The 72,089-nt window shown below is 34.4% G+C and overlaps 2 protein-coding genes and 1 long non-coding RNA gene across 10 annotated transcripts; 2 read left to right on the forward strand and 1 right to left on the reverse strand.

Moving 5' to 3' along the window:
- Window positions 1-26,859: 26,859 nt before the first annotated feature.
- LOC107958797 (probable auxin efflux carrier component 1c) lies at window positions 26,860-29,004 on the reverse strand. 2 transcript variants are annotated; one of them, XM_016894681.2, is made up of 6 exons: window positions 28,398-29,004; window positions 27,825-27,999; window positions 27,645-27,730; window positions 27,400-27,557; window positions 27,240-27,316; window positions 26,860-27,151 (listed from the first exon to the last, which is right to left on the reverse strand). In XM_016894681.2, exons 1-6 carry the CDS (start codon window positions 28,909-28,911, stop codon window positions 27,085-27,087), a joined length of 1,077 nt encoding a protein of 358 aa, XP_016750170.2. In that variant the 5' UTR covers window positions 28,912-29,004; the 3' UTR covers window positions 26,860-27,084.
- An 18,736-nt stretch (window positions 29,005-47,740) lies between these two features.
- Window positions 47,741-50,064, forward strand: LOC107961352 (AP2-like ethylene-responsive transcription factor At1g79700). The gene is made up of 8 exons (XM_016897505.2): window positions 47,741-48,005; window positions 48,081-48,163; window positions 48,414-48,422; window positions 48,500-48,588; window positions 48,798-48,871; window positions 49,041-49,091; window positions 49,187-49,263; window positions 49,342-50,064. Exons 1-8 carry the CDS (start codon window positions 47,770-47,772, stop codon window positions 49,881-49,883), a joined length of 1,161 nt encoding a protein of 386 aa, XP_016752994.1. The 5' UTR covers window positions 47,741-47,769; the 3' UTR covers window positions 49,884-50,064.
- An 18,254-nt stretch (window positions 50,065-68,318) lies between these two features.
- Window positions 68,319-71,564, forward strand: LOC107958795 (uncharacterized). 7 transcript variants are annotated; one of them, XR_001700731.2, is made up of 5 exons: window positions 68,348-69,120; window positions 69,725-69,820; window positions 70,009-70,099; window positions 70,998-71,141; window positions 71,229-71,564. It is a non-coding gene; the product is annotated as an uncharacterized lncRNA (long non-coding RNA). The 7 variants fall into 7 exon arrangements; XR_005912419.1 differs by having other exon boundaries at window positions 68,319-69,820; XR_005912421.1 differs by having other exon boundaries at window positions 68,333-69,921; window positions 70,974-71,141.
- The last annotated feature ends 525 nt before the right edge of the window (window positions 71,565-72,089 follow it).

Consider the following 72,089-nt stretch of genomic DNA (forward strand, 5'->3'; position numbering starts at 1 on the left):
AATTTTGAGATTAGCCAAGTCGTATGATAGAGTAAGTATTGCCTCAACCTCTTGGTCGTCCAAATTAGGGCGTAACACAATTTTTCCATAGGCGAATATCTTATCTCAGAATCAGTGAATTTTTTGCTGAGATAGTAAATCGCCTTTTCCTTCTTTCCAGTCGCATCATGTTGACCCAGTACGCATCCCATAGAGTTGTCGAACACCGTTAAATACAAAATCAAGGGTCTGTCTGGGCTAGGTGGTGACAACACTGGAGTGTTAGATAAGTATTGCTTTATCTTCTCAAAGGCTTTCTAGCATTCTTCATTCCAGACATCGGGATTATGTTTCTTCAATAAGTGAAATATAGGATCACATTTCTCAGTCAACTGTGAAATGAACCGAGCAATGTAATTCAATCTTCCTAAGAAGCCTCAAACTTCTTTCTGGGTACGTGGTGGTGATAAATCTCGTATTGCCTTGACTTTTTCTGGATCAATCTTGATTCCTTCTTCACTGACTACAAAGCCTAACAACTTTCTTGACCTGGCTCCAAAAGTGCATTTTGTCGGATTAAGCTTGAGTTGGAACTTCCTTAATCTTAAGAACAATTTTCTCAGGACCTGCACATGTTTCTCATCTGTTCTGGATTTGGCAATCATATCATCAACATAAACCTCAATCTCTTTATGCATCATGTCGTGGAACAAGGATACCATGGCTCTCTGATATGTTGCTCTTGCATTCTTTAATCCGAATGGCATCACCTTATAGCAAAATATTCCCCACAAAGTAATGAACGTAGTCTTTCCCATATCTTCCGGATGCATCTTTATCTGATTATATCCTGAGAACCCATTCATAAAAGAAAACAACGAAAATCCCACCGTATTATCCACCAACGTATCAATATGTGGCAATGGGAAATTGCCCTTTGGACTCGCCTTGTTCAAATCCCTGTAATCCACGCACATTCGTACTTTTCCATCTTTTTTAGGGACTGGAATGATCTTGGCTACCCATTCAGAATATTTGAGCACAATATCCGGCCTCATCCTTCTGAACTTCTATTGAACTGGTTTGCAATCCTCTTTTATGGGTAGGCGATGCACTACAATGTCAGCACTCAATCCGGGCATATCCTGGTATGACCATACGAAGACATCTTTGAATTCTTGGAGTAATTCAATGAGGTCTCGTCTTGTCTTCTCAGAAATCTCAGTTCCAATTTTCACCTCTTTTCCTTCTCCCAAGCTCACGATTTCTACTGATTCTTTGTGAGGTGGGATTTGTTTTTCCTCTTGTTCTACCATCCTCAACAAGTCCAAAGATAAACCACCCTCTTCATCACCTTCAAAGTCGCGCGATCCCTCTAAACACACGTTTTGTTCAAAATGGCACTCTGAGCTCGTAGAAGTGTCATTCACGTCATTGATACACAGAGACCTATTATGGTCACAAAAGAATGTATGAATTTATGTACAATTATTTATGTAATGAAAGAATATATTTAGGCGTATAGGAAGAATGAAAGAATATTTACTCGAAACAATTACAAAGATGTATTTTATTAAAATAATGATTTTTAAACATAAGCCTATTTCACAAAAGAATTCTTGTTATTTCTAGGCTAAAACAACAAGTTTGTTCTGAATATTACACTGAGACAGTTCTAAAGACTTTAGGTATTTCTTCCACAGTCTAATTGTCTAGAACACTCCTAGGCTCATAAGGATGAATGTCTAGCCAACTTCTCTCTTCATTCCCAAGCTCATGAATGACATTAATGTACATATTTCCCAACGTATCTTTGATGCTTTCCTCAACCGATTTCTTTCTCTCCTGATGAATAATTCCTCTAGATACGAAAGTTTTGGATATGTGGGGAATTATCATTGGCTCCCACTTAGCTTCCTCCCCATTTAAACGCGCCATTCTTCTTTTCTACCTTTTTTCTATCTCTTTCCTTCTCTGTCCTCTATCTGGCTTGTATCCTAAGCCAAAATTATCTTGCTCTTCTTTCAGCATTGGAACCTCAGTTCTCCCTTGAAGATATCTCCCTAGCCCTCTTCTGGGTAAGGCTCATTTTCCCACCAACAACTGTAAACCCATCTCTGTAGTTTTGGATAATTTTGGCACCAAAATTTTACTCCATTCAGGAACAAATGCCGCATTTACAAACTCCAAAGATCGAAATGAGCACTCTATTGACTCGTCATTGGTTTCTATGTATGGCGTCTCATTAGATACAGCCGCTATTATATCCTCTTCGGCTTTTATTGTCACTAGCCGACCATCTGACACTAACTTCAACATTTGATGCAATGATGACAGCACTGCCCCTACCGAATGTATCCATGGCCTTCCTAATAAACAATTATAGGAAGGTTTAATGTCCATCACAATAAAATCTACCTCATAGACTGTTGGGCCAATCAGTAGGGGTATCTCAATTCTCTCCATGACCTTCCTTTTTGTACCGTCAAACGCCCTCACTACATTTTGACACGTTTTTATGTGCGAACTGTCTATGGGTAGCCTGTTAAGTGTGAATAATAGTAGTACGTTCAAAGCTGATCCATTGTCAATCAATACTCCTGGCAAAATATGCCCCTTGCATCGTGCAGTAATATGCAAAGCTTTGGTAGATCCCATGCCCCAGGAGGTATTTCATCATCGTTGAAAAATATGAAATTATCAGCACTAATAATATTGACCAACCGATCTAGCTTACTGATAGAAATATCATTGGACACATAGGTCTCATTTAGCATCTTTATCAACGCATTTCGATGTACTTCTGAATTCAAGAGTAAGGACAGTACAAATATGCGGGCTGGTTGTTGATGCAACTGCTCGACGACATTATACTCACTATGCTTTAAAAATTTAAAAAATTCCACAGCTTCTTCCTCCTTTACTAGCTCAACTATTTTCCCTTTTTGCTCCCCTATTATAGCCTCTTTCATAGACTCTGGATTGGCACTCACACACTGGCTCTTTGCAGTCTCTTTTCCTAGGACAGTCGTATTGCACTCGTAGTTCCATGGGACCTTCTTACTGTCTTGGTAAGGAAAGGTTACAGGTTTCTTTATTATAATCCTTGGCATTGCTGGTGTTCTCACCTCATCCTTCTTGGGTCGCGAGATAACGACCATAGGTTGTACTACTCTTGGAACCTTCGAAGACTTTGATGTGCAAATGCTCCCCTCCTCCTTAATTTCTTCATAAAATTCCATCTCCTTATTATCCATCAAGTCTTGAACCAAGGCTCTGAATTCTACGTATTCCTGGATTTCATGTCCCTTATCGTGATGGAACTCACAGTAATTTTTCACCCTTTCGAAGCTTATCTCTGAGTTTGGGACGATCAATCCCCTTTTTACCATATTTCTCCAGACCCACCTCAAAGGAATTTTCACCTCTGATATGTCTTCCTTGATCTTTCTACCTATACTCCCACCTATCATGTTTACTCCGTTATGATCAGGTAACGAATTTTCTGTATTGGGTGAATCATCTAATTTAACCACGCCCAAGCTTATAAGTCTTTCCACCAACTTTTTAAATACCGTACAATGTTCTATAGAATGCCCCTCAATTCTCGTGTGATAGTCACACCGTGCATTTGCATCGTACCACTTGGGGTATGGAGGCTACAGAGGTTTCAAGTGGAAAGGGCCAACCACGTGCATTGAATAGATTCTGATATAGCTCCCTATACGTCATTAGAATTGGTGTAAATTGAATTTTCTCTGTATTTTGTCTTGTATCAGATCTCTGCTTTGATGATCCTTGCTGGTTAACAGCCACTTTTCCCGGCTGATTCACCGTAACTGTCTTCGAATATGAACTTGTGTTGTTGACCTCATTCTCTTTCTTCTTCGAGGTCGCCCTTCTGCTACTTTCTCCAGCATCTATTTTCCCAATTCTGATAGCCTTTTCTATCATCTCGCCATTCATAACTATGTCGGAAAAACTTTTAGTAGCGCTTCCTAACATATGTGTAATAAATGGTGCCTTCAATATGTTGACGAAAAGCATCGTCGTCTCTCTTTCTAGAAGAGATGGCTGAACTTGGATAGCAACCTCCCTCAATCTCTATGCGTACTGCCTGAAACTTTCACCAGGCTTCTTCTCTATATTCTGCAGAGTAATTCTATCAGGTACCATGTCAGTCACATGATTGTACTGTTTTAAGAATGCCTGTGCTAGATCTTTCCATGAATTAATCTGGGTACGGCTCAGTTGATTGTACCATTTGGATGCAGCCCCTGTGAGGCTATCTTGGGAGCAATGTATTAGCAACTGGTCATTATTAACATATCCAGTCATCCTCCTGCAGAACATAGTAATATGGGCTTCGGGGCTACTAGTCCCGTTGTACTTCTCGAACTCTGGCATTTTGAACTTGTGAGGAAGTACTAAACCTGGAACCAAGCTCAATTCTCTAGCATCAATTCCATGGTAGCTCTCAGTACCTTCCATCGCTCTAAGTTTTTCCTCCAGCCATTTATACTTTTCCTCGAACTGTTTCGGCAATTCACCATTCATTTTCTCGATTGTTTAGTCGAAGTCAGGGATAACAGGATTAACAAGATTGTCTCCAAGGTTGGAGCCTAATCTAGCTTGAAAGTTTATTAGTGTTTCAGTACCGTCTTGAGGCTTGATAGTGACGAATGATTTGCGCGGATATATCCCCACTTGTTGAGAAGTAAGTCCTAAGGAATAAACATGTCCCTCGTTGTCTCATTCTTCAATGTTGAGCACCGAGCCCTTCCATTTGTCAACTGCTCCAGTCAATAACTGAGTCAACTTAGCCATCATACTCCCTTGAGATTCCATTATTTTATCCATCATCTTTTGTTGAATCTTCTCAAGTTGCTCATTCATTTGCTATTGCATTTCCTTCTGGAACTGTTCTAGCCTTTGGTCCATGTCTCTAGTTTTCGATCGAGTACCGTAGTGGTGCTGGGTAGGTTGGTTGGTTTCCAGATTAACTGAGGAATGATGTAAATTAATTAGAATCTTTTAATGTTTTTTAAATGCATATGAAGTGATGCAATGCATGAATGCAAAAAAAAAAGTCAATTTTGATTCAATTCCATATAAGAAAACCTTACTAGAAAGCAAATTTCTTTACATAAAGCGAATTACAAATAAAACTTTGCCCTAGTACCCAGAACTCTAATCTTCCTAAGTAACAAAGCTAATTCCTGCCCCCGATCTGATTCTAATTCATACTTCACACTCAGCGTGTCAGCCTGTACTGCTAAAGTCTGTATATGATCAGCTACTTCTCGAATCTAGACTACAGCTTCCTCGATAAGATGATCTCTGCTTTTAACTTGACTCCGAAAGTGGTGAAGCTGTTCATTATTACGACTTTCATTTGCTTTCAAGTGCTTGATCTGAATCTCACAATTTTGCAGCACCGTTTCTAACTCTTGGATTCTTTTCTTCATTTTGTCAATCTTGCTCAAGCTTGCTTTCAACTCTATCGTAGAGTTCCGGCTTCGATACTGACGAAGAGATCTTTCCAACACAATCACCCTGTCCTTTAACTCGCCCTTTTCCTTCTGGCTTTTTGGCAAACTCTTTTCTAAAGCCTCATTTCGCCTTTGAATCTCTTGAAATCTCTGTTTCCATTTGTTGGCCTCGTCCTTTTCTTCTTGGATTTCTGCTCGCCACTGTTCTGACATCTTTCCCAGCCCAGCAGTTCTTATTAACAAACGTAACTTTTTATAATCCGTCTTTAGACTGCCCAGTTCCTCATCAGCCTTGTTTTTCTCTTTCTTCAACCTCTCATTATCAAGCTTCTGAACGTCTATGTCCAATCTCAAGTTCGTCTTTTCCGTCTCTATTTGCTCTATCCTTTTTTCCAAATCCACGTTCTTCCTCTCAAAATCTTGTCTTACCATTTCCAATTCCGAAGGGATGACTCGCAAAGGCTCTTCTATTGACTGGCCGTCTCCGTGATTTATCTTGGGTGTGTATCATTAATCCTCCTAGCCCACCATCCATAATACTCAGGAGTTGTCATTGCCCCCACAGCTAACCTCTTCATTCGGCGAGTCTGTTTCCACTCATTGGACATTTCTTGAATCTTCTTTCTATAACCATCATCTTTGTATGAAAATTCACAATCAGCTATCCCTTGAGTCGCAGGTATAAACTGCCTTGACCTATATTGCCTTAGCACCAATAATGGGGCATATCCGACAGCGCCCCAAATACCCAATAAAGGTACCCAATCGAAATTTCCACACCTATATAGGATTTCATCTGGTAGTAACCAAGGAGCTCTCTACTCAACATCTTCCTCTTGAAGATTTTGAAGAATAGCCATCCATTTTTCCTCTGAAATGTCATCTCTCCTCGGCGTAGCGACTATCTCCTTTAGTTGTGAATAATTTTCAGAGAAAACCTGATACGAAACTTTATCCACCTTTCAAAAGTGACTGTGAAACCATGTGAGTAGAAGCTGCGCACATCCGATAAATCTACCCTCAACTGTCTTTCGGCATGCACTCAATGACTTGAAGGTTTCCGCCAAAATTGCCAGAATCGGTGTAACCCTCTTATCAAGCCGATCAAATAAATCGGTGACTACTTTGTCCACATGCCCCAAGGCTTTAGGGAAGACAACTAAGCCGTGTATACTTAAAGCGAAGATATTTAACCTCTTTCTTATGTCTGGGTGGGTGAGGATTGCATCCTTCAAGCTCTTCCAAGTTGCTTAACTCGTGCAGCGACCCACTGCTCGCTCATCCCTGTTATTCCTATCAGCTTCTTTGAAAAGGTTGGCACATTCACCGCTCTCGAGTAGACCCTATCCACTTGAAACTTTGAACATCAGAGTAAAGCCACATACTCCTCTATTGTAGGTACCAAATCGATATTCCCAAACATGAAGCAACTATAAGCAGGATTCCAAAACTGGGCGAGGGCTCGAAACAAATGTTTTTCTATCTCCACATCAAGCAAATAAGGCAAGTCCCCATAATTGTCGTAAAATGACTGCCTAACTTCATTATTCCACTGTTCCCAAATTTTTTTCAACTCCTGTAAATTGTTTTGAGCCACACTGATGCGAGTAAAATCCCATAATTCTGATATATACCCGGCCAGGCTATCACCCTTTTCTTGCTGCGTTGTTTCAGACTTTATCAAGAAACCCTTTTTTCATGTTAAGCTTTCTATCTAGCAACCAAATCTGAACTGACGCCTTTTATGATGAAATGAAATGCCATGTCATGCAAACAAAATAAAACACAAGAGTCAGTATCCAATACAAGCATATAATCAAGGAAGAGTAAAACGTCTATTAGGACATCTACTAAGGTTTAGTGTAGTTCTACCTAAGGCAAGCTTCTAAGGCTCATTATATGCGGTTTGGCTCTAAAGTAAAGGTACCCGAACCAGCAGATTCCTTGATCCTTACCCATTATAGGCTCACATAGATCAAGTTCGGTTCAGGGGGACACATTTTCCCTATGACTATACGGAGATGAAAATCTCACGAAGGCATAGGTACCGATGTATCCCGAAAGTGATCCACTATCCTATACGGAGGTGAAAACCTCACGAAGGCATAGCTTCTCACTCCCACTTAAAAGGGTAAAATTGTTCAACTCATGAAATGTAAAATGCAAACAATATTTAAACACGAGGATAATGAATGCAAAAGGATGTCATGAGTTTTTTTTTTAAAATATTTTCTCGACCATAAGATAAAAATTAATCAACTTTGTGGCTCGACTCTCTTATTTTAAAAAAAAATTCTCCAGCGGAGTCGCCAAGCTGTCGAAACCATTTTTTTGAAAAACAAAAAATTTTAAATTTTAGGTTGTCAACTTAAAAAATGAAAATTGGGAGTCGCCACCAATATTTTATTAAGGTGTGATTGGGTCACCTAAAAACGACTTTGGTCTACGAATTTTAGAAAATCGGGTCCGTGAGTCAGTTACGTATGAGAAAGGATTAGCTCCCTCATTACGCCCAAAAAATTGGTACCTAGTTAATTAATTAGTGTCTTAAGGTCGAGAATTTGGAAAAACGTAATCCTTAGAAAAACTTAAAAGGCTACGTATTAAGACCCGTATTATTTCAAAGAAAGAAGATACCACACCCAATGCGTTAGGGCACAGCATTCTAATTTTCCCCCAAAAATGAATTGGGCCAAAATCTAGTGCAATAAAACTTTAAAAGAACATCCACTTATCCAAGTTTTAAGAAATCACACCCAATACGTTAGGGCACGATTCCTCTAAAATCCCAAACTCGGAATATTTCCTTTACTTTAAAAGAACATCCACTTATCCAAGATTTAAGAAATCACACCCAATACGTTAGGGCACAATGCCTCCAAAATCCCAAACTCGGAATATTTCCTTTATTATTTTTTGAAAAAATCTTCATTTCGAGAAATCAATACGTCACATCCAATACGTTAGGACACAACGTGTTGAATTCCCAATAATGAGTTCTTATTTTTTTAGTTGGTTTAAAGAGCAATCCTCGATTGTTAGATTTTCAAAAAATCGGAACCCAATACGTTAGGGCTCAATTTCCTTGAGAAATCCTAAATACAAGTATTATCTCTATTTTGAAAATTTTGATTTTAAAAATTGAGTAAAAAAATGTAATGTTATGCCACCTTAAATATATAATGCAATAATAAATATTACGATAGCATAGAAATAATACAAATATATAAACAAATAAATAGAATAATGGCATGCAAAATATCAAATAAATGGGTAAGATAATAAAAATATGTAAACCTAAATCAATAGACAAATGATTGAAAGAAAAAAAATACATATACACATAGAAATATATAGGCTTAAAATAATTAAATAATATCTACATTGTCGAAGTTAATTAATGAAATAAATATGTATACACATGAGAAAAATAGTAGTTGCAAAAAAAAAAGAAAAGAAATAAGTATATACATAAAAAATATACATATATATAGGCTTTTCTTTAAAAAAAGCAATATAAGGAAAAAATATTATTAATTGATAAATAAAAAAATAATGATAAAAGAAAACTAAATTGAATTGCAGTTTAAAAAATGGGTAAAATCTGCAAATAGTAAAAATCAAAGGACTAAATTGAACGCGCGAATTACATAGAGGGGCTGGAAGGGAAATTTTCCCTTCTCCTCTAAAACAGCGCCGTTCTAGTAGGATTAAATTGAAATGGAAAATAAATTAAAGAACAAATTTAAAAAACACAAAAAAAACCTAATTGAAAATTCATTAAAAGGCGGAGGGGTCAAAAATTTAATTTGCCCCTCCGTATGAAAACATGCGGATCCCTGGATACAGGTCGGGTCGACGCGCGGATCCTCCCTTCAAAACGGTACCGTTTTCAATCGGCTATTTAAGCTAAAATTATAAGAATAATTTCATTTTCAATCCTTCAAAGAAAAAAATGAAAATCCTTCAAAGAAAAGCTCTCAACCCCACGGGCACCGTCCTCCTGTCCGGTCACCGGCCGGTCACTGGCCACCGTGCCGGCCGCCGATATCCGGCACTGGCAATGCCGTCTACGGTGGCCGAAAATATGAAAACTTCATTTTCGGCCCTTTTAACCTTTCCAAACGCAAATCGGGGCTCAAAATTTCCAAAATCCAACGGAATATGTGGGGAAATCTCGAAAACCTTTTGGTTTCCAGCCACCGATCCTTGGCATGGCTCCCTCAACGCTTCGGCCTTGTCTCAGAACTCAGACGATTATTTTTTCCCTTTTTACCCTTCTTTATCCTATTTATTTATGTATAGAAAAATAATAGGAATGAAAAATGTAAATAACCACCTTTAATCGATTTTTGCTCTTGGTATTGCTATTTTTGATTGCGGAATATGGCTCTTTATTGATTGTGAATTCGGGATCCTTTTTACAATGTATTCAATGGCTTTTTATAGCCATATAAAATAAATCTAAAAAGAGAAATAAATCTGTTCTTGATTTGATTTACAAATATTTTGATTCACTTTCCATTTTCATTTTTTCTTGATACGCAGGTGAAGATCGATGACGCTCATGGCTGCGGCGCAAAGGCTTCCTCAGAAACCCTAGGGTTTCTGTAAATGATTTGGGCCACTGAATTAGGGCCACTGTTTTAAATTGGTTTTGGGCTTTGTGGCCCGTTTGTAATTTTGTTGTAATTGGACTGGTATTTATTTGGGGCCCTTTTATTATTTGTACCCGGGCAAAATCTGTTATTACAACGTATAAGACCATGTCTGGGACATTGGCATCATTATATGATTTCGTATAAGACCCTGTCTGGGATATGGCATTGTACGAGCTATTATGATTTCTGGGTATCCTTAACGATTTCTAATGGTTCAACGGGCAAGGTCAAGACGAGGATGAAAGTACAATCGAATTAAGTGATATAGATACGTACAGAACCTAAATGAAAATTAAATGAAGGTAATTTGATATATGATGAATATTGAATTAAATAAAGTATATATATAATTTCTTATGCATATGAAAATGTTAAGTATGACTCCTATTTTCAGTCAAATTTAAGAAATAATCTTTTAGTTAAACTCTGTTTATTTGTTTCAGTCAAACACTGATTAGTTTAAATTATTTTATTATTATTTGACATATGAATTTAGCCTATAAATAGGCTCTTTTACAACCTTAGTAAAAACACCCATTAAATTAGAACTCATAACTGTAACAGCCCGATTTTGACTCTAATTGGACATAGTGGTTTCGGGACCACAAATCCGAGTCTGAAAAATATTTTAATATTATTTTGTGTGTTTATGATGTGTGAATTTAAATGTGTGAAAGTTTCGTGAATTAATTTTGTTGTTTATGTGTTTAATTGACAAAAGTATCAAATTGCATAAAATGTGAAGTTTGATTATTAAGGTGTAAAGTGCTTATTTGATGGTGGCTTTTAAATATGAGGTTCTTAAAGGGCAATTAGCCCATTTTAAAAGATAGTGGACGGCAATGATAGTTAATATATACTTTTTATATATTAAATATAAAAGTTATAATAGTAATAGTATAATATTATATTATTATATCATTAAAACATAAAAGAAATAAGTTTTTTTCTTTCTTCATTGTTTGTATCACCGAAACAAAAAGAAAGAAACTTTGTTCTTCAAGCTTTAGCATTCGGCCATCTTAGGGATTTCAATTCAAGGTTAGTTTGATTTTAGTTTTTGATAATTTTTACGTTTTTGAGATCGTTGCTTTGAATACTTCAAACCCATGTCTTAATTTTGTGAATTGATGAATATTTTGAATTATGCCATTGATGAATATTTGTGTTTTGGGATGTTTGATGATGAATAATGGAAGATATGTCTTAGATTAACATGTTTTGTCTTGGGATTTTTGATGAATTTGAGTATTTAGGGCTAAATTGTGAAAATAAATTTTTGAGGGACTAAAATGTGAAATAAATGCAATGTGTGGACTTGTATGAGAACCATGAATATTCGGCCCTTGTGTGTTATGGGCAAATTTTGTGTATTTGGTGTTTTGTGCAAAAAGGACTAAATTGCAAAAAGTGCAAAATGTTAGGGGCAAAATGGTAATTTTCCCATTTATGTATTGTTGGACTCAAATGAATGTTTTGATGAATAAAAAGGTTAAATTTGACTATGTTTAGATCAAGGAACGAAGAAAACGAATTTGGATCGGGGGAAGTCGAAGGTAATCGAATAGTCGATCGTGTTTGCTGATATCCGAGGTAAGTCTATTAGCAACTAAAAGTTATTAAGTTAATATTTATACATGCATACTAATTTTATCTTATGATTGAGCTATAATTTAAAGTATAATAGTTGAATAAACTTTGGACTATAGATATTGTATATAACATGTTCGAATATACAAGTATGATCTTGTATAAATTATTGGATTAAACAAAGGTATGTATAAGATATAGGTATATATATATATATGGTTTGAATGATTATATAAGTATGTATATATATATATAAAGTCGAATAAGCATGCAAATATACATGTATGCGTTGTGTATTGAATTTAGTTATGTCATTATATAAGTATGCGAGGATTGATTGTGCATTTATATATGTACAAGTTTTTGTTTTGAAATTGAGTATGAAATTATACATTCATATGGTAGATTCGAATATGTATAAATGCACATGTATAAATTCTTGAATCGAAATTTGGTATGGAATTATATATGTATGTGAAAGTTTCGATTTTGTATGTATATTCACGTAAAAGTTTTTGAATGGTAGTGAAGATATGAAATTGTTAGTTTGAATTATTATAAAGTGATTGAATATAATACAGACGTTACGTCTAGCAGGCTTAATGCCGGTGAAGTAATTCAGACTTTAAGTCTAGCAGGCTAAATGCCGGTGATACATTTCAGACTATATGTCTAGCAGGCTTAATGCCGGTGATACATTTCAGACTATATGTCTAGCAGGCTAAGTGCCGGTGTACTGAATCAGGCTTTAAGCCTAGCAGGCAAAATGCCGGTGAATCTGTTTAAATTGTGTTAGAATATGCAATGGATATATCTATGATTTGTGATTATATGAAATCGATGAATACATATGTACATTAGATATATGTGATTGCTGAATCTATAAATGCATATGGTGATATGTGGTAGTTAAACATATATATATTGAGCCTATGTGTTTGATAATTAATCATGTATGCATTTGAGATATATATATGTGTGTGTATTTCGAATGTATGTGTTACCTAGGTATTCAGGTATAAATTCATAGTGGGTATATTTATATATAAACAAATATAAGATGTGATTGATGTATATATATTTGTGTTAGATTTGAATTGATTTAGAACATACCATGAGTGTACATATACAATCGGTTTGATATGTATATAATATGTATATATATGCTCGGTGGTATACATTCAATTGTAATGTTGTTTTGTATAATATATATATTAAACTGAATTCATCCGACAGGTATACATATCTGACTATAAATGAAATGGTCTGAGTAGAATAATGTATGAATGTTAGTTGGTTGTGTTAGTTGAAATTTCAGTAGAATAGATTAAAAAGGTTATAATAATTATGTGTTTATAATTATACATTTAGTTATGCTGGAGACTTACTAAGCTATAAAAGCTTACTTCGTTTGCTTTCGTTCATTCGTTTTTATAGATTTGGAGACGCGTTACGAGCTCGGGGATCATCAGCACAGTCCATCACACTATCGACTTCTTTTGGTATTTTGTTAAATATTTGAACTCGATCTTATGGCATGTATAGGCTTGATAATGTTTTGGTTAGTTTTGAATCCTATATTGTAAATAGCAATGGGAAAAGAGTTTAGTTTCCATGCTGGAATTTGATTATATATGTTCATGAATTGGACTTGCATTTGGAATTAGATATTAAAGTTATGTTTATGTGAGCTTGGTTTCGTAATGCCTCGTAACCCTGATTAGGCGACGGAGACGGGTTAGGGGTGTTACATTTTATTGGTATCAGAGCTACGGTTTAGTCGATTCTCGGAACTAGCGTAGCGTGTATGAGTCTAGCTATACATGCCATATTTTTATATCGAGATAGTGTGATGACTGCTGACGTCTAAAAATGTGTTTTCGTATAGTAATGGATCCCGAACGAGCCGTAGCTGATGATGTTGAGAGTATAGCGCCTGCTCCCGCGCAAGGGACAGAGCCAGTAGATTCTCGACCAATCTCGAGTAACCAGGAGGGAGAGGCTAAACAAGCCTTCTACCAAATAATGAATGACTGGTTTACTCATTATGTCCGAACTAATCCGGTTACACAACAACCTCCACCCCCGACTAATCCATCTTCGATTCCTGTTATACCCCAAGTAAGTGATCCGATGAGATTACTTAAGCCTCCGGTTGACAAAATTCGAAAACACGGGGCCGAAGAGTTCAGAGCTACTGATGATGATGATGCTGAGCGAGCTGAATTCTGGCTTGATAATACTATTCGAGTGTTTGATGAGTTGTCTTGCACCCCTGATGAGTGCTTGAAATGTGCCATATCCTTGCTACGGGACACTGCATATCACTGGTGGAATACACTAGTATCGGTGGTTCCGAAAGAGCGAGTGACCTGGGAATTCTTTCAGACTGAGTTTCGTAAGAAATACATCAGCCAGAGATTTATTGATCAGAAACGTAAGGAATTTCTTGAACTGAAACAGGGTCGTATGACAGTGACAGAATATGAACGGAAATTTGTGAGACTTAGTAGATATGCTCGAGAGTGTGTTTCAACTGAAGCTATCATGTGTAGAAGATTTGAAGATGGGCTGAATGAAGATATTAAACTGTTAGTTGGTATACTTGAGATAAAAGAGTTCGTAGTACTTGTTGAACGAGCTTGTAAAGCTGAGGAGCTCGGGAAAGAGAAGAGGAAAGCTGACTATGAAGCTCGAGATTCTCGTAAAAGATCATTCAGTAAATCATTTCAGTCGACCTCAAGGAAATTCAGAGCGGATCATAGCCAATCTAAAGCTACTGCAGGGTTTCCTAAGTATGATCGAGATCGACCCCCTGTGAGTTCACGAGCTACTTCAGTTGCTAGCGTTGGTAGTGTTCGACAAAATAGATCAGAGTGCAAGCATTGTGGGAAATGGCATCCTGGGGATTGCAGATTCCATGATCGGTCTTGCTTCAAGTGTGGTTCAAAAGATCATTTCATTCGAGAGTGTCCGATGGTAGCTGAGCAAAACACTGTGCAGGATACCAGACCGAGTAATGTGCCAGTCCGAGGTAGACCGCCGAGACAATCGAGTAATGTAAGTGGTAGTCAGAGAGGAACCAGGGACACAGCAATTCGATCTGAGGCCCGTGCACCTGCCAGAGCTTATGCCATCCGTGCTCGAGAGGAGGCTTCTTCTCCAGATGTTATTACTGGTACTTTCACTCTTTATGATACTAATGTTATTGCATTGATTGATCCTGGTTCGACTCATTCTTATGTGTGTGAGACTTTAGTATTCAGTAAGACTTTGCCTGTTGAGTCTACTGAGTTTGTAATTAAAGTATCGAACCCTCTGGGCCGGTGTGTTTTGGTTGACAAAGTGTGCAAGAATTGTCCGTTGATGATTCGAGATTTATGTTTTCCAGCTGATTTGATGTTGTTACCATTCGACGAGTTCGATATAATTCTGGGTATGGATTGGTTAACTCTGCATGATGCTATTGTAAACTGCAAACGGAAAACTATTGATCTACGGTGTCAGAATGATGAGATTATTCGGATCGAATCTAATGATCTGAATGGTTTATCAACAATAATATCCTCGATGTCGGCTCAGAAGTATGTGAGAAGGGGTTGTGAAGCTTACCTTGCATTTGTTCTTGATAGTAAAGTGACCGAAAAGAAGATTGAATCTGTACCAGTAGTGTGTGAGTATTCAGACGTGTTTCCCGAAGAATTACCGGGTTTGCCACCTATTCGAGAGGTAGAGTTTGGTATTGAGTTAGTACCAGGGACGACTCCCATATCGATAGCTCCGTACCGTATGGCACCGACCGAATTAAAAGAATTGAAAGTACAGTTGCAAGAGCTGACTGATAAAGGTTTTGCACGACCGAGTTTCTCTCCTTGGGGTGCACCAGTTCTATTTGTGAGAAAGAAAGACGGAACGATGAGAATGTGCATTGATTACCGGCAACTCAATAAAGTGACTATAAAGAATAAGTATCCGTTACCACGGATTGATGATTTGTTCGATCAGTTGAAAGGGGCTACTGTGTTTTCAAAGATAGATCTGAGATCAGGCTACTATCAGTTGCGAGTTAAAGACTCTGATGTGCCAAAGACTGCTTTCCGAACGAGGTACGGACATTATGAGTTTCTTGTTATGCCTTTCGGACTTACTAATGCACCTGCTATTTTCATGGATTTGATGAATCGGATCTTTAGGAAGTATCTGGATCGGTTTGTGGTAGTATTTATTGATGACATTTTGATCTACTCTCGAGACGAAAATGAGCATGCTGAACATCTGAGACTTGTGTTACAAACTTTGCGAGATAAGCAGTTGTATGCAAAGTTTAGTAAATGTGAGTTCTGGTTACGTGAAGTCAGTTTTCTGGGCCATGTTGTATCAGCATCGGGTATTTGGGTTGATCCGAGTAAAATTTCAGCTATACTTGATTGGAAACCTCCGAGGAATGTTTCGGAAGTTCGAAGCTTTCTGGGGCTCGCTGGCTATTATAGACGTTTTGTGAAAGGGTTCTCTATGATTGCGACCCCGATGACAAGGCTACTACAAAAAGACGTTAAGTTTGAGTGGTCAGAAAAGTGCCAGAAAAGTTTCGATCAGTTGAAAGCTCTTTTAACCAAAGCTCTAGTCCTAGTTCAACCCGAATCGGGTAAAGAGTTTGTTATCTATAGTGATGCATCTTTAAATGGTTTGGGCTGTGTATTGATGCAGGAAGGCAAAGTTGTAGCCTATGCCTCGAGACAGTTAAAGCCACATGAAAAGAACTATCCGACGCATAATCTGGAATTGGCCGCTATTGTATTTGCGTTAAAAATATGGCGTCATTATCTGTTTGGCGAAAGATGTCATGTTTATTCCGATCATAAAAGCTTGAAATATTTGATGACTCAGAAAGATCTGAATTTGAGACAGCGTCGATGGTTAGAATTGTTGAAAGATTACGAGCTCGTGATTGACTATCATCCGGGAAAGGCTAATGTTGTTGCTGATGCCCTAAGTCGAAAATCACTGTTTGCTTTGCGTGCAATGAATGCACATATGGTTATGTCTGATGATGGTGCGATAGTAGCTGAGTTGAAAGCAAAACCGTTATTTGTTCAACAGATTTGTGAAGCTCAAAAAGCCGATGATGATTTAATTGCAAAACGAACTCAGTGTGACTTAAATGTTGATTCAGAGTTTCTAGTTGATACTGAGGATTGTTTGAGATTCAGAAACCGATTATGTGTTCCGAAAAATCCAGAGTTAATTCAGATGATTTTGAATGAAGCCCATAATAGTCGATTTTCTGTTCATCCAGGTAGCACGAAAATGTATAATGATCTGAAACAACACTATTGGTGGCATGGAATGAAACGAGACATTTCTGACTTTGTTTCGAAATGTTTAATATGTCAGCAAGTAAAAGCCGAGCATCAGGTACCTTCTGGATTGCTGCAACCGATTATGATACCTGAATGGAAATGGGACAGAGTTACGATGGATTTTGTATCCGGTTTACCGTTAACACCCAGCAAGAAAGATGCAATTTGGGTTGTTGTTGATAGATTGACAAAATCGGCTCACTTTATTCCGGTTCGTATTGATTATTCGCTTGATAAACTTGCTGAATTGTACATTTCTCATATTGTAAAATTGCACGGAGTGCCTATTTCTATTATTTCGGACAGAGACCCGAGATTTACATCGCGGTTTTGGAAGAAATTACAAGATGCTTTAGGTATGAAACTACATTTTAGCACAGCTTTCCATCCGCAAACAGATGGTCAATCGGAGCGAATTATACAGATACTTGAGGACATGTTGAGATGTTGCATTCTCGAGTTTGAAGGTACGTGGGAACGATATTTACCTTTGATTGAATTTGCTTATAATAACAGCTTTCAATCTAGTATTAAAATGGCACCTTATGAGGCTTTGTACGGTCGTAAATGTCGTACACCACTGTATTGGATCGAGCTCAGTGAAAATAGGATACACGGGGTTGATTTGATTAAAGAGACCGAACAAAAAGTGAAAGTGATTCGGGACAGCCTGAAATCAGCATCAGATCGTCAGAAATCTTATGCGGATTTGAGAAGAAAAGATATAGAATTTCAGATCGGCGATAAAGTGTTTTTGAAAGTCTCACCGTGGAAGAAAGTACTCAGATTCAGTCGTAAAGGCAAATTGAGTCCAAGATTCATTGGACCGTATGAGATTATAGAACGTGTCGGACCGGTTGCTTATAGATTGATGTTACCACCTGAGTTAGAAAAGATTCACAATGTATTTCATGTTTCGATGCTCCGTAGATACCGATCTGATCCTTCACATGTGATTTGTCCGACGGAGATTGAAATTAACCCTGATATGTCATATGAAGAAGAACCGATTAGCATTCTGGCTCGTGAGATCAAGGAATTACGAAATAAGAAAATTCCGTTAGTTAAAGTATTGTGGCATAAACACGGAGTTGAAGAAGCAACTTGGGAGTCAGAGGATACAATGAAGGAGCGTTATCCAAACCTATTCACCGGTAAGATTTTCGGGGACGAAAATCCCTAAAGGGGGGAGAGTTGTAACAGCCCGATTTTGACTCTAATTGGACATAGTGGTTTCGGGACCACAAATCCGAGTCTGAAAAATATTTTAATATTATTTTGTGTGTTTATGATGTGTGAATTTAAATGTGTGAAAGTTTCGTGAATTAATTTTGTTGTTTATGTGTTTAATTGACAAAAGTATCAAATTGCATAAAATGTGAAGTTTGATTATTAAGGTGTAAAGTGCTTATTTGATGGTGGCTTTTAAATATGAGGTTCTTAAAGGGCAATTAGCCCATTTTAAAAGATAGTGGACGGCAATGATAGTTAATATATACTTTTTATATATTAAATATAAAAGTTATAATAGTAATAGTATAATATTATATTATTATATCATTAAAACATAAAAGAAATAAGTTTTTTTTCTTTCTTCATTGTTTGTATCACCGAAACAAAAAGAAAGAAACTTTGTTCTTCAAGCTTTAGCATTCGGCCATCTTAGGGATTTCAATTCAAGGTTAGTTTGATTTTAGTTTTTGATAATTTTTACGTTTTTGAGATCGTTGCTTTGAATACTTCAAAACCCATGTCTTAATTTTGTGAATTGATGAATATTTTGAATTATGCCATTGATGAATATTTGTGTTTTGGGATGTTTGATGATGAATAATGGAAGATATGTCTTAGATTAACATGTTTTGTCTTGGGATTTTTGATGAATTTGAGTATTTAGGGCTAAATTGTGAAAATAAATTTTTGAGGGACTAAAATGTGAAATAAATGCAATGTGTGGACTTGTATGAGAACCATGAATATTCGGCCCTTGTGTGTTATGGGCAAATTTTGTGTATTTGGTGTTTTGTGCAAAAAGGACTAAATTGCAAAAAGTGCAAAATGTTAGGGGCAAAATGGTAATTTTCCCATTTATGTATTGTTGGACTCAAATGAATGTTTTGATGAATAAAAAGGTTAAATTTGACTATGTTTAGATCAAGGAACGAAGAAAACGAATTTGGATCGGGGGAAGTCGAAGGTAATCGAATAGTCGATCGTGTTTGCTGATATCCGAGGTAAGTCTATTAGCAACTAAAAGTTATTAAGTTAATATTTATACATGCATACTAATTTTATCTTATGATTGAGCTATAATTTAAAGTATAATAGTTGAATAAACTTTGGACTATAGATATTGTATATAACATGTTCGAATATACAAGTATGATCTTGTATAAATTATTGGATTAAACAAAGGTATGTATAAGATATAGGTATATATATATATATGGTTTGAATGATTATATAAGTATGTATATATATATATATATAAAGTCGAATAAGCATGCAAATATACATGTATGCGTTGTGTATTGAATTTAGTTATGTCATTATATAAGTATGCGAGGATTGATTGTGCATTTATATATGTACAAGTTTTTGTTTTGAAATTGAGTATGAAATTATACATTCATATGGTAGATTCGAATATGTATAAATGCACATGTATAAATTCTTGAATCGAAATTTGGTATGGAATTATATATGTATGTGAAAGTTTCGATTTTGTATGTATATTCACGTAAAAGTTTTTGAATGGTAGTGAAGATATGAAATTGTTAGTTTGAATTATTATAAAGTGATTGAATATAATACAGACGTTACGTCTAGCAGGCTTAATGCCGGTGAAGTAATTCAGACTTTAAGTCTAGCAGGCTAAATGCCGGTGATACATTTCAGACTATATGTCTAGCAGGCTTAATGCCGGTGATACATTTCAGACTATATGTCTAGCAGGCTAAGTGCCGGTGTACTGAATCAGGCTTTAAGCCTAGCAGGCAAAATGCCGGTGAATCTGTTTAAATTGTGTTAGAATATGCAATGGATATATCTATGATTTGTGATTATATGAAATCGATGAATACATATGTACATTAGATATATGTGATTGCTGAATCTATAAATGCATATGGTGATATGTGGTAGTTAAACATATATATATTGAGCCTATGTGTTTGATAATTAATCATGTATGCATTTGAGATATATATATATGTGTGTATTTCGAATGTATGTGTTACCTAGGTATTCAGGTATAAATTCATAGTGGGTATATTTATATATAAACAAATATAAGATGTGATTGATGTATATATATTTGTGTTAGATTTGAATTGATTTAGAACATACCATGAGTGTACATATACAATCGGTTTGATATGTATATAATATGTATATATATGCTCGGTGGTATACATTCAATTGTAATGTTGTTTTGTATAATATATATATTAAACTGAATTCATCCGACAGGTATACATATCTGACTATAAATGAAATGGTCTGAGTAGAATAATGTATGAATGTTAGTTGGTTGTGTTAGTTGAAATTTCAGTAGAATAGATTAAAAAGGTTATAATAATTATGTGTTTATAATTATACATTTAGTTATGCTGGAGACTTACTAAGCTATAAAAGCTTACTTCGTTTGCTTTCGTTCATTCGTTTTTATAGATTTGGAGACGCGTTACGAGCTCGAGGATCATCAGCACAGTCCATCACACTATCGACTTCTTTTGGTATTTTGTTAAATATTTGAACTCGATCTTATGGCATGTATAGGCTTGATAATGTTTTGGTTAGTTTTGAATCCTATATTGTAAATAGCAATGGGAAAAGAGTTTAGTTTCCATGCTGGAATTTGATTATATATGTTCATGAATTGGACTTGCATTTGGAATTAGATATTAAAGTTATGTTTATGTGAGCTTGGTTTCGTAATGCCTCGTAACCCTGATTAGGCGACGGAGACGGGTTAGGGGTGTTACAATAACACATTCAAAGAATTTTGTGTTTACGTTTTGAGGGTTCTTTGTTTTTCGAGTTTTCGGGGTTTAGTTTTATCTCCATCTTTTGTACTCTTCATTCTTTTGCCATTATAGTAAAATTATCTTTGCCCGTGGTTTTTTATCCTCTTTGGAGGGGTTTTTCCACGTTAAATTTGTGTGTTCATCTTCTCAATTTCTTCTACTATTTTTACTTGTTTGTTGCTTAATCGGAACGATTCCTAACAAGTGGTATCAGAGCTAGTTCAATTTTCATAGATCAGCCCATTCCGATATGGCAACAACAAGATTTGAAATTGAGAAGTTCGATGGTGAGACAAATTTCAATCTGTCGCAAGTTCGGATGATGGCAATTCTAGTTCAATCCGATTTGAAAAAGGTTGTTACCGGGAAAAAGCCTGAGAATCTAAATAAAACAGAATGGGAAGAGCTTGATGAAAAAGTCTCGTCTATAATCCAGTTGTGCCTTGCGAATATGGTATTGCAGGAGGTATTGATAGAGAAGACCTCATCCGCCTTGTGGAAAAGGTTAGAAACTCTTTATGCAACTAAGTCTTTGGCTAACCGTTTAATGTTGAAACAACGTCTATTTACGTTTCGCATGAACGAATGTGAGCTTCTTAAAGATCACATCAGTCAATTCATTACTCTTTTAAATGATTTAAAGAACGTTGAGGTTCATATTGATGATGAAGATCAAGCTATGCTATTATTGTGCTCTTTACCCCCTTCATACAAGTTTTTCAGGGAGACCCTGATTTATGGCAGAGACAGAATCTCGTTTGAAGATGTGAAGGGTCATTTGTTGAGTAGAGACAAACTCGACAATGAGCTTCATTTGGATAGCCAGGTAGATAGGCAAGCTTCCGTTTTGGTAGAATTAAAGAAACGAGAAAAAATGTGTCGCTATTGTAAAAAGTTAGGTCACGTCAAAGAAGATTGTTATAAACTGCGAAATAAAAGACCTGCTGAGAGTAACGAGGAAGATGTAGCTGATGCTAATTTGGCCGATGAAAGCGGTGATGATTTCTTGTTAGTGTCAACGAGTGATAACTCCAAGCTCACGTCCAAGTGGATCCTAGATTCGGGATGTTCTTTCCACATGTGTCCCAATAGAGAACGGTTCTCTACATACAGTTCGGTTGAAGGTAGAGTTGTGCACATAGAAAACGATTCATCTAGTAAGGTAATTGGTATTGGTACTGTTAAAATTAGGATACACGATGGGACGATTAGAACACTCTCAGATGTTAGGTATGTACCTGATTTACGAAAGAATCTCATCTCCTTGAGTATTTTAGACTTGAAAAGATGCAGAATCAACATCAAGTCAAGCGGTATTAAAGTATCTCGTGGAACTCTCGTTTTGTTAAAAGGTAAAAGAACTGGCAGTCTTTATATTCTGGAAGGTTCTACAGTGACCAGTGAAATCGGACGTCCCTCGTCCATTACAGAGTCGAAGTCAACTTGTTTGGAGCGGAGGCAACTTGGTCATAGAAAGGAAAAATGTATGACCGTTTCGTTAAAGAAAGGTTCTCTTTTGGATGTAGGTTTTGAAAAGTTAGGGCACTGTGTTCGTGAAAATTAGACCCGGGTTAGTTTTGATTTGGCAGTGTACAAGTCGAAGGCTAGACGTCTTCCGGTTTCTAAGCACAGATTCGACTCAGTTAATTCCCTGCATAGTTCAAGATAGGCTCGTGGCGGGCTTTTGCAAAGATGGCGTTGTGGAAATATGAGTCAAGGTGGAGATTTGTTAAGTATGATTCCTATTTTCAGTCAAATTTGAGAAATAATCTTTTAGTTAAACTCTGTTTATTTGTTTCAGTCAAACACTGATTAGTTTAAATTATTTTATTATTATTTGACATATGAATTTAGCCTATAAATAGGCTCTTTTACAACCTTAGTAAAAACACCCATTAGATTAGAACTCATAACACATTCAGAGAATTTTGTATTTACGTTTTGAGGGTTTTTTGTTTTTCGGGTTTTCGAGGTTTAGTTTTATCTCCATCTTTTGTACTCTTCATTCTTTTGCCATTGTAGTAAAATTATCTTTGCCCGTGGTTTTTATCCTCTTTGGAGGGGTTTTTCCACGTTAAATTTGTGTGTTCATCTTTTCAGTTTCTTCTGCTATTTTTACTTGTTTGTTGCTTAATCGGGACGATTCCTAATAGAAAATGTGAATGAAATGATAAGAAGTATTCAAACCATACATGTTTTGAATGAATAAACTCATGAAAATATGGATTAACTATGTGCATGAATTTGAAATAGAATAATGTAAAAAAATATGAATTATATCATATTGTGAATAATTGTTTTAAATGCGGTTAGTTAATAACATGAGTTTATTTCCATACGAGCTTACTAAGCTTTATAGCTTACTTTGTTTTCTTTCCTATGTTTATAGAGTTTTGGAGGCTTGCTCGGGTTGGAAGTCGTCAGAGATCTCATCACACTATCCAGCTATGGTTTGGTATTTATAAGCTTTGTGATATTGGTTATATGGCATGTATAGGTTTGAGTCTTTTTGATAAAGGTTTTGGTGATGATTCAAGATGACCATTTGGTCATTTGGTATATGATGAGTATTTACTTATAAAAGGCATGTTTTAAATAGGTTTGAATGTGTAAATGTGTTGGTTTTCATATTGATTGTAAATTGTCCGATAGGTCCGGTAATGCTTCATAACCTTGTTTTACTGATGGATACAGGTTAGGGGTGTTACGTACAGGTCTTATATGGTGTGTTTGGTTGGATGAGCTTAAACAACTCTTTTGGGGTGTGATCGGGGGACGGAGAGGTGTTTTGGCTGGATGAGTGAGTTTTTATTATCTGACTGCATTCATACGTATTTGTTTGAGTGTTCTAAGTGTAAGATTATCTGACTGTTTTCTGTATGACTGAATTACACTTGTGACTGGTGTCTGTGTGTGACTTGGTGTGCTAGAGTTGTTTCGTTCTGTTGGGACATTGGTTCCAAGGTTACTTTCTGGCTCTGTGTATATAACTAAGTCTGTTTCGTTATTGAACTGAGTTCTGTAATTCTGTTATTAGTCTCGTGTCGAACTCACATTGAGCTCGTGTAGCTCACCCTCTTTAATGTTCCCCTTTTAGGTACATTTTTGTGTTCTGAAGCTGGACTTGGTATGCGGAGGTTTCGACAACCATGTTTTGGAATCGACTTTTAAAGTATTTTCATAAATTTTACTTTTATAAATAAACGGTTTGAATTGTAAGTTGTATTTTGAATATTGTGGTACGAAATGTTGGGTTATACGCACGTAAGCGTCTTTTGGACTAAAATTTTCTATAATATTGAGATTTTACAACTGAGAATTTTATGTAACTTAAACGCCGTTTGTTTTCTAGCTAGTTAAACTAAAAATTTTTTTTCTTACGATCACTTTGGTGATCAATGTAACATCTGAGATTCGGTCTAAACTTCTAGGCCGGGTTTTGGGTGTTACAAAAGACATTTCATGCATCAGTGCTTATATCTTAGATCTAAACTTCTTGAGGAAGAAATTTAAAAACTGTGTATTCTTACATATTTAGAGGTAGGGGAACCGAATGGCTCATCTTTTGGCCACTGAAGGATATTTAAGGGGAGAAAGGAACACTTATCTTTTTGATGGGATGCCGAATTTTGCAGAGGAGGGGTGGAGAAAGAACGGTTTAGGGGAGTAGCTTTAGACTGTGAAATGAGAATTGGGTTTAGGATATTGTTGGGTTGGACACCGATCGTGGAAAATAGTAGTGAAGGTCGGCAAGAGTAAGGAGGAAAAAATAGGAAATGATGATATTCAGGCCACCATAGAACACTTCCAATTCCAAGAGTCTGATTTTGGGGGAAAGGAAATATTTGAGAATGTACTGTTGATTGTGTTATGTCATTTCAAATGACAGAGTAAAGAAAAGTTGCTACTTTTAGGAAATGAGTTTTGAATGTTTAGGAGGTTCTTTAAGTTCCATTTATTACGTTGTTGGATTGCTTTTTTAATAATTAATATACTCCGGCTATTTACTTAAAAAAATTATATTTTAAAATTATTTAAATATTTTTTTTAAAATTTTCATTATTTTAAAATATATTTAATGATTTTTTCTTGGTCAACGTAGGTCAATATCAATCAACTTGGTCAACGTGTCATGTTATTGGCCAACTTGCCACATTACTAGTCAACAAGCCATGTTAGCAGTCAACATGCCATGTCATCAATGGTGTAACGCATTCTATTGGCTAGTTTTTTTTTTAACGTTGTTAGTTGTTAGATAACAAAATGTGTAACAGTGCAAGGTTTAAGTATTAGAATGGAACAAAGAAAATTTAAATACCAAAACGAGAAAACGAGTATAGTTTAATGACTAAACTGTGAATAAAGTCATTTTTAAGCAGCATTTGCCACGAATTTTGCCCTAGTTAGTATTTTAACAAGCATGCATACACAAATGCCCAATGGCTGTTTAAAATTAGCTACTATTATATCATATCATATCCCAGATGTGACATCACAAATACGTGCATGACATGTGTTGCCCACAACTGCCTATTGGCTTATAGTTCTGTTGCTGTTTGGTTGCGGCTGTTCGTTGCTCGTTCCTATGCTATGAATTTAGTTTTGTTTTTTGAGTATTGATTTTTATTTTCTGCATTATGTTTGACTGAGATGATGTTGGTTGTTTTGATTTGGTAGTTGGTTGATTGATTTGCTATTTTGATACTTTTTCCTCTAGGGATTATATTTTTTTGTGTTGTGTTATTTTGTTATTTATTGTTTGATTTTAGAGGAAATTGTCGCATTTGTTCTATAGGTTTTATCAAAATGTCAAGGGTAGTTTAATTTCCTAATCGACTAAACTTGCTCAAGTATTTGTTACCAACTTTTTTTTATTTCTTTGTGTTGAGATTATCATATTCTTATCTAAGTGTTGAAGAACTCTCGTGTGGTGTTGAGAGTAATCTTGAGTGTATGTCAGATCTATTGGGGCCGTATAAACTTTACTTGTAGAGGAGTTTTTGGGCTTCAGCCAATAGATACATATTATTGAGTTGGTTGATTTGATTGATTGAATAATATTATATCCTGAACGAGGTTTCGTTAACGTAGGACCATTGTGTTTAAATAGTATTAATAAAGTTTGATTTATGTTTATTCTCCGTTTTGCTTTTTATTTTTATGAGCTTATAGTTTTCCTTTTAATATCATGTTGCAAGAAACTATGAATAAAGTTTTCTGTACTAATAATTATCAAACATTCCCTTTATGTTTTTTAGTTGGCCTGTTTATATTAAAGATGCAGCTTTTCTTTTTGAGTTATGCTTATTTCACTTGGGAAAAGTTGTAATTTCCAATCTCCCTTTTCACAAATTGGAATTTGGATAATGAGAAACCGTGGGAAAGAGCAAAAATGGTAAGACGGGGCCAATTATTGATGCTCTAAAAATTCATCATCAGTGGAGTGGACATAGCATTCCATGTATTCCAATCATGTTTAAGGCACTAGGATCAACCCCAACCCAAACCCAGATGGTGAGACATGAATGATAGTTGTTTGATGAATATATTCCGAAACCCAAAAAGAAGACATAAATGTCTGATGCTTTTAGCATTCACATGCTTGGAGATGAGTAGGCCACATGATTTTATGCACAACTTGTGGGCATATTTAAGAATTTTCTTTAGAGATTGGATTATAATTTCTGGGAATAAGAGTAATCTATTCAAAACCTTGAAAAAAAAATTAAAGAATAAATACGAGAATATATTTCACAAAATCAACAGTTTAGTTCTCTGTTCTATTAAATGTAATAACTTGTATAAATATAGTTTCTTTTTTCCCGGGAAACAATCAATAATGTCAAAGAATTTTCCAGAAAACTGAATTGGACATCTATAAATATATGATGTCCATCTATGAAGTTTCCCAGAAATTGATGTCAGGTTACTGCTTCTGGAAAGAAAATTTGCAGTATTTTCCAGGAAAACATTTTCACAATGCTAAAAGAAGATAGTAGACCAATGCTACAGGTAAGGCAATAAGCATACCGAAGATTACCCTGAAACAAACACCAAATCAAACCTCATTACTCAATGGATTCAAATTAGAAAAGAAAAAAACTTTTAAGAACAGTTAATGATGATTACCCTGTGCTTAATATATCAGGATGAACATTGTACTCTTTGGCGAAAACAAATGGAACGATTCCTTGAGGGAGAGCAGCCTGTAAATATTGTAGATTGTTTCAGGATTTAATTTACGGTCACGGATAAATCTATAGTGATTGAAGACATTACGAATACTAACCTGTACAATTGCCACTCTCAATAATTTGCCTTTAAGTCCGAGAGTGGTGGAGGCGGCCGCCATTAGAGCTGGACCAGCAATGAATTTCATGATCATGGCTACTGTCGCCATTCGTATACCACAAGCTATTATGCTTGGCCGTGATGCCATGAATAGACCTATTAAGAAAAATAAATTACGCTCTGTATGGTGTTTATAGCAATTGCGGATGATATTGTAGAGAGTGGAAACTGAATGATTCATACCTAAGCTGAACATTGCCATTCCAAGTCCTCCACTGGATAATATTGCTATTGATTTTTCAACAATGGCGGGGAATTTAATGTTCCACCTTCAAAAGATTTCAGCCCCATTACAGAAAATTGAACAAAGATTTATGCACAAGATGAAAATAATCATATATATATAGGCTTTTGAAAGCTAACCTGAATTGAATGCTTGCCCAAATAAGACCAAGTAAGGTAGCATGGGTATTGGGATTCGCCATTAGCTTCTTCCCCACTGTCAAGAAAATCAGCATTGTCTTGGATTTCCTTGCTCTCGTTTGTGTCTCTTCTCCTCCCTCTTTCCCTTGTGCTTCTTCGGGGGCCTCTTCGCCCCCTTTTTATTTTCAGAAATAATTGAGAAATCAACCTCTAAATCATGATTTGAATGCATTATTCTATGCTACAAATATTATATTTCTAGTTGGCTATACTAGCCCGATAGGAAGATCTTACTTGCTACACGTGCAAGAGGAATGATGAAATTGAACAGAAAAAAGAATTATGTATAGAAAAGAAGAAAGAAAAAGAGAGAGAGTACAGAAACTTGATTATAAAACAGAGATCATAGAGAGGAAACCCCATAAGAAATTTGGACCCACCTGATTTATCTTTTACTACTAAAGTTGACTGAAAGTAACTTGAAATTCAATCAACCATTGATTTTATATTGTAAACAAAATAAAAAATGGATGTTTATGAAATTAATCAAAACATTGAATTGAAAGAAAGTACCTGAGGCTTGTGAAACTGCAACAGTGGTCTCAGAGGCAGCTTTGGTAGCGTTTAGCTCAAACAAAAACAAGAGTAAATTATACCAAATTAAGCTTTGTAGAACGACAATCTGAGCCAAAAGAGTGGCTGATTTATCTCCATACATAGCCCTCAACAGTGGGATTCCGAGGATTAAAGTGTTAGGCATGGTGGATAAAGAGAGACCGGTTATGATGGACGATAAACCACCCCGGGAACTGAGCTTAGTGAGGGCAAACAAGACAAGGAAAGCCAATAGTTTTTGCAAGAAATCGGCAAGTATGAGTTTGAGGTTCATCTTGTAAGGGTTGTTTTCGGAGATGACTTGGAAAGACAAGAGTGGGATTGAGAATTTAGCCACGAACTTGTTGATGCCTGCGCATTGTTCCGGTGTGAACAGCTTCCACCATTTCACCGATACGTAGGCTAAAATCATGGCAAAGTATAAAGGCACGGTGGCTGCTATAACATGATAACCATCTGCCAGGGAAATCATGGTTAAAACCAGTGATAAACAAGAATGTATTGCTTTTGGTTTCTTGTTTTTCCCCCTTTTTTTTTTATGACAACCTTGGAATTCAACCTCTTTATATATGCTCCCTTGGTTTGCTTTGTCAGATTTATAATAAAGAGAGGAAACATCATCTGTTCTTCAAGCAGAAGCTTGACCAAAAAGTTTCCTTTAACCTATTCCCCAAAATGGCCTTAAGGTTTAATTAAAATGTCTCCAAGTTGCTAATTTTGATTATTTAAAACCTCAAATTCAGCTTATTTAATTCATATAATCAAATCTTTTCTTAACTCTCTTATATCAAACTCGAAATTGATATCAATATGTTAAAATTTAATCAAAACTTGTCCTGCTATAAATCATGATTCATTTAAACCCGAAACTTAATTTAATACCACAATTTTATATATATATACAAAAGGAATCCATGTTAATTTCTTTTTACATGAATTACTGGTATGATTTTAGAACATATTCATCTACTTTATTATTTTTTCTTTACATGAATTTATTTCTTTCCTCTTGTAATGTTTAAAGTATAAGATAGTGGTAGGCATGGTGATTATACAAGTATAAAGAGCTTTATTATGAATAGAAAGTCAGGGTATTTTTGTCATAATTGATTCAAAAGGTAGATTCTATAGTTATCTTGTGGTTGTTTTACTGGTTCATCACTTCATGATGGAAAGGAGGGAGGGCTGAGGTGTATAGTCTAAAACCCTAAAAAACAAAAACATAGCAATAGGCTTTTGATTTTCATGAATTCAACCTCAAAGAGCAAAGGAAGATTCATGTCTTATTTTCCTGTTATTAAAGGTAAAAAAAGAAAAAGAAAAAGAAAAGGAAAATGACACAGTTCATTACATTTTAATTTTCATTTGGCAAAATGAACCAAACTTTGTGGCAATACAAATGAAAATGTCAGAAACACCCTTGAGGGATTTGTATTCTTAGCTTATGATTTGGATTGCTTCATGCAATTTTATTGGTACTTAAGGTGAGGTAGAAGGAATAAAGGAGTGAATTGCGAGGGAAGTAATTGGAAGTACAAATGACAGTGGCAGAGGGGGAGGGGGGGGGGGAAGCATTTTTTCTATTTGTAGTTAAAAGTGTGGGAATAAGTGTGATGGTGATTTCACTTTTTAAAATGTGAATTTTTGCCATAAAAGCTCTTCTTGTCTCTTCCTTCATGGTGTTATTAATCACAATGGGAAAAAAACAAATATGCCATGAATGAATTAAATGCCATGAACCGTTTTGTTAATATCTTTGTCCCAAGGCTTTTCCATTTATATCTAATCCCTTTTTTCTTTCTAAATAGAATTTAAAATTTAGTATGAAAATGAAATTGAGGATGATGATAAATGTCCGATAAAATATAGTTAACTTTGTCATGTATCACGTGTATAGTGATAAATTTCTAATTTACAGAGTAGAAACCCGAATCATGTAATGGCCCCATGAATCTTTTGATGGTCAAATCCAGTACGTGGAGAAAGGAATGCCAAGGAATGGAAGGATTAATATAAATATGGCAAAGCCATTAAAAGGGGTTTTAAGTGCCACAGAGTTAAGAATAAAATTCCAGTCTAACAAAAAGGTCCCAAACTTCAAATTTAATGGGCATCTTTGTCTGATTGTTGTCTGCAATGTATGTATATATAGAATATATATATAAACTTATAAAGTATGGCTTTAAATTAAATATACTGAAAGTATTTAAGGAATAAATGTGTCATTTTGTAGGGAAAAAGATCTTGACTCTTGGTTGCATTACTATTCTCTTCATATTGAAGAAAAGAATGTTTTTATATTTATTTTTTTCAATTAATTATTTTATTTTTGAATTTTCAATTAAATAAATTTAAAAGCAAGTTAAAAAGTCTGTATTATCTAAACTCTTGGTTTATGTAGATTAAGAGTATATTTCTGCAGAAAAATTGATCAGAATACTTGTGTAAGATAGCAATGCCCAAGCCCTGCTTTACTCACCCAAAACTAAAACAAGGTAATTAGTAATTACTATTTAATAATAAAACAATAGTTACTTAAATTTAATTATAAATTATATAAAAAAATTAAATTTTGTTATTTTTTATTAGTGAAAGGGTTTTTGAGCTAGGAGACTTGGGTATGAGATTTCCAAAATTTCGAATAGCAATCCAACTAGTTGGATGAGTTTGGATGGACGGTGCGGTGTCTTAAACTCATTTTCTTATTTCACGCTACAATATTTAATCTCACCGCTATCACTGTTTTTACATACTCACATATGAAACATATATATTTTTAATGTTGAAGTCAAATCTGATATCGATTATATGATCATACTCTTGCTTCATGGCTGACAAGTTGTTTTCCTCCACCAAACAACATTAATATTTGATTCCCACGAGATGTTGCAAATTGCTGATTGAATTGGGTAGGTTGAATGCCGAAAGCCCCAGAGATCCTCCACTTTTCCTGGGGAGTTGTATTTGGTTTCGTTTTTGTATTAACAGAACTCTGTTGGAAGCTTTTGATGTAACCATTCATCAAAGTGTCCCTCGTCAAAAATATTATACAAGATTTTTTGATGAAGAAATGACTGATCAGTAGAATTGTTGAACATAAATAGAGATGTTGATAAGAACTGTAATAAAAATGAAATAAAATAAAATCATAGCTCTCATTGTCAGATTCGGAAAGTTTGTCCCATTCTTTTTTGAAAATAAAATCTGCAGTCTTTCCCTATTTTAAAAGAGAAAAATATAGCCAATGATAATTGTTTGATGAGAGATTAATACACCTCATGAAGTGTATGGAAAACGATAGGAACAGAAAAGCTAAGAAAAGAATAGCTACTGATCAGTGCTTAGGGGTTCCAATAAGAGAAAGAAAAAGACGAGAGTTCCGTAAAATTGAAGGAAATATAGGTAAAGCTAGAATACTTACTTCAGAAATATTAAGACGAGGTCGGTTATTTTAGGAGAAGTCTTTGAAATATTATTCACCGAGCAGCTGGCTAAGCCTTCCATTGATGTTAATATAGGTGAAGCTAGAAATGAATAATATTTTTTTAGGGGAGGCAAAGTATAATTTTACCATTATAATAATTTATGATTTTATAAAATTTAAAGGACCTCCATAGCAATTTTACCTTTTTTTGGGGGGTGGGGGAGGAGGGACCCTTGTCTTCGCCCCTAGATGTTAAAGTATTGTCTGGGGTTTTGTCTTCCATCTTCGTCGAGAGCCATGTACGATTCATGATGGGGAACGTCTTGGTTGGTGGAGATATGACCTACAAGACTCAAGGAAGAGGTGTTAATATAGTGCGTGATATAATTATTGAAGTCACCCACGTACGAGGGAACTCGAACCACCAATCTAAGGCATATAGGCAACATAATTGCAAGTATGGTACCACTTCATTAATTGCAGGTAGGAGGTTAATATGCTTTAGGTTGGTGGTTCGAGTCTCCTCGCGAGTAGGTCAAGTTAGTTACATAATTGCTATTACACACTATGCATATACCTCTTATAACGACCCGATTTTAGCCAGTGTTGGAAAATGAGGTTTCAGAATCAAATTTCGCAAAACAATTAAATGAAAACTATGAATAGAAGAACTTTCGTACTCAATTGGAAAATATATTAATGGACAATCAACTAATTGAATTGAGAAAACGATTAATTATAGTGCAGATTAAATTGTAAAAGTGCAATTGTTATTGAATTTTAATTTAAAAAATGCACTGTATTTATCCATTATTAAATTATGTTAGTAGGATAGTATGAGTATATACATCCCTTATCACTAATTTATCGAGAAATTATTATATGAAGCATGGTCCTGTCCAAAGCGAGTTCAACCATTTTTTCCACGTTAGCTGAGGTACGCCCACAACCCACCATCTTTCCTAGTTGCCATACTCCCTCAATCTCGAGAAACAAATCTTCATTTTTTCTCCACAGCACCATCAAGATTCCAAATTCGCCATTTTAATATGATTAAAAAACTCAACAAATCTTTAAATTTCTTCCAAATCACTTATTTCAAACAAAATCTTCTTTTTTTATTGTAAGCCTCCACAATATATATATATATATGATTGAAATTCATTTATGAAGAACTGGGATATTGCATACAATACGATGAAGTATAAAACTACATTCACTTCCCTAAAAATCTTAACTTTTTATACAGTTGAAGAGAAGTTCATCTAATTAAATGGCTTCAGAAACCATTTTCAAAACTGAAACCTAGATTTTTGAATTAGACCTTGAATGGATGATTCTATAACTTGAGTTATTTTAAAGAAAAGTACATGATGATAAATCTCGGTTTCCTGTAATCTGGGGAACAATTAATAAATCATGCCCTCACTCATGCTCCTTGATTCTTCTAAAACAAAGCCAAGGCATTACTATATATGATTATATGGCCACCATATTTGAAAACACAAGGACAATCATGACAGTAGCTAAGATCTCGTCCTTCTTTGTCGATATAATATGGCGATCCCTAAGCAAATGTAAGATCAATCCAAAAGGAAACCGGTAAGTTAGAGAATGAGGAAGGTATGTTTCAAATTTATTGGATGGTGGGATGTTGATTCCTTTGACATTTGTTTCATGGCAGATACAAAGATGTTGAGTATTATTATTATTATTTTTTGGTATCTAAAACAAGTTCAGTACATAAAAGAAAAGCAAAAGAAAATAAAAGGTTAGGGAAGTTGTTAACTGCACTGCTCAATTCCAGTCTCCAGATTGAGTTGGTTAAGAGATTTGATTCTCTTGATGACAAAATTCTTGCTTTTTGGTTAATTAAGGGATTTTTTGAAAGACAGGTTAATTCTTGTGCACCGACACGTGATGCAATCAGCGCGGTGTGCACGTCCTTCATTGGTGCTCCACATTTTCTTTGTTTTTGCTCGCTCGTTTCACCTCTGTTTGCGTTTGATCCCGTGTTTCAAGCTTGAATTTGTTGGTACAAATCTCCGGTGAATAAAATTTTGAACACACGAATAGAACTCGAATAGAAAAAGAAAAAATAGGACAAGGCTCCAAGGTGTGTATCAAGTCATTATCTTTAAGGTTATATTCGCCCCCACCTATTTTCGGTGTGTAAATGAGTTCCAAGCAAATAAATTAACCTCGAGGATACAATGAAGCCAATGACTGTTTGCGTTTTGCACTGACGAGAATAGCCCACTACACACTGAGCAATGTATGACAAGAAACTCAATTTCTATAAAGGATTTCTGCAGTAATACTTTATAAAATAATATAATAATTTTAGAAAATGAAGGAAGGAAAGAAAGAATATTAAAATTTGCACGTGTGATTTCCAAATAAAATCTCATTCCTATTTATAGGAATTTTTATGTCTCTTCATAGAGACATCTTCAATAGATATCTTTCTGAATAATTATGTCTTTAAAATAAACACATAATTATTCATTTAATATTATAACTATTCAATTAATATTATTAAATAGTTATAATTCTTTTTCAAAAAATCAAATAATATAACTTTTGATTAATTACACCCATTCATTTATAGTTATTGGAACACTATAAATATTTGAAAATGTTCCAACAATCTCCCCCATTTTCAAAATATTTTGGATTTCGATATTTTTGAAAATCAATTTGCATAAATGAAGGTATCTTATGATTGAACCTTCACTTAGTTAAAACTTGTTAAAGTTAATCGAAATTGCATGGTAGACTAAGCTTTGAACCAACTATTCCATTTGATTAACTGAACACATCTCACACAATGATTTCAACATCGGTCAATGCATAGTATCTAGGGACACTATTTTGGCCATGTGTCTATGTCCTCTTTTCATGAGTGCTGTCAGAGCCAAGGCCTTGAGCTCCTAGAAGCAGCCACACTTCCACTCACATAGGTAGATCCCATCAAGAGTGTTCTCGTAATTATAACACTCTAACATATTTATGTTATGGGTCCATTAAGAGTACATTACTCATCATTCTCTTATCATTACGGGTACCTAGCACTTTAATCTTAGGATGAATTTATTTATAGTGCTAACAGTCACATACTAATGATGTACTTTGTATCATTGAACTCAAGACTTGACGTTATACCAATTGTTAAGTCGAGTTTCCATTATGGGTGACTCTAATTAATGGGCTTGAGTCCCATCCCTTTTGAGGTCTTTTTTATTGCATCTCTAGCAAGACTTTTTGTCAAAGGATCCGCCAAATTTTCACTTGACCTCACATAATTAATAGTGATCACTCTATTAGAGATTAATTATCGGACATAACTATGTCTTAATCCAATGTGTCTAGACTTTCCATTATATACTTGGCTATATGCCTTTGCTAGAGTGGCATCACTATCACAACGGATAGAAATAGGTGAAATTGGCTTAGGCCATAAAGGTACATCATAAAGCAAATTTCTTAACTATTCTGCTTCTTTAGATGCAGCGACTATGCAATAAATTCTGCTACCATGGTGGAATCAGTAATACATGTTTGTTTCTTGGAACCCCAAGAAATGACTCCTCCACTAAGAATGAAGATTCATCCACTAGTAGATGCATGATCTTCCAAACTTGTAATCCAAATAGCATCCGAATACCCTTCTAAAACTAGAGGATATCCATTATAACATAATCCATAGTTAATAGTTTTCTTTAAGTACTTAAGTACTCTATTCAAAGCTTGTCAATACAAACTACTTGGATTACTTGTGCACCTACTCAATTTTCCAATAACATATGCATTATCTGGTCTTGTACAAGTCATTTTGTACATAAGACAACCAAATAGACTTGCATATTTCAATTGATCAATTTTCCTACCAGCATTAGATACTAATTTTATTTGAGGATCCATGGGTGTAAATGCCGATATACAGTTGAAAAGATCAAACTTTTTAAGCACATTTTCAATGTAATGTGATTGTAATAAAGCTATAGTGCTTTCAGCTCGGGTTATTTTAATCTCAAGAATAACATCTGCTCCACCCATATACTTCATAACAAAGTTGTTTGACAATAATTTCTTTGTGTTTTTTATTTGCTCCAAATCCGTGCCAAAAATGAGCATGTCATCTACATATAAGCAAATTATGACACCTTTTCTATTTTCAAATTTGCTATATATGCACTTATCGAATTTATTTATTTTATAGCCATTAGCTAAAAAAAACCTTGTCAAACTTTTGGTGCCATTGTTTTGGTGCTTGTTTAAGTCCATATAAAGATTTAACAAGCTTACATACCTTATGCTCTTGTCCTAGAACAACAAATCCTTCTGGGTGTTCCATATACACTTCCTCTTCCAATTCACCATTTAAAAATGCAGTTTTAACATCCATTTGGTGAACAACCAAATTATATATAGAGGTAAGTGATATTAAGTGTCTAATTATAGCAATTCTTGCTACTAGAGCATAGGTATCAAAGTAATCAATACCTTGTTTTTGTGTAAAACCTTTGGCTACCAACCTTGCTTTAAATTAATCAATGTTTCCATCGACCTTCATTTTCTTTTTGAAGATCCATTTACAACCTATTGGTTTGGAACCTGGTGGAAGATCAACTAAGATCCAAGTTTGATTTCCTATTATTGAATCCATCTCATCTTTTATTGCTTATTTCCAAAAACCAGAGTCTTGAGATTTCATTGCCTCTTCAAATGTAATAGGATCAGATTCCGTATTATAACAATAATGTATCTTATTGCATATACTTTTACCTTTTCCTTCTACAAGAAACATAATGAAATCTGGTTCGAAATCTTTAACCTTTTTAATCCTCTTACTTTTTCTTAATTCTTGACAAGATTCATCATTATTATCAATTTGTTCCAATAGAATCTCATTCTCATTTGAAGAATGAATCAATTGTTGTGGCTGTAATTGTCTTGATATAGAATTAAATCTATTTTCATCAAAAATAGCATTTCTTGATTCAATAATAGTATTAATTGAAATTGAATCATTTGGTTCAATTACCATGAACCTATATGCCTTGCTATTATGTGCATAACCTATAAATATGTATTTAATTACTCTTTCACCTAACTTTTTACGTTTAGGTGTTGGAACTTTGACAATAGCTCTACAACCCCAAACCTTTAAATAATTAAGGTTTGGTTTCCTTTTCTTCCATTGTTCATAGGGGGTTATTTTAGTTTCTTTGTTAGAAACTCTATTCAATATATGACAAGTTGTTAGAACAGCTTCTCCTCAAAAACCTTGTCCAAGACCTGAATATGATAACATTGAATTTACCATTTCAGTCAAGACTCTATTTTTCCTTTCAGCTACACCATTTTGTTGTGGTGTGTAAGGGGCTGAAACTTGATGGACAATTCCAGTGGATTCAAAATAACTTGGATTATAGTATTCTCCACCTCTATCCGATCTTAAGCACTTGATAAATGATTCACACTGAAGTTCAACTTCAGATTTATAAACTTTAAATTTATCAAGCACTGTATCTTTTGAATGTAATAAATATACATAACAATATCTAGAACAATTATCAATAAAAGTAACAAAATATTTCTTTCCATCTAATGTAGGAGTATTATGCATGTCATATAAATCACTATGTATCAAATTAAGCGATTTTGTTTTCCTTTTAACCTTAGGGAAAGGGTTTCTTGTAATTTTAGTCAACATACATGTATTGCATTTTTCAATATTATTATTAAAAACATGAATTAAATCTAACTTATACATGTCATTCAATTTTATATAATTCAAATGACCTAAGCTATAATGTCACAAACAAAAAGATTCAACCATATACGAAGAAATAGTATTTTTATTCTTATTAATAATATTGAGTTTGAACATACTCTCATACATATACCCTTTCCCCACAAAAATTCCTCCCTTAGACAAAATAAACTTATCTGCCTTAAAAACAAGTTTGAAACCAAACTTATTCAACAGACTTCCAGACACTAAATTCTTCCTAACATCTGGTACACAATATACGTCATTTAAGGTTAAAACCTTTCTAGAAGTGAATTCTAGTTCAACAGACCTTTTGCTTTTGATTGCTACAGTGGAAGAATTTTCCATGTACAAGACATTGTCATTTTCACATTGTGTGAACTTTGTGAACATGCTTTTGTCTTTACACACATGTTTGGTTGCTCCGGTATCAATCCACTATGTATTATCATCTTATGCCATGTTAATTTTAGATATCATTGCAATGAAATTTTCGTTATTATCAGCCTTAGAAGATGATTTCTTCTTTAAAAATTGACATTCATTCTTGAAATGTCCCAGCTTTCCACAATGATAGCATGAGCCCTTTTATTTCTTTTTGAACTTAGGTGTTCTATCAGTCTGTTTGAACTTTCTCTTGAATGGTTTAGTAGTCTGTACTTCCTCCATAACATGCACTTTGACATTTTTAGAATTTAAGTTTTGATCTTGTTTTCGATATTCTTCTTCAATACGAAGATGATTTGCCAAAGCCTCAAGAGATATTTCCTCTTTCTTATGTTTTAAACTTCTTTTAAAGTCTTTCCAAGATGGAGGAAGTTTGTCTATTATGGAGGATACAACAATCATTTCACCTATTTTCATATCATATTGCTTGAATTGATTCAACATTCTTTCAATATCACGAAATTGTTCCATAACAGAACGACCATCAACCATTTCATAATTATTGAAACGACTAACAAGAAATTTCTTACTTGTAACATCTTCGGTCATGTATCTTGTCTCTAATTTGTCCCATAATTCCTTAGCGGTGACCTTGTTTTGGTAGGTGTCGAATAAACCATAAGATAAACCATTCAATATGTGGCCCATGCACATGTAATCAGCATTGTCCCATTTTTGTTTTTCTCAGGTTGCAGCAACAGATTCGTTATCATTATCTTCAGGTCTTGGAGTATCCAAAACATAAACAATATTCAAATTTGATAGTAAGAAGTGCATCTTTTTCTACCATCGTCGAAAATTACCACTATCAAACTGATCAAGTTTGACAAAGTTGGAAGTCACTCCCTTAGTGTTCCACTTTCATGTGTTGTTGTAGTTATCATGAAATATAACTTTAAAATTGTTAGTACAAATCTCCAGTGAAAAAAATCTTGAACACACGAACGGAACTCGAACAGAAAAAGAAGAAATAGGATAAGGCTCCAAGGTGTGTATCAAGTCACTATGTTTAAGGTTATATTTGACCCCACCTATTTTCGGTGTGCAAATAAGTTCCAAGCAAATTAACCTCGAGGATACAATAAAGCCAATGACTATTTGCGTTTTGCACTGACGAGAATAGCCCACTACACACTGAGTAATGTATGACAAGAAACTCAATTTTTATAAAGGATTTCTACAGTAATACTTTATAAAATAATCTAAAAATATTAGAAAATGAAGGAAGGAAAGAAAAAATATTAGAATTTGTTGGTGTGATTTCCAAATGAAATCTCATTCCTATTTATAGGAATTTTCATGTCTCTTCATAGAGACATCTTTCAATAGGTGTCTTTCTGAATAATTATGTCTTTAAAATAAACACATAATTATTCATTTAATATTATAACTATTCAATTAATATTATTAAATAGTTATAATTCTTTTTCAAAAAATCAAATAATATAACTTTTGATTAATTACACTCATTCATTTATAGTTATTGGAACACTATAAATATTTGAAAATGTTCCAACAAAATGAACATAAATATAAGTCATAAACACTTATTAAAATTACTTAATATTAAAAAAATAAAATATAAGTAAAACCTAGTAAAAATGCATAAAAAAGTAAATATGATGAAAATTATGAAAACTACCTCAATTAAGTCTAAATACATGACATTTTACTTAGAAACTTACTAATATATAAGTGAAAAGGGCCTTTTCTCTCTCTCTCTCTCTCTCTATATATATATATATATGATGATGATGATGATGATGATGATCACTAATCAATCATCCATAGAAATATGAGTGTTTTCCTAATCCAACTCCCACAGCTTCATTGAAGTCTTAGGATCTAATTCAACCACTTCATATGATTCTTCTTACATTTGTGCCCAATTTGTATTTCTTATCTTGTCAGCAAATTGAACCTCTAATGGTTACTCATAGGCTACCCATGTCACCACATCATTACCTCCCTAGTGTTTAATTCAATTTTGGTGCCATTGGAGGGCCTTCCTTTCAAAGTTAACAACACCAACTTAACCTTAGCTTTCTTAGGGGTATGATCTATTTCAAAAAACTATTAGCACTTGTACAACTACCTTTTCAAGTAGTCCTCATTAAAGTGAGGGAAATCTACCTTAATCTATCAAGTGGAAAAATATTGACTTTTGTTACTTTGATGAGGATGATCATCTTGTAACTAAGTTATGACCATATTTTGCTAAATATTGAAGGAAGCAATATCATTTGTGGTCATTGTTATAACCCTTTCTTGTCGCGTTTTTGGACATTGGATTTTGTCCATGAGCTATTTGAAAAGAATCTTTGATCATCTTCTTTTATCAATGAACATCATGGGAGCGAGTTCTATCAATCATGACCAAGAATCTTGACTCTGATACCAAGATGACACATGTAAATTGATGTAGAGTGTAGAAAACAATAAGAACAAATAAAATCTGAAAACAATAGCTCTGAAATGCTTACCTATGAGGTTCCCGTAATTGGAAGAAAGAGTAAATGAAAGATAGAAGAAGGGAAGAGTCTAAGATTTTATAATATGGATTTGGGTTTAAAAAATATTGTAAATTGAGTAGTAAACTATTTTGAAAGGTGACATTCATGAGAATTTCTCAAATCCATGGATTTTTTAGATGCATTAATTTGAAATTTTCAAAACATTTTTGGATTTGACAAATCCATATTTTTATACTTTTTGAAAATAATATTATATTGAATCTCTACTACTTTATTTTATAATATATGCATTTCATTCTTACCATTTATATAATAAATAAAATTTAAATCCATATTCTCAAATCCACGTTCCGAAACATAACATTAGAGCACTTACAAGAATTTTTATTTGTTTGTTAACTAATTATCAGTTGCCTCAACAATAAATGATAAAATTCTTGCTAAACTTGCCAACTCTTGCAACATATACTTTATCGAGAATTCAAATATTAAATATGTTAGGATATTATTATTAGATATTATCTTTTAGCAATTTGATTTCTAATAGGATATTATAGGAAATTATTATTAGATATTATCTTTTAGCAATTTGATTCCTACGCAACCAACTACTATTGTATAGATATATATACCCTTGAGGTCTATCAATAAAATTCAAGAGATTGCCCTATTTTTTTCATGGCATCTCAGCAAGGTTTTTAATTTTTTTTCATCATTCTAAATGGTTGGCGGTGAGTCTTCTTCTCCTTTACCACCATTAGGGGGTGACACTTTCTGGTTTTACCGCTGGGCAATGACAGTCTCTTTTGGCGGTGTTCGGTAATACACAATCAACTTCCACTTGGTTGAATGGTAAGAATAATTGGATTATTGATGTGGGGTGTTCAAATCATGTTACGGGTGATCTTATGTGTAGCATGTTCCGTAGGACTCCTTGATGGCTAAACTATGGTGGCTACTTAAGAAGGAATGGTTAAATTAACGGATAAAATTCACTTAAAATACGTTCTTTACGTTCCTAAATTAAACTGTAATTTAATTTCGGTTTCCCAGTTGAATGATGATATGAATTGTTTTGTCCAATTTTCTACTAACATATGTGTTATTCTTGACCTTCATTTGAGGGAGCTGATTGGAGCGGGTGAGAGATGAGATGGAATTTACTACTTCTAGTGGGTTTCAGTAGTCAAAGTGGTTTCGATTGAAGCTTCATCCTTTTTGGAACTTTGATATAGAAGATTGGGTCACCCTTCCGAGAAAATTGTAAAATTACTTCTTTATGCTAGCAACCCTCAAGATCATCTGAATAAAGCATGTGAAATTTGTTATCGTGCTAAGCAAACAAGAAGTAACTTTCCAATTAGTGAATAGAAAGCCACTCATATATTTGAGTTAGTACATTGTGATTTATGAGGGTTTTATGACACTCCTTCATCTTGTGGATCTCATTATTTTTTGACATTGGTTGATGATTTCTTTCAAGCTGTTTGAGTATATCTATTGGCTAATAAAAAGGAGGTTTTCAAAGTTTTCATGTCATTCATTGTTATGATTGATCGTCAATTTTCTCAACAAGTGAAATGTGTTAGAAGTCATAGTGGGACGAAATTTAAATGTCTTCAGGATTATTTTATTTTAAATGACATTATTTTTCAAAGATCTTGTGTTGATACTTCTCAAAAAAATGTGAAAGTGGAGAGAAAACATCACGATATTTTTAATGTAGCTCGTGTTTTGCGTTTCCAAGAAAATCTGCCTATATCTTTTTGGGTGGAGTGTGTGTTGGTTGCTTCTCATCTCATTAATCGAACTTATTCACCTCTTCTTCACAATAAAACACCCTATGAAATGTTGTTTGGTAGCCCCTCATTTGTTTGATGATATTTGTATGTTTAATTGCTTATGTTTTGCTCATAATCAACGCTCTAAGGGTGATAAGTTTGCTAGTCGAAAGTGTATTTTTGTTGGGTACCCTTTTGGAAAAAAGAGTTGGTATTTATATGATCTGGATTCTAAGAAGTTTTTTGTGTCTTGCAATGTGAAATTTTTTAAGGATATTTTTCCATATTTGGATGAAAATACTGCAACCATTGAGCCTGACAATGTTGCTTTGTCATATAGGAGTGCAGATGTAATTTTCGATACATATTTTGGTGAATTAAAGGTGTTACATCCCACGATAGTTCCTTCGTTTGCTACTCCGCAGCCTGTGAGTTCACCTCCTGCGAGTTCTCCAACACCTGTGGTATCTTCTTCTTCCTCCAATGACATGGTGGTACAAGGGGCTTTGGGTAACGATATGCCTAAATTAGGACGAGGGCATAGGGAGAATTTTCCCTCTGCGAAGCTTTGAGATTTTGTTACTCATACCGTAATAAAGAAAAGTCCATCTCTCACCTTACCTACTTCAGTGCCTTCATTAGGTACTCTATTTCCTATAACGCATTATGTTAATTGTGACAAATTTACTGTGAAACACCGAGATTTTCTTACAGCTATTACTGCAGGGGTTGAGCCACAGTCTTTTAAAGAGGCTATGAAAGATGCAAGATGGCATAACGCTATATAAAAGGAGATTTGTGCTTTGGAGGACAATGACACTTGGTCTATGGAAACACTTCCTCTTGGAAAGAAAACACTGAGTAGTAAGTGTGTGTACAAGATTAAATATAACTCCGATGGAAGTATTGAGAGACTTAAAGCTCATCTTGTTATTTTTGGTAATCATCAGGTAGAAGGTATTTACTATAATGAAACTTTCGCACTTGTGGTAAAAATGGTGACAGTTCGGGCTTTCTTAGCTATTGCAGCTTCAAAAAATTGGGAGTTACATCAGATGGATGTCCATAATGCCTTCCTGCTTGGTGATCTTGATGAAGAGGTTTACATGAAGCTTCCTTCAGGTTTTGCTCCTAATAAGCTTGGAACAACGGTTTGTCATTTGTGCAAGCCTTTGTATCGGTTGAAACAAGCTCCTCAGTGTTGGTTTGCAAAGCTTGTTATTGCACTGAAAGGGTATGGATTTATTCAATCATATTCTGATTATGCTCTCTTTACATTCACTGAGGGATCTGTATGCGTTAATGTGTTGTTTTATGCTAATGATTTGCTTATTTCTGGGAACGATTCCGCTGCTTTGAAAACTTTTAAGGGGTATCTTAGTTCTTACTTTCATATAAAGGATCTTGGTGTTTTGAAATATTTTTTGGGGATAGAGGTAGCACATAGCTCTTTGGGGTTATTTCTTTGTTAAATAAAATATGCATTTGATATTATTTCAGAGGCATGTCTTTTGAGAGCAAAGCCCATAGGATCGCCAGTAAAGCAAAATCATAAATTAGCACATGTTACAGGACAATCTTGTCTGATTTTGAGCCGTATGAACGATTAATGGGTTGTTTGATTTATTTAGCAGTTACCAGACCGGATTTGGCATACTCAATTCATGTTTTATCCTAGTTTATGCATAAGCCAAGGTAGGAGCATTGGGACGTGGCTCTGCGTGTTGTCCGATACTTGAAAGGCTCTTATGGTCAAGGGATTCTTTTGAGATTTAATAGTGATTTGTCCTTGAAAGGGTGGTGTGATTCGAATTGGGCTGCTTTCTTGTTAACTCAGCGTTCGCTTATTGGTTGAATTGTCTTTCTAGGACAATCTCTCATTTCTTGGAAAACTAAAAAACAACATACGATTTCCTGTTCTTCTGTTGAGGCTGAGTATAGGTCTATGGCTTCTGTTACTTGTGAGCTCAAATGGCTGAAGGCCTTGCTATTGAGCTTAGGTGTTCATCATCCTAAAGCAATTCCTTTATTTTGTGATAGTCAATCTGCACTGCATATTGCATAGAATCTCGTATTTCACGAGCGTACTAAGCATATTGAAGTTGATTGTACTTTGTTAGGGATGCAATCCAAGATGGGTTGATTGCACCTTCTTATGTTTCGACCTCCATTCAGTTGGCTAACATTTTTACAAAAGCGCTAGGTAAATCGCAATTTAAATATCTTCTCAGCAAGTTGGGATTTATGATATGCATGCTCTAACTTGAGAAAGGTGTTACGATATTATTATTAGATATTATCTTTTAGCAATTTAATTCCTATGCAACTACTACAGTATAAATATATATACCCTTGAGATCTATTAATAAAACTCAAGAGATTACCCATCAACAGATTACCTATTTTTATCAAAATATTACCCATACATCACCTTACTTCCAACTTTTTCCTTTTTGTTGAAAGAAATTTGAATGTATTCTATTGGAATATATGTGTTGGATATTTGCACCCAAGCCAATCAGTATAACACTTACAGAAACATTTCTGAATGCTACTGAAGAATGGATTCAGAATAATCTCAATCCCTTTGTTGTTTGTATTATGGGAAAGTAAATTAAAGTTAATTGACGTGCTTGTATCATGTTTTTGCACTTGTGGTTATATACTGTTCAAATTTTTTAGAAGTTTTTTTAAAAATGTATTTAGAGGATTATATATACATTTACATATATACATCTAACAAGAATGTTGAATAATAAAATGAAGAATCGGAACCATATATATACTCGAAACAATATTTGTGAGAAAAACATGAAAGCAGAGAAGAAGATACGAAAAGATAGAAGTTGTCTGAGAATTTGATAAAGCATGCAACACAACACAATGAATTGCCTCTTTTTCATTAAGCATCAGATTCTTCATCACTCTCAGAATCAGTCTATTGGACACCCTCCTTCGTCTTTGTCAATAACAAAGCCCTCATCCTCCATTGCTTCACCATATTTCACAACAGCGACTACCAGTTGGAACATCCACAACCTAATATGTCTCATATGCACACAATCTACAATGGTTGTGTACTTGCAAGCAGTTATAAAATGGAAGGACCCAACACAGACTACCCGTATTAAGAATTCATGTCTACAATCAATGTCAGACATATATATGAATCAATTATAATAATTAAGGTAATATAGCTGTTTTGATTGTCTATAATCAAAAAAGGCTGAACAAAATCTCAAGGTAATGTGTTTTGTTTTGAAAAGAAATTATGATGGGAACATAACAAACAATTGAAAATAGAGAAAAACCATGAATCAGTAGCAGGTTATTGATCAACTTCCTGGCATTATATTTATTTTCAGACAAAAAAAAAGCATAGTGGACTATGACAGAATTGAGTAGTTAAAACAAACAAGGTTATGCTTCAATTTATTTATTTTCCTCTAACTTGAAATAGAATATAAGAGGAGTGAGCAAAATTCGATTCGATTTGAAAAATAAAAAAAATCGAATTTCGAGTTAATCGAATCGAGTAAACTCGAATAACTAATTTGAGTTTGAGTTGAATTTTACCATTCAAATAACATATGGGTGTAAATACCCCTTTGATCCCTACCAATTTTGAAAATGAGCAAATTGGTCTTTCTGCCAACAAAAATTCGAAAAAAAAATCAAAATAATTTTCAAAAATTCAAAATTTATATTTTTAAAAAATCTAAAGAATATATAAAGAAAGTTAAAATTTTAAAATTTTCTAAAATAATAATTTTGGACCTAAATAAGTTTATTAATTATTCAAGTTTATCATACTAAACTATCTTATTTTGTATTATTTTTTAAAAAAAATTTTAAATTTATGCACTCTAACACGGAATTAGTTATAACAAGATTTTAATTTAACATGTTTAATTTTTTAATTTAACTTAAAAAATTTCACTCGATTCGATTCAATTCGACTCGATTCAAATTTCATTTCACTCAACTCAATTCAAAAAAAATTAAAATCAAGTTCAGATGATAAAATAGAACTCGTCAAAACTCGAAATTTTTTCACTCGATTCGATCGAACGTCCACCCCTAAAATCCAGAAAGAATTTCTTGTGCTAGTCTCCAGCTTTAAAAAATAAAAAATAAAAATAAAGTTCACATTTGTTTACAATAATATTTTGCTGGTTGATTCCATAGGAAACTCAGTCAATTAGAGCTGGTAAGGGAAACAAACTCTCATTCTGCCCACTGTCTTACTGATACCGACTCAAATTGTTAGCTTTAACTCAAAATTTATATGATTTTATTTACAAAATGTATTTTACGAGATATTATTTGTGTTGATTAAAAATTTCACAGACAAATGATTTTTATTTTTATTTTAAGATTTTACATGTATAGTTCTCTCAATGTAAAATTAGAGCATCACAAAAGGAATATTTGTAGTTTTTTCTTCTTGTTTTTTTTTTCTAGTTTTAACGAAATGGACGGGGAATCCAATGAAGCTGTTGGTATAACAAAACATATACTTCGTTATGTCTTAAACTTGTCTGATGTAACCATTGTGAAATTTTACCGACATCTGAATTTTTTTTTAATATAATTTTTTATTAAAAAAAGAAGAAGCAATTGCATGCTTTCTTAATTCTTCAAAATGACTTTTTTATATAAAGCATATAAAAATAATGTTTGTAAATAAGCAAGGATTAAATTTATAAATACTTCAATTAATGTAATAATAGTATACTTTCAGTTAATCTTCACGAAACATTTTCAAGATACTTCTTTTTATTTATATACTTTTTTTTATTAAATTTATAAATACTTCAATTAATGTAATAATAGTATACTTTCAGTTAATCTTCACATAACATTTTCAAGATACGTCTTTTTACTTATATACTTTTTTTTATGAGAAAAGATAATATGAAACTGTGATTTTTTGTAAGAAATTATTGTTTGAAATTGTGATTCTATGTTAGGAGAATGATAAATCAGATTTTTCCGTCTGAAAAAATTTAACTCTAATTAAAAATACTAAAAATTAGAAAGAAAAATCTAATTTGTCATTCTTCTATTAAAAAGGGATAGAGATTACATGAAATTACAATTTCATACAATTTCTTCTACTTTTTAATTTATCATTAAAAATATAGAGTAACCGACTAGGTGAAGCAAATTTGAAGTGAATACGTCGCTTTTAGATACATACAAATATATATAGGTCGGCCAACAGAATATGAACATTGCAAATTGTCTTAATGGCTCATAGTGATGATCGATAAACTTGTTTTCAAACCAGAAAATAATTATATAATCATATAACGAAAACATAAAAATCCAAAATTGATAATTAATTAAGCACATTATATATATGACGATTTCTTACATGATTCCCTATAGATGAAACAGGCATAGAGAGGGAAAACAAACGATGGATATGGAAATGAGGATGGTTAACGATGAACGATACCTAGGGCTTGGAAGACGCCGAAAGTGTTGTGATGACAGTGAGAATATCCAAGTTGAGGCTATAAGATGTGCCAAAAGAAGGCGAAGAGATCCAGCAGGGTCGGTTGCATTCGACAATCGAGATGGTCATCAGCAACGCAATGCCGCTGCTACTGCTACCACTGTCAAAAGAAGTTCAAGGTTTCGTGGAGTTAGCAGGTACTGCAAAATTAAACAGGTGTTTGGGGATATCCAAAATTACAATAACCATCGAATTAATATGAAAATGAACAGGCATCGATGGACTGGGCGATATGAAGCTCATTTGTGGGATAAGCTCTCTTGGAATATTACACAGAAGAAGAAAGGGAAACAAGGTAAATAAACTGTGTTACAAAATTGAATATCCGACACTATTGTTAAGTCAGATGTGGATTTAGAATTAGATAGTAACATTCATATACTAAATGAATCCAGATATAGATTCGTATTCAATTATTTATTTGTTGTATTTCCCTTCTCTTTCATTATAATTAATTTTGAATTCATGATACTTACATGATTTTATGTTATTCCTTTCATTCATTCCTGTGGTGGAATTGACTCTTTTGGGATGGATCCCTGCAGTTTATCTTGGTGAGTGCACATCATTTAACTGCTAATTCAAGTTTCACTCATCTTTTTCGTACTAAATAAAAATTGAATATTTTCAGGAGCTTATGATGAAGAAGAAGCTGCTGCTAGAGCTTATGATTTAGCTGCACTTAAGTATTGGGGGACTTCCACTTTCACCAATTTTCCTGTATGTATAATATATAATCTCCTTTTTTTATGTATACATAAATATGATTATGAGCATTTCAACCACTAAAAATCCTCCAAATATTTGAAAAACTAATTTTTTTAATATAATCATGTTAAACATATAGACTTATCCCATATTTCGAGTGGAACTAACTTAGTAAAGTATTATATAAACAACTGATCTAACTCGCTGGATAATTTCTGCAGATATCAGATTACGGAAAAGAGATTGAAATAATGCAGACTCTCACAAAAGAGGAGTACTTGGCCTCATTAAGAAGGTAAGGAAGCTTTACCTACCAATCACAAAATGGTACATCCATCTAGGAGTTCATCTTTGATAAGGTTGTTTAAGAACAATCATATATATATATATTATATTTCTAAATTAGTTGTTTTATTACTCAAGGTATTTTTACTGAATAACCTGTTGGAATTTATTTGTTACAGAAAGAGCAGTGGGTTTTCAAGAGGTGTATCCAAGTATAGGGGAGTTGCAAGGTATTTTTCTTCATTGTCTAGATTTTAGGGTTTATTTTTTCTTTTTAATGCCAAAACTCAAAGAACTGAAAATTTCTTTGGATAAAAACATGCAGGCACCATAACAATGGAAGATGGGAAGCAAGAATAGGGAGAGTCTTTGGAAACAAATATCTCTATCTTGGCACTTACAGTAAGTTTCATATTTGGACCCCAGGTAGATACATATTTGTATCTAACACTTACACCGGACTATATATCTCATTTACAGGCACCCAAGAAGAGGCTGCTCGAGCTTACGACATTGCAGCAATCGAATACAGAGGGATCAATGCAGTGACCAATTTTGATTTAAGCACTTATATCAGATGGTTAAAGCCTAATGAATCACTGCCAATGGCGGTAGAACCTGAACCAGTGACATTACCAAGCCAAGCCAGCACTCCGAGAGAGGAATCGAAGCCCTCATTTAACCACTCTTCTACTGCAGATTACTTGAACTCTTTTCCAAAACAAGTTGTTGAAAGCAAGATCCATGTGATGAACTCCAACAAGTGTTCATCAACTACGGCACTAGGCTTGCTCCTTCGATCTTCCATATTCCGAGATCTGGTTGAAAAAAATTTGGCAAATGTGTGTGAAGATGAAAGTGGTAGTACTGATGAAGATGAAGAGAAGAACAAACACTTAGCAGGTAATGATGATGAGTTCTGTGGGCTGTTTTATGATGGAATCGGTACTGGATTCCCATTTTTTCGCTCTTCTATGAAAGATACCATGGAATTGCAAGAAAGAGGGTCCTCTTTCATTTAATGATCAACCATAACAGCACCGTAACAAGAATATATTAAAAAATTTTCAAGTTTATCTATGTATTTCAAAATTTGTTGAGGGATATTTTCTTATACCAGTATAGATGAAATTAGAAAGATAGAAAATTAGGTACATCTAGTTTGGGGTGCCTTGTAAATATGCAAAGTTATAAATTAATTATAATTCGCTAAAATTGTGGATGGATTGCTTGTAAAAACTACAATTTCTTGTTAAAAAAAACTGAGTGATTGTAGTTTTGGTTGAGAATTTGTACTATATTGGGAAAGAAATATGATAACATCTAAAATACATTGACCAAGAACATTTTTAGAAACACAACTTCGATGCAATGTGATATCATAATTATGAATCATCATAATTCGCTTTCAAGCCCATTGTGTTTGACCCAATTAGTGGTCTCATTATCATCAATTAATCATGCCATTAACATGAAAAAGAACCTTCTTTTATCAGTTTTAACAATATTTAACTTGATATGCTTGTTAGGTGAATTGGCTCTAGGGCATATCTCAACATCTCCCAGTTGCATTGAGACCATCTCTAACGCATGTATACGAAGAACTCTTTCGCAAAAGATGTCCAACTCTTTCACTAAGCAATTGTGTCTTTAATAAGACAACAGAATTTTGAGAGAACATACTTCGTTTATATATAGTTGATAAGTTCATTATCAAGTTATGGGTATCACAACAAGGTCCTGATTATATTTATAAGGCTTATTTTTGAGCTACTGGTCCAAATATAACTCATCTTAGGGCTTATTTAACTTGTATTTTTATTTTATATATGAGGTTTTCTTGTTTGAAGGATTGAAAGAAAGGAAAAGTGAAAGCAAAAGACAGAGCGATCAAAGAAAGGATTTAAACACTGCATGTTTGCCAAGGGTGCATTGATCTTTTCCCATCCTATTCATCTTTTTACCCTAAAGAATATGTGGTAATCAGAGGAGCACTGAATTAGAGTAGATGTTGGAACAATGGCAGCAGCAAATCAAACAAATGAAAACACCAAGAGCATAAGCTCTCGAACAGCAAGCAGAAACAGAACAGAAAACTCAAAAGCAAAAAATGTAACTGAATGGAATGCTATTACTTTTCATTTCATTTGAAAATATAAGAGTTACAAAATTAGAATGTCAGTTACCTAAACTTGTAACTGCTCCCACCTATTTTGGCAAGTTGCCAACTAAAGTAATACAAAAGAAAGCTGAACAATTTTTAGCCATTACATCCATCAATTCAAATCTTAACAACTCTAAAAGTCTAGTTATATTTAGCTTGGATGGCATTACAAAATGAACAAAAAGTAAACAAAATAATTAAGCTACTTCTGGTCCTGCTTGAATGCTGGTCTGCTGCAGCTGCTGGTCTGCATCATGGCCTTCTGTTGCATTGCAGTCCATGCTCAACACTCCTCCTTGGACTGTAGGCAACAAACACCAACCAAGTCTCTAAGAAATTCAAACCTCATAGTACCAAGAGGCTTTGTTAAAATGTCAGCCAATTGATCTTGTGAACTACAATATGCAAGATTCACATCCTTTGATTGTACTGCCTCTCGAACAAAATAAAATTTGAGCTTAAAGTGCTTTGTTTTGCCATGAAAAACAGCATTCTTGGAGATAGCTATTGCTGATTGATTATCAACCATAATCTCAGTAGGCTCAAATTGTTCCTCATTCAAATCACACAACAATTTTCTAAGCCAAATAGCTTGGCTTACTGCTCCAGCTGCTGCTATGTACTCTGCCTCAACAGTTGATTGAGCAACTGTTTGTTGCTTTCTAGAGCTCCAACAGAAAGCTCCTGAACCAAGAGAAAAGAGGTAGCCTGAAGTACTCCTCATATCATCAATCGAACCTCCCCAGTCACTATCTGAGTAGCCAGATAACTTCAGCTGACCTCCTGTCTTGAACATCACTCCAAACTTCAAGGATCCTTTCACATACCTGAGGATTCTCTTTGCAGCCTTTAAATGTGATGTGTTGCAGCTATGCATAAAACGAGATAGCAAACTGACCGAATGCATAAGGTCAGGTCTATTTGCTGTCAAGTATAGCAAACATCCAATTAGACTTCTATACTCTCTTTCATCCACCTTTTCTTTATCTCCATAGCTGCTCAACTTCTGTCCCATGACTAGAGGTGTACTCACTGGCTTGCAATTTTCCATATGAAACTTAGTGAGAATTTTTAAGGCAAATGCATGCTGGCTGATAAAAATGCCTTGATCAGACTGGTCTACTTCCATACCAAGGAAGTAAGTCATGATTCCCAAGTCTGTCATGTCAAACATGTCTTGCATATTCTTCTTGAACTCCTGAATCAAATCGACCCTGCTTCCAGTCACTAATAGATCATCCACATATATTGAGACAATCAGCAAAGTCTCATCTTTAGTCTTCTTTATAAACAAAGTTGGCTCACTCAAACTTTTCTCGAAATTGAGCCTAAACAGGTAAGCATCTATCCTGTCATACCAGGCTTGAGGAGCCTGTTTTAGTCCATAGAGTGCCTTCTTCAGCTTGTAAACCTTGTCCTCCTTTCCTTGGACTTTAAATCCATCAGGCTGTTCAACATAAATTTCCTCTTTAAGGAAGCCATTCAGGAAAGCTGACTTGACATCAAGCTGATGGACCTTCCACTGTTTCTGTGCAGCGAAAGCAAATAGAAGCTTTATGGTATCCAACCTTGCCACTGGAGCAAATGTCTCCTCAAAATCAATGCCAAACTGTTGATTGTACCCTTTCACCACAAGCCTTGCCTTGTGCTTGTTCAGAGAGCCATCTGCATTGAATTTGGTCCTGAAAACCCACTTGACACCTATGACCTTCTTCTGATCAGGTCTGTCTACCAGATCCCAAGTGTCATTCTTATGGATCATGTCGATTTCAGCCTCCATAGCCTTCTTCCAGCTCTTACTTCTTGCAGCTTCTTCATAGCTTGAAGGCTCAACAATGGCCACATTGCATCTTTGGTAGATATCAGCAATAGACCTGGTCCCTCTCACAAGAGCATCATCTACATTGGCATTACTGACTTCATTTTCTGCCAATTCCAGATTGCTGTCAATCTGCTCTTCTTCAAACTGACTTGTGTTAGAGCCATCTAGACTCCAAAACCTTCCTTCATCGAATTTGACATCCCTGCTTACCAAAATCTTCTTGGTTGAAGGATCAAATACTCTGTAGCCCTTCTTGCAGCTACTGTAGCCAACAAATATACCAGGAACTGACCTCTTCTCGAGCTTGGTTCTTCTTTCTGTAGGGACAAGTACAAAACACTTGCAAGCAAACACTTTTAAATGGGAAACAGTTGGTTTAAGATCATACCATGCTTCAAAAGGAGTTTTATCATTCACAGCATGTGTTGGCAGCCTATTGAGCAGGTACACTGAGGTGTTGACACCTTCAGCCCAAAAAATGCTTGGAAGCTTGCTTTGAAACAACATACACCTGGTCATGTTCATCACTGTTCTGTTCTTCCTCTCACACACTCCATTTTGCTGAGGAGTGTACACTGTGGTTAACTGATGATGAATCCCAGCCTGCTCACATAGCTTCTGAAATCTTTCAGACAAGTATTCAGAACCATTGTCTGTCCTCAAGGCCTTAATCCTGCAGCCTGTTTGATTTTCTGCCAATGCCTTGAACTTTCCAAAAACTTCAAACACTTCTGACTTCTGTTTCATGAAATAAACCCAGCAAAATCTGGTCAGATCATCAATAAACAGTATAAAATACTTACTGCCATTCAGTGAAGGGGTTTTCATTGGTCTACAGACATCTGAGTGCACCAACTCAAGTCTTTCTCGAGCCCTCCATGCTTGGTTAGCTGAAAAGGGCAACCTGGCTTGTTTGCCAAGCTGACACACCTCACAAACACCTTCACTTGCACTAACCTTCACCATGTTCTCTGTCATGTTTATTTTGTGCAGCAAATCAAGTGATTTGAGGTTAACATGGCCAAACCTCTTGTGCCAAAGATCAGTATTGTCAACTGAGCTTGTATATGCACTTTTCTCAAGCTGACTCACTTCCAGCATAAAACATTTGTCTCCCATAGGTGCTGAGACAATCTCCCTACCATGAGCATCACTTATAACACAAGAATCATTCTTGAAAACTAGTGAAAAGCCTTTCTTGACTAGCTGGCCTACACTGAGTAAATTTTGGTCTATTTCTGGCACATAGAGCACATCAGAAATGATTTTGTTTCCTGAACCAGTGTGAATGACCACATCACCTCTACCTTTTGCTTCAATCAAGTTGCCATTGCCTATCCTGACCTTCGAGACATAGCTCCTGTCAAGGTTCTTGAAAAGGCTCTCATCTGCAGCCATGTGGTGTGAGCAGCCACTATCCACAAGCCAACTGCTCTTGCTTTTAGCTGCAAAACATGAAGTTGTAAATACATGCTCCTTCTGAGCTTGGACATCCTCGGCAGACTTGGCTTGTACTGGTTGTGCTTGTGCCTTCTCATGACTTCTACAGATTTTCTCATGATGACCATACTTCTTACAGCTTTTGCACTGTATATCTGGTCTGGTCCAGCAAAATTTTTTCAGGTGATTGGTCTTCTTGCAGTAAATGCATGGTGGAAACCTCCTTCTACCGGCATCTTTCTTTGATCTTTCCCTCTTTTCAAACCAAGGCTTCTTAGCTTTCTGGCTTGAGCTGGAGCCTTCTCTGACCTTTGCTTGAAAAGCACCTTCAAGACTCTCCTCCTGCCTACTTGCTCTTCTCTGTTCAAGTGCATAGAGTGAGTTAACCAACTCAGACAAAGAAATGGTTGTGAGATCTCTCGAGTCCTCCAATGAGGAGATTTTTTACTCAAACCTTTCAGGTAAGGTGGTAATAACCTTCTCAACAACCCTGCTATCACTGAAATCTTCTCCAAGGAGTCTAATATTATTGACAGTAGCCATAATCCTATCAGAATATTGCTTGATAGTTTCTGACTCCTTCATCTTCAAATTTTCAAACTCCCTTCTAAGGTTGATGACTTGTTGCTGCCTGGTCTTGTCTGATCCCATAAATTCCTCTTTCAGCCTGTCCCATGCCTACTTGGGAGAGTTACAGGCCATGATACGAGTGAAAATAACATCTGATATTCCATTCTGCAAACAGGCCATAGCTTTGTGTTTCTTGGCTCGTTCCTCACCATGTTGCCTGATCTGAGCAATGGTAGGATTTGCTCTTAATGGTGCTGGCTCGACATCACTCTCAACTGCACTCCAGAGGTCAAGTGCTTGAAGATATGTCTTCATTTTGACAACCCAAATGTGGTAGTTGTCTCCAGCAAAAACTGGTGGTGGAGGAGGAGCAAAACTCATGCTGCCAAGACTGACTTTGAAAACACAAAAAAACTGACTTTGAAAAAACTAAAACATAAACAACAGAGGTCCACAAAGATAGGAGGCTCTGATTACCATTTGTTGGAACAATGGCAGCAGCAAATCAAACAAATGAAAACACCAAGAGCTTAAGCTCTCGAACAGCAAGCAGAAACATAACAGAAAACTCAAAAGCAAAAAATGTAACTGAATGGAATGCTATTACTTTTCATTTCATTTGAAAATATAAGAGTTACAAAATTAGAATGTCAGTTACCTAAACTTGTAACTGCTCCCACCTATTTTGGCAAGTTGCCAACTAAAGTAATACAAAAGAAAGCTGAACAATTTTTAGCCATTACATCCATCAATTCAAATATTAACAACTCTAAAAGTCTAGTTATATTTAGCTTGGATGGCATTACAAAATGAACAAAAAGTAAACAAAATAATTAAGCTACTTCTGGTCCTGCTTGAATGCTGGTCTGCTGCAGCTGCTGGTCTGCATCATGGCCTTCTGTTGCATTGCAGTCCATGCTCAACAGTAGAGAGAGAAATCACGTAGTTTAGACTTTCTTTGTTTCAGTTTTCTTTCGTTTTTCAGATTATTTTCGGTCTTGATTTTCCTTGAATTAGAGTAGAGGAGCATTGAATGCCACGGCCTTCGATTTTCCTTGGGGATCCATGTCAGATTCAACAATAAACTTTGCAGTTTGCCACCATCTTGCTTTTATTCCATTTATGTTTTCATTGATATATATTTTGCATGATCGGTTGTGTTGATTTGATTTCTACACTCAGATAATTTTCCAAATTGATTTAGGAAAATACACCATTGAAATTTGTGATTATTGCTAGCGTCGAAACCACCAAATATAAATTCCTATAATAAGATAACACTAAATAGTAGTATAGAACAGTAGGGTCGAATCCACAGGGATTGGTTATTCAATATGTCTTTTCTCGTGACCAGAATTACTATCGCGATCACAGTTGTGTCATGACTTGTGCATAGCAATACTGAAAAATGAAAAATGGGGGTTTTAGTTAATAAAGATAATAAAATAAATAAATGTAGTGTAATAAAATGAAAACAGATTCGAAATTGCAAAAATAATTTTAAGCAAATAAAATAAATGTGTAAACAAAATATTTTTAAGCTTAGCCTTAGCCTCGACACACCCTGAACTTGAATTGATTCTTGAAAGAAGGTTTTTCCGTCCAACAGATAAGTTGGTTATAGCAATCTAGGAGGCCTCAAACCACTAGCTTTTCCTCTTGTAGTTGGTTCCGGTACGACCTGCAAATCGACCCTTGCCAAATTTCTAACCATGTGACATGTGCCTGTAATTTAAGACTTCAACAGCCTTACGATCTGAAAAGCCCAACTCAAATCAACGGCCTCAACCATGTGGGTCGTTTAAATCTGATTATTATCTCCCTTGATGGAATCCAACTAGCTTTTCCCACTTGAACACGTCAATTTGTTCACGAGATTTTGAATCTCGCACAACCGACTCAACTTCCCACCTGTACGCCAAACAATTCCAGCCCAACGCATGCTTTTTGAATTGAAATCGAATCAAATTTAAGGGAAGAATTTGTACTATCCTATATACCGAAGAGATAGCAAATACCAAATTAATCATGCTAAATGGAATCTAGAAATGATTTTAGTGGAAATGGTGAAAAGTGGAAAGGGGAGGGACTTAAAAGGTAAATTAGCCAAAATATTGAAATTGGAAAAAGATTGACAGAATGCCAACTGCTTACTACGCATAAAAATGAAAAGAAAGAAAGGAATTTTTTGTATTCAAAAGCTAAGTCTCCGATAGTTATAGCCACCATGTATTTATACATACTTCCAATGCTAAAATATAGCTAGATTTTCCCAAACATTATCACTGAATAAATCAAAATTTAAAAACCAAAATTAAACTAATTACATGATTTTGACAATATGAAAAATAATTTGATCTTTATCCGGCCAATTTCAAATCTTTAATCTTTATCAAGCCAACTTTAAATCTTCAATCTTTCAATCTACCTCTCCTATTTGTTTTTTGTTCCAATTTAGCCCATTTTTGTATAATTTTGAATTTCAGCATACTAACTTCGTTCCTGATAAGAACCCAAGTTTAGTAGCATCTTATTTGATAATTAGCCAAAAATAAATACATTAAAAACACAAATTTATCTTGCTATCAAATTCCCTCCACTTAGCTGATTCTTGTCCTCAAGCATGATTTCTACTAAAAATCATTCGACAATCCTTTTCGAAATCAAACCCTCTTTCTCAATCAAGTATAATGCAAACAATTAGGTGAATAAAAAATAAATAATTGCTAGACTTAATCAATAAGCATTTTATAAAATCTCGAACAGTATGTCAAACTCAACTACTTCACTAAATTTAGGCTTAATCAAATTTGCAAGACAATTGTACTCAATATATATATTTATTTCATTTTATTATATTTTTTAAACTTATTCGTGACATGGTCAACTCTTTTGATGTGAAATGAGATGACAACTCAAGCACCTCACCTGGATTACTCAACTCGACTTTTTTTTTACGAATTCGAGACATAGCCAAATATTTTAACGCGAAATGAGATGACAACTCAAACATCTCATCTCGATGACTCAATTTGGCATGTCCCTAATGAATTTATTTCTTTTTTCTTATGACAGCTCGATTAGCGGAGTGTTACAAGTTTCGGCTCATCACTCAAATCTTTTTATGTGAAATGAGATGACAACCCAAGTACCTCATCCCTGTTACATATTTCAGTTACATTTCCGAATCTTCACTCTTAACGAAGCCATTAACAAATTTTTATTTATTCATTTAAATGAGTACTTTCATTAGGCAAGTTTAAAAGAATCAACAATTTATATGAAACATTGACTAAGCTCTAACATTTTTAATTCTACAAAATATTTATTGATCAAGTAAGAATTAGTTATTCATGATTCACCCAATCATTTAAATAAACTTAGCATAAGAATTAGAGGTTCATTTTTGAAACGAATTGAGGAATTATATTAGTGAATGAGCACATGCAAAGAAGAAATAGCATGGCATGTCCTACGAACCCCTCTACTTAGCCCACATCGCCCTCAATATGCAATTTTAAAACAATAATGAATAGAAGGGTCAAGTGTACTCCCCGTGTTAATTTGACGGAGGGTGGTTTGAGCAATTCGGGTTGGTCTTGGTTGATTCGGTCATGTGTGTATGTGTCAACAAATGGCAGCACTGAAATTTGACAAGGCATGCCCACACCATAGAAGTCCAAATCTGGTTTATTTTTTGATGAAAAAGGACAGCCTCTACCATCGTTCCTAGAAAACAACACAATAAAATAGATTAAATAATAATCGTTATTTTTTATTTTCAACATAAATTAAACTGAATTCAAAATTAAATAAATTAAAATAAATAAATATGGGTTGCCTCCCAAAAAGCACTTTTGTTTAATGTCGTTAGCTCGACGACCTGAGTGTTATTCATTTGGTTGCTTGAGAATTAATTCTTCCATTATATACACTCGAAAGTTCTCGTAGAAGGGTTTCAACCTTTTCCCATTGTCTTTGAAGCACTTCATGAATTCCTCCATCATCGATGGAATGAGGCGTCTTTGAGCTTCACTATTTGGGTTTGCCTTTTCCTCTATCGGACTCCTTAAATGTTTTGGTAATGATTTAAGCTCTAATTTTGGGGCCTCCATGCGAATGACAGCTTCATGAATTGGCTCTTCTCACGTCATTAATTCATCCAGCTTATCCAAAATATTGACGTCTAAATTCCTGCAAAGCATAGTTTGTAACTCATCCTCTTTATGATATTCAAAATGAAATTTCGTTAGTGGTTAAATAATATCAACACTAGAAATATTCGACATTGTACTGGGTTGGCCCATCGCCTCATAAACATTAAATTTTATCACCTCACCGTCGAATTTCATAGTGAGTGTTCCACTTCGAACATCAATTTTCGTACATGTAGTGCTTAAAAATCATTTTCCGTGTAGAATATTAGAAGAATTTTTTGAGTTGTCATCCTCCATGTCGATGATGCAAAAATCTACAGGAAATTAGTTTATTTACCTTGACAAGGACATCCTCTAACACCCCTTTTGGATACACATATGACCTATCTGCTAATTGAATAATCACCCCTGTTTCTTTCAAAGGACCCGGGTTCAGTAATTTAAAAATAGATAAGTGCATTACATTAATAGATGCTCCTAAGTCACACATGGATTTCTTTATGCCAATATTACCTATTTTGCTAGATATAGAAAACATGTATTGGTCCTTACACTTAAGCTGGATTTTGCTTTATAATACTGCAAAAACGTTTTATCTCACATTCATCCATTCGTTTCCTTAGAGTTTCTTTTTACCGGTGCACAATTTTTTCAAGAATTTTGCATAATGTGAAACTTGTTTAATTACATCAAGTAAGAGAATGTTAATTTATACCTTTCAAAATGTCTCAAGGATTTATTTTTCCTCTAGTTCCTTTTTAACTTGAGCGACCCTTCTAGGGAATGGGGGTGGTACAACAATGGTTTCAATGGTGCCGACTCCATAGGAGCTGTTGATTCTAGTTTCTATTCTTCTCGTTCAATGTTGTGATCACGACATGTGCCAGGTACTGGTTCTAGCATTATTCCATCTTTTACGGTAATAACACTTGCATTTTGATGTGGGTTTGGCTCAATTTGAGATGATAATTTCTCTTGGTTTTCCAAACGACTAACCGTATGTGCTAGCTTACTTATTTGTTGATCTATTTCTTGGAGATGCGCTTCAGTCTTTTGTTTGAACTTTTTAGTGCTAACGACTAACCTCTTTAATATGGTTTTAAGAGATGACTTTAGAGGTTGATATTGTTGAGGCAAAGGCGGCATTGGCTGATACGATTGATTATATCGAGGGTTCGACCCAGAGCTTAAATTTGGGTGGTCCATCCACCCTGCATTGTACATGTTTGAATATGGATCATAATGCTTTTGAGGTGGCCCTAGAAGTTCCCAACGACATCTACTTGTGTTGTTTTGTCTTCAAGTAAAATCAAACACGAGTTGGTAGGATGATCAGGCTTGACACAAATCCCACACAATCGAGCTGGGTTCATTTTTCCTACAAGCATATTTTTAACCATATTAGTAAGCTCGTCAATCTAATCTACTAAGGAAGGAGTACTTAGATCATGAACCCATCTCGTAGGTTCTAAGATGGTCAATACTGTTGAGAATTCACAGCCATGGTCGAAATTAATTCCCTAGCTCTTTGAGGAGTCATGTTCACAAGTGCCCCTCCACTAGCGGCATTAATCATCTTCATTTTCATAGGGAGTAACCCCTTATAGAAATATTGTAAGAGTGATTGTTCAGGCAAACCATGTTGTGGGCAACTTGCGCACAACTTCTTGTATCGCTCCCAATATTCATAGAGTGACTCTGCTTCTTTTTGTTGTATTCCGACTATACTTCTTAATTCGGCTGCTTGAGCTATTGGGAAAAACTTGTCAAGAAACAACTGAGACATACCAGTCCATGTATTAATAGATCCTGGAGGTAAATAAAATAGTCATTCCCTAGCTAAGTCGGCTAATGAAAAAGGAAAAGCTCGGAGTTTAATTTGATCTTCAAATACTCCTTTTGGTTTCATGCTTAAACAAACCATGTGGAATTCCTTCAAATGACTATAGGGGTTCTCATTTTTCAAACCGTGGAAAGTGGGCAATAAATGAATTAAGCTCGATTTCAACTCGAATGGTATTTCTCCTGCCAAATAAGTTATGCATAGCGGCTATTGTTCATATGGTGTTGCTGAGAGTTGGTGTATAGTTTGATTTACCATTTTGTATGGTTCTTTGAATGAGAAAATATCTTTGGTATAAGATCCTGCTTTGAAGTCGGGATTGTAACATCCCGATTTTAGTGAAATCAGAACAGTAGCTTCGGGACTACAAATTTGAGTTAAAAAAATATTTTGATATTATTGCATGGTCTACATTATGATAGGAACGATGTATGAAAATTTTGTTAAGAAAATTTTACTGATTTCATGTTTAATTATAGAAAGGACCAAATTGCATAAAATGCAAAAGTTGAGTTCTAGTAGATATAGGTAGTAAATAGCTATGTAATTCAAACTTGAGGTCCTTATATGGTAATTAGACCATTAAATGGAGTTAGTAGATATTTATGATGAATCATCTATGGAAAATTAGAAAAAGAAAATGACTAAATTGGAAATTGAAATAATTAAATATGATAATAAACTAATGTCATCTATTTCATCTTCATCCCCAAATTAAAAATACATGGAAACCCTAGCTAAGAGAAAAGAGTTCAAGCAAGCTAGCAAGCTAAATTGGCTTAATTGGGTAAGCATTCTTGTCCTGTTTTTAGTAATTTTTATATTTTTGAGATCGTAGTAACCTAACCTACCTATTTTGGGGATTAATTTGTAAATTTATCAAAGTATTAAAAGTTTGTCATGGATGAGTATGCTAAAATTTTGAAATTTATGATAGAAAATGAAAGGTTGTTGATAAATAATTAACTTTTGTAAAGGAAATTTTCATGAAATTATGATTTAGAGACTAAATTATAAAGATGTAAAAATCATGAAATTTTTTTGAATTTTTTGAATTTCATGGACTATAAATGTTATATGAAAAATTCGGCTAGGCTTGGAATAATGATTAAATTGCATGAATTTCATTTTCCGAGCCTAGGGACTAAATTGAAATTAATTAAAAGTATAGTGTTAAAATGGTAATTTTACTTAGGATGTGAATTGTATGGAATTGAATGTGAATTGTGTTAAATTGAATTAAATTTACTCGTATAGATCCGGATAGACCTAGCTCGGAATTAGATCGAGGAAAATAAAAAGTATCAGATTAGTAACCTACGAACACGAAGAATTGTCAAGGTAAGTTCGTGTAAATAAATTGTGTACATTAATATATTTGAATTAAATGTTGTATATGTGAATTGTGTAATTGTTATGTATATGAAATTGATTGAATATCGGATAAAGCCCGATAAATATTAAGTCCCGTTTGAATAGATGAAATTCGATTAGATACAAGGTTCCCGTATTGGTTGTGGTCCTGCATATGTTGTGGACACACCATAGCTTGAAAGAGTATCCCATTATAAGCCTTCTCGAGCTTCCCGTTACATGGTTCCTGCGAGTATCCTAATCGGTATTGATCCTGTATGTGTTGCGGATATACTGCAGCTCTTTGTGAGTGTCCTGTTATATGATCGGTATGGATCCTGCATATAATTCAGACATACCGCAGCTCTTTATGAGCATTCTGATATAGGCTCTTTATGAGCTTCCTGATATGGCTCGCTTGAACTTCCTGTTATATGGCTATACGGAGCTCCCTAATAATAACTCTTCGGAGTTACCTATTAAGCTCAATGAGCTTCCTATTTTAAACTCTTATAAGTTCCCTGTTATAGCCCGGATAAGCTTCCTGTTACATGGCTCACATGAGCATCCTGTTATATGGCTCGAGAGAGTGCTTTCTGATTATGTGCCCTAATGGGTACCCCTAAATAAAAGTTGATCGATTACAGTTTTGTACACTTGTACTACATGTGTATCCATCGATATTTCAAATAAATTCAACGAGTAAAGTTTTGACATGGTTAAACTGAACTTAAGATGATTTGTTATGGAAATGCACATGTTATATGGAAATATGATATGAAAATCATATGTTTAGGAAAGTTATTACATGATGAGCTCATCCTTGATTCTTGATGTTTATATGTAATATTTGACTAACAAGTTTCTTGAGATTATATGTGTTTAGGCAAATTGCCAAATTTCTTTGGATAAATTTTGTATGCTTATCTTAAATATAAATGATTGGTAAGTTGATTTTCCGTTATACGAACTTACTAAGCATAATATGCTTACTCTGTTTTATTTCTTCTATTTTATAGTACTCGAAAGCTCGTAAAGGTTGGAAGTGGGTTGGAGCAAGATCACACTATCCTTCAGCTCATTTTGGTATAACTAGTAAAATTTCCCTTGGTATAATGACATGTATAGGTTAAATTGACCAAATGATGGCATATTAATATTTGGTTGTAATTAGCCATTGGAATGACTAGTGGTGGTATGTTTTGATGTATATGTGTATAAGACCATATTATGTTGATATCTGTTGTGTGTGTCCCCTGCACCTAATCAAAATTTTGAAATTTTGTGAAAAATTCTCTAAGTTTCCGATATAGTCCCGACTTGTTTCAAATGCATAAATTGGTCCTCGAGGGTCCATTTAAGGGACAATGTGATTAAATATGATTAGTTTCTGATATGAATAGTAATTGACATGAACTAATTGTATTTGTTCTGTAAACTTCGGTAATGCTCCTTAACCCTGTTCTGCCAACCCATATCTGTCGCCAGAACAGGGTTGGGGGTGTTACAAGGATGTGGTCATTTATCGCATCAAATAACTTCTCTTTGCAATGTTTGAGCCAACTTATCTATTTTCGGTTCAAATTCTAGAATCTCCGGTTCTGACCTGGTCATAAAGAAAACAAACAAAAATTAGAAAATTTTTTCCAATCCCCGAAAACGATGCCAATATTTGATGGGCGTCAAAATCACCAAATATAAATTCCTACGACAAGGTAACACTAAATAGCAGTGTAGAGCAGTAGAGTCGAATCCACAGGGACTAGTTATTCAATTTCGCCTTTTATCATGACCAAAATTACTGTCGTGGTTACAGTCGTGCCCACGACTTGTACGTAACAATACTGAAATATGAAAAAGGGGGGGTTTAGTTGATAAAGATAATAAAATAAATATATAGTGTAATAAAATGAAAAAAGATTCGAAATTGCAAAAATAATTTTAAGCAAATAAAATAAATAGATAAATAAAATATTTTTAAGCTTAGCCTTAGCCTCGGTACACCCTGAACTTGAATCGATCCTTGAAAGAAGGTTTTTCCTTCCAACTGATAAGTTGATTACAACAATCGAGGACGCCTCAAACCACCAGCTTTTCCTCTTGTAATTGGTTCTGGTACGACCTGCAAATCGACCCTTGTCTAATTTTTAACCACGTGACATGTGCCCATAATTTAATACTTCGATAACCTTGCGATCTGAAAAGCTCAACTCAAATCAACAACCTCAACCATGTAGGTCGTTAAAATCCGATCACTATCTCCCTCGATGGAATCCAACTAGTTTTTTCCACTTGAACACTCCAATTTGTTTATGGGATTTTGAACACAGCATAGTCGACTCAACTTCCCAACTGTACGTCAAACGATTCCAACCAACGCGCGCTTTTTGAATTGAAATCGAATCAACTTTAAGGGAAGAATTTTTACTATCCCATATACGGGAGAGATACCGAATACCGAATTGCAAAGTATTTAGTGTGGTTCATATCTCATGATTACTTTTTTCGAAGCGATAATTGGACTAAGGCTAAATGGGACTTAGTTAAGCATGAAATTAATCATGCTAAATGGATTCTATAAATGATTTTAGTGGAAAGTGGAAAGGGAAAGGACTTAGAAGGTAAATTAGCCAAAATATTGAAATTGGAAAAAGATTGACAGATTGCCAAATGCTTATTGACGCAGAAAAATGAAAAGAAAGAAAGGAACTTTTTGTATTCAAAAGCTTCGTCTTCGATGGTTATAGCCACCAGGTATTTATACATACTTCTAATGCTAAAATATAGCTAGATTTTCCCAAACATTATCACTAAATAAATCAAAATTTAAAAATCAAATTTAAACTAAATACAGGATTTTGACAATATCAAAAATAATTTGATCTTTATCCAGCCAATTTCAAATCTTTAATCTTTATCCAGCCAAACTTCAAATCTTCAATCTTTCAATCTATTCCTCATCTTTGATTTTTGCTCCAATTTAGCCTCTTTTTGTATAATTTTTAATTTCAACATACCAACTTCATTCCCGATAAGAAAAACCCAAGTTTAGTAGAATCTTATTCAATAATTAGCCAAAAATAAATACATTAAAAACATGATTTTATCTTGCTATTAGCTAATTTGTGTGACGTTATGTTAGTAAAGTTTTAAGAAAGATAAAAGAGCCAACTAGTTGGGTAAATTACCCAAACCATTAAAGCTACCTATAGCTATACTCCAACTCGAGTCACTACACCAAAACAGGATTTTAGCGGCATTTTTAGCGGCTTTTGGATAAAAAACGCCGCTAACGATCGATCATTAGCGGCGCATTATGGAAAACGCCGTTGAAAATAAGCATTAGCGGCGTTTTTAAGAAAGCGCCACAAAAAACCTAAGCCCAACGACGTCGTTTCTTGAGCTTTCGGGGATTTAACGGCGTTTCTAAGAAAGCGCCGCTAATGCTCCGGGCTTTAGCGGTGTTTTTGCAAAAACGCCACAAAAAAACCTAAGCCCAACGACGCCGTTTTATGAGCTTTCGGGGATTTAGCGGCGTTTAAAAGGAAGCGCCGCTAATGCTCAGGGCTTTAGCGGCGTTTTTGGGAAAGCGCCGCTAATGCTCAGAGCTTTAGCGGCGTTTTTGGGAAAGCGCCGCAAAAAAACCTAAGCCCCACGACGCCGTTTTCTGAGCTTTAGGGATTTAGCGGCGTTTTTAAGAAAGCGCCGCTAATGCTCAGGGCTTTAGCGGCGTTTTTGGAAAAGCGCCGCAAAAAAACCTTGAGCTTTCGGGGATTTAGCGGCGTTTTTGGAAAAGCGCCGCTAAAAATATTTTATCTTAATTAGTTTATTCATATTAAATAAAATTCAATTTATTTCTAATTGAATATTTAAAATCTTCAAAAAAAATAATGACACGTAGAAATAATTTGAAATAAAACACATGGAAAAATTAAAATATTATTATTTAAAATAATTGTAAATGAGATAATAATAAATTTGTTTAGGGTTTTTGGTTTAGGGTATATGATTTATTTAAGATTTAAGGCCGGTTTAGGAGTTCATATTTTAAGGTTTAAGGAGTATGGGTTTAGGGATTATGGATTAGGGGTTAGGATTTAAGGTTTAAGGGTTAGAGGGTTAGGGGTTTAGGGATTAAAAGTTAGGGATTCAGGGGTCGAGTTAAGGTTTTGGGTTTAGATTAATTATTTTTTAATTTATATTTTAAATATGTTCTTATATAATTGTAAAAGAGATAATAATAAATTTGTTTAGGGTTTTTAGTTTAGGGTATATGATTAATTTAAGATTTAAAGCCGGTTTAGGAGTTTATATTTTAAGGTTTAGGGAGTATAGGTTTAGGGATTAGGGGTTAGGGGTTAGGTTTTAAGGTTTAGGGGTTAGAGGGTTAGGGTTTTGGGATTAAAAGTTAGGGATTTAGGAGTCGAGTTAGGGTTTTGGATTTAGATTAATTATTTTTTAATTTATATTTTAAATATGTTCTTATATAATTGTAAAAGAGATAATAATAATTTTGTTTAGGGTTTTTAGTTTAGGGTATATGATTAATTTTAGATTTAAAGCCGATTTAGGAGTTCATATTTAAGGTTTAGGGAGTATGGATTTAGGGATTATGAATTAGGGATTATGGTTTAAGGGTTGGGATTTAAGGTTTTGGGGTTAGAGGTTTAGGGGTTAGATGTTAGGGGTTAAGAGTTAGGGATTTAAGGTTTAGGGATTCAGGGGTCGAGTTAAGGTTTTGAGTTTAGATTAATTTATAGTTTAAATATGTTCTTATATAATTGTAAAATAGATAATAATAAATCCAATATATTGAAACTATGAGTATAATTTAAATTATTTAAGAGATATATAATAGATAGATTTTATATGTATTGAATGGTTAATTTAGAGGGTTTAAGGTTAAGGTTTACTTGAGATTTGTTAAATGATAAAATTTTATACAATTAATTAATGCTTTTATATTTAAAAAAATGTAATCTAAACCATTTTGAGAGTACTTTTTATTTTATTTTATAAAAAATCAATTTATAAAAAATAAAATAAAAAATTTTTAGCATAGCAAAACGGTGTCATTTTGTTCAAAATGAAATAGCAGCGTTTTCTATAAAAACGCCGCAAAGAATAAATCAATTTATTAAAAAAATAAAAAAATTTTAGAACAGCAAAACGACGTCGTTTTGTTCAAAATGAAAAAATTTTGCGGCATTTTATAAGAAGCGCCGCTAAAGGTAAGCAATAGCGGCGTTTTCTATAAAAACACCGCAAAGAATAAATCAATTTATAAAAAAATAAAAAAAATTTTAGAATAGCAAAACGGCGTCGTTTTGTTCAAAATGAAAAAATTTTGCGGCGTTTTATAAGAAGCGCCGCTAAAGGTAAGCAATAGCGGCGTTTTCTAAAAACGCCGCAAAGAATAAATCAATTTATTAAAAAAATAAAAAAAAATTAGAATAGCAAAACGGCGTCGTTTTGTTCAAAATGAAAAAAATTTGCGGCGTTTTATAAGAAGTGCCGCTAAAGGTAAGCAAACGCCGCAAAGAATAAATCAATTTATTAAAAAAATAAAAAAAATAGAATAGCAAAGCGGCGTCATTTTGTTCAAAATGAAAAAAATTTGCGGCGTTTTATAAAAAGCGCCGCTAAAGGTAAGCAATAGCGGCGTTTTCCAAAAAAACGCCGAAAAGAATAAATCAATTTATTAAAAAAAAATTTTAGAATAGCAAAACGGCATCGTTTTGTTCAAAATAAAAAAATTTTGTGGCGTTTTATAAGAAGCGCCGCTAAAGGTAAGCAATAGCGGCATTTTCCAGAAAAACGCCGCAAAGAATAAATCAATTTTTTAAAAAAATAAAAAAATTTTAGAATAACAAAACGGCGTCGTTTCGTTCAAAATGAAAAAATTTTGCAGCATTTTTTAAGAAGCGCCGCTAAAAGTAAGCAATAGCGGCGTTTTCTATAAAAACGCAGCAAAGAATAAATCAATTTATAAAAAAAATAAAAAAATTTTAGAATAGCAAAATGACGTCGTTTTGTTCAAAATGAAAAAAATTTTCAACATTTTTGCTATAAATAAGCAATAGTAGCGTTTTTTCTTAAAACGCCACAAAATTCATTGTACCTAGAAAAAATTTTGGCGCTGATTTTTCCCAAATTTCCCCCCTAAAACCCCTAACTTTGCAAACAAAAATGAAAAAAAGAAGAGGAAAATGGAGGTACCAAAGACGATTCAGCACAAAAATCTACTTACGAGTTCTACCGTTTGTTTCCCTGGAAAATATATGAGACTTAATATTTTTATTTTGTTAGTTTATTTGTGTGTGTATTTCATCTTGTTGTGTTCATTACTCAGATCCCTATTGCTTTTATTTCTGTTCCATTTTTCCTCTTTTTTTTTCTCTTATATTTTAGCTAGAAATCGATGATGCCAGAAGAAGCTAGAAATTGACGATGCAAGTTACTGCTGTTCTCATTGCTGCTGGTAACAAGTTATTGCTTAAAATTCATGGTAACAAATCTACTTCAAAGGAAGTTATTCATATTCCTTTGTATAGAAGCGAAGTTATTTACGGTGGAACTTGGTTCTCCAGCTCTCGTAAGTTTGTTCCCAGTTTTGTATTTGCCATCTATACCAGGTTTACCTCTCTTGCTTCTCTTCGTCTTCATCTCCCTTTCATTTATTCTACCAAAAACGCCTCTTACTTGTCATTTTTTTTCTCACATATCGTGCAAGACTCATTTTTATTATGAGTTTGAAAAGTAACATAAGTTTGAAAAGTTTGAAAAGTAAAACTCTTTTACGTTCTCTCTGGGCCAAGAGAAGGATTCAACTCGAACCCAACAATTTGTTGCATTTCTGGATACACTTCATCTTTCAATTTCATCAGTTACCAAATTTTATTTCTCAACGGTATGTAAAAAGGCTTTCTTTTCTTTTTTGTTTTGTTTCATGGATGAGTTTTTCCCCCCTCTATTCATTTCAACCGAATCAGCGTCCACTCCACCAATTTCTAAATCCGTAACAGTAACAAAGAAAATACCACCAATACGCTGAAACTGCTACATCCTCTGCCTTTGTTGTATTTTGTTTGTGTGTATGTAAATAGCATGAAGTTGGGGCTCTGTTGGTTTCTTAGTTCACTTTATCTGATTTCTCTCTATATGTCTCCAATTTTCGAGATCTGTGGATTTTTTTTCTACATGGTTTCACGGCATTTTTCTGTTGTTGCTGGGTTTAACTTTGACAGATTTTGGGTGAATGTAATCGTTGAGAAGAAGAAAAAATGAACCAGCGCTGTTTCTTTTATTATCATATAGGAAAAGCTTTGATGAGGGATTAGAGATAAGAGGGGATGAGAAATCTTGGCCGGCCAACCATTTACTAAATGAAAAACTATTTCTTTTTTGATGCTAAAATAAAGTAACATATTTATTTTCATTTGTAAATTCCCGTTGCACTTCCTCTATACGAACTTGGAGAATTGTAAGTTCTAACTTTCTTTAGTTCTTTGTAGGGGCTGTACGTGATTGTCTTTACAAGTCGCCTTTGAAATTATAACAACAATTGGTTTATGAATTTGGCAGATACATTAACAGTTGTGCATTAAGTGGTGAGATCCCCTCAACATTTGCTAAACTTAAAGAACTGCGAACTGTGTAAGAAAGACTCCCTAATGTTTATATAGGAGATTTCAAGGGAACTCTTTTGAAGGTCCAATACCATCCAGTTTAGGAAATCTAACAGTACATTAGAGTTCAGCTTGTATAATTGGTTTGGATTCTTTCTGTCTTGAAGCAGATATTACTGAATCTAAGCAGCTTTTGGATAAGCTTGTTGTGGTGAAGTATAATGGAGCTTTGGGAAAGAATATGGGTTTCGGTGGTCCCAAGTAAGCAATTATCTAACTTCTGGAAGTTTGATACTTATTTTTTTTCCAAGAAAATAGAAGCATTTCTTGATGATTCCTTAGTTATATATTAAAGACTTGCCTCTACATAAATGAATATAGTTTATGTGACATACATATATTTATATATGCTTTTTATATATGCCTCTACATTCATATATTTATATATGCTTTTTATATTGTATTGTGCCAAATAAAGAGAATAAAAGTTTTAATTATTGATAGATTCTGCTGCTTTTTTTTGTACTTTTTATTAAATCACTCTTTAATCAAATGTATAATTATAAAATTATTAAATTTTACTATAATTAAGTATCCTTATATAATTAATCATTTTAGTAAATTCTCCAACTATCAAAACAGATCACTCCACCATCCTAAGTCAAAATTTTGTTAAGGGTAGGAGTTGAGAGAGGTAGATACTTTGATGAATATTTTCTTTTACATGATAATTATATACTTCTTTAAGTTTGTTTTGGATGTTGGGACAATGTCAGTTGATGCCGAAATTTGATAGTGCTGCAAATTGAAGTGTTTAAGTGCTGCAAGTTGAAGTACTTAGTTGCTGGAAACTGAGATGTTTTATCGCTGTAATTGAGGTGTATAAATGTTGTTAATTGATATGTTTAAGTGCTGCAAATTGAAGTATTTAGTTGCTGGAAATTGAGATGTTTTATCGTTGTAATTGAGGTGTATAAATGTTGTTAATTGATATGTTTAAGTGCTGCAAATTGAAGTGTTTAAGTGCTGCAAATTGAGATGTTTTATCGCTGTAAATTGAAGTGTTAAAGTGCTACTTTCCATTGTCACCTCCCCCATTTCTTTATGCATCAATAACTATACTAATGAAATCAAGTACTACAATTATATATTATTACAGATGGGGGTTGGAGAATACGATCAAAGGGAAAACATCAGATATAGTGATTCCCAGCCAAGCAGTGGCTTCTTAGACACCCAACATTTTGCACAACCAAACATGACCACAACTTTTAAACCTACATGTTGAGGTTGCTACACACAAGTAAGTCCCTTCCTTTTTTTAGTTTATGTGCTATGTGATGATTGTGTTTTAAAATTTAACTTGTTTTAGTTCCTTACATTCTTATAGGATTCACACTCAAGGAGCAAGAAACATCTCAGCAACTCATTGGGATTGAGCAGTCAAAATTCAGAATCAAGTGACACACAAGAGCTAGATTTGGAGCTTCGACTGTCACTGTAATCAGTAATTTTTTTTTTTTGCTACTTTAAATGCATGCTCATGGAACTACATTTTATGCTTTCCTAGAATTGTAAGTTCAAATAAGGTGTTGATCTGCAATTTATAGATTCAACTTGAGCAAGTTGATATGAACTAGTTTCAATTTTTTTTAGGAATGTTATGTAATCAAAGGCAATTTGACTTGCTGCATGAGATATAGTGAAAAACATTTATCTTCTTGTTCATGAATTTCCATTTTAATACGTCTTCAAATTAAATTATACATTTCTTAATTGGTGGAATCTCACTTTTGCTGTTGCTGCAATCTTTAATCAAAGAATGATGTATGTACTGATAACAGTTCTAAAGGATTTGTTTAAGCAAGTAAAGGGATTGGCGTTTTTATAATAATTCAGGACAGGAATGGAGCAAATCTAAAGAATGGAGTGGCGTTTTTATAATTTTTTTTATTTTTCGTGACCTTTAGTGGTGTTTTTGGAGAAAGTGTCGCTAAAGGTCTTGTTTTTTTAACGGCGCTTCAGGAAAAAGCGCCGCTAAAGGTCTTGTTTTTAGCGGCGTTTGAGGGAAAAGCGCCGCTAAAGGTCTTGGTCTTTAGCGGCGTTTGTGAAAAAAGCGCCGCTAAAGGTCTTGGTCTTTAGCGGCGTTGGGGGAAAAGCGCCGCTAAAGGTCTTGGTCTTTAGCGGCGTTGGGGGAAAAGCACCGTTAAAGGTCATTGTCTTTAGCAGCGTTTGTGGGAAAAGCGCCGCT

This window comes from Gossypium hirsutum, chromosome D04 (genome assembly GCF_007990345.1).
Source record: "Gossypium hirsutum isolate 1008001.06 chromosome D04, Gossypium_hirsutum_v2.1, whole genome shotgun sequence".
NCBI lineage: Eukaryota > Viridiplantae > Streptophyta > Magnoliopsida > Malvales > Malvaceae > Gossypium > Gossypium hirsutum.

What these genes read in the sequence shown, in the direction of transcription:
- LOC107958797 (XM_016894681.2), bottom strand. Translation starts at nt 28,911, where the DNA reads ATGATTTCCCTGGCAGATGGTTATCATGTTATAGCAGCCACCGTGCCT. An exon ending in TGCAGTTTCACAAGCCTCAG is followed by an intron (nt 28,000 to 28,397) that starts GTACTTTCTTTC and finishes GAAAATAAAAAG; the next exon opens with GGGGCGAAGAGGCCCCCGAA. An exon ending in AATGGCAATGTTCAGCTTAG is followed by an intron (nt 27,558 to 27,644) that starts GTATGAATCATT and finishes TTTTCTTAATAG; the next exon opens with GTCTATTCATGGCATCACGG.
- LOC107961352 (XM_016897505.2), top strand. Translation starts at nt 47,770, where the DNA reads ATGGATATGGAAATGAGGATGGTTAACGATGAACGATACCTAGGGCTT. An exon ending in AAGTATAGGGGAGTTGCAAG is followed by an intron (nt 49,092 to 49,186) that starts GTATTTTTCTTC and finishes AAAAACATGCAG; the next exon opens with GCACCATAACAATGGAAGAT. An exon ending in TCTCTATCTTGGCACTTACA is followed by an intron (nt 49,264 to 49,341) that starts GTAAGTTTCATA and finishes TCTCATTTACAG; the next exon opens with GCACCCAAGAAGAGGCTGCT.